This window comes from Schistocerca americana, unplaced genomic scaffold (genome assembly GCF_021461395.2).
Source record: "Schistocerca americana isolate TAMUIC-IGC-003095 unplaced genomic scaffold, iqSchAmer2.1 HiC_scaffold_35, whole genome shotgun sequence".
NCBI lineage: Eukaryota > Metazoa > Arthropoda > Insecta > Orthoptera > Acrididae > Schistocerca > Schistocerca americana.
The window spans coordinates 2,031,567-2,103,655 of record NW_025726071.1 but is presented as its reverse complement, the minus strand read 5'-3'; positions in this window follow the sequence as shown (position 1 = coordinate 2,103,655).

The window sequence follows — 72,089 nt, the reverse complement described above, 5'->3', positions numbered from 1 at the left end:
TGTATCCCTTGGACCTTCTTATTGACGACGAAACACAGAAATTGCATCGGAATTAAATAGGAAAGGCACAATGCCGACTTAAGTACAAGAAGACTGACCCTTGCTATTGTCAATGTTTTGAACCATTCCTGTGACACTAGTTATACATTCCGATGCTTCACTTCAGGTTTACTGTATCCCTCTAACCTTCTTATTGACGATGAAACACAGAAATTGCATCGGAATTAAATTGAAAAGGCACAATGCCGACTATAGTACAAGAAGACTGACTCTTCTTACTGTATATGCTTTGAACCACTCCTGTGACACTAGTTATAGATTCCGATGCTTCACTTCACGTTTACTGTATCCCTAGGACCTTCGTATTGACGATGAAACACAGGAATTGCATCGGAATTAGATAGAAAAGGAACAATGCCGACTCAAATACAAGATGACTGGCTCTTCTTACTCTCTATGTTTTGAACCTTACCTGTGACACCAGTTTTAGATTCCGATGCTTCACTATATGTTTATTGTATCCCTCTCACCTTCTTATTTACGATGAAACACAGAAATTGCATCGGAATTAAATAAAAAAGGCACAATGCCGACTTAAGTACAAGAAGACTGACACTTCTTGCTGTGTATGTTTTGAACCATTCCTGTGACACTAGTTATTGATTCCGATGCATCACTTCAGGTTTTCTGTATCCCTTGGACCTTCTTATTGACGATGACACACAGAAATTGCATCGGAATTAAAAACATAATGCACAATGCCGACTTAAGTACAAGAAGACTGACTCTTCTTACTGACTATGTTGTGAACACTTCGTGTGAGACCAGTTTTAGATTCCGGTGCTACTCTATATGTTTACTGTATCCCTTATACCTTCTTATTGACGATGAAACACAGAAATTGCATCGGAATTAAATACAAGAGGCACAATGGCGACTTAAGTACAAGAAGACTGACTCTTCCTACTGTCTATGTTTTAACCATTCCTGTGGCACTAGTTATACATTCCGATGCATCACTTCAGGTTTACAGATTCCCTCTGACCTTCTTATTGACGATGAAACACAGAAATGCAACGGAATTAAATACAAAAGGCACAATGCCGACTCAAATACAAGATGACTGGCTCTTCTTACTCTCTATGTTATGAACCTTTCCTGTGAGACCAGTTTTAGATTCCGATGCTTCACTATATGTTTACCGTATCCCTTGGACCTTCTTATTGACGATGAAACACAGAAATTGCATCGGAATTAAATACAAATGGCACAATGCCGACTTAAGTACAAGAAGACTGACTCTTCTTACTGTCTATGTTTTGAACCATTCTTGTGACACTAGTTATAGATTCCGATGCTTCACGTCAGGTTTACTGTATCCCTTGTACCTTCTTATTGACGATGAAACACAGAAATTGCATCGGAATTAAATACAAAAGGCACAATGCCGACTTAAGTACAAGATGACTGACTCTTCCTAGTGTCTATGCTTTGAACCGTTCCTGTGGCACTAGTTATAGATTCCGATGCTTCATTTCAGGTTTACTGTATCTCTTGGACCTTCTTATTGACGACGAAACACAGAAATTGCAACGGAATTAAATAGAAAAGGCACAATGCCGACTTAAGTACAACAAGATTGACTCTTCCTACTGTCTAAGTTTTGAACCACTCCTGTGACACTAGTTATAGATTCCGATGCTTCACTATATGTTTACTGTATCCCATGGACCTTCTTATTGACGATGAAACACACAAATTGCATCGGAATTAAATACAAATGGCACAATGCCGACTTAAGTACAAGAAGACTGACTCTTCTTACTGTCTATATTTTGAACCATTCTTGTGACACTAGTTATAGATTCCGATGCTTCACTTCAGGTTTACTGTATCCCTTGGACCTTCATATTGACTATGAAACACAGAAATTGCATCGGAATTAAATACAAAGTGCACAATGCCGACTTACGTACAAGATGACTGACTCTTCCTACTGTCTATGTTTTGAACCATTCCTGTGTCACTAGTTATAGATTCCGATGCATCACTTCAGGTTTCCTGTATCCCTTGGACCTTCTTATTGGCGATAAAACACAGAAATTGCATCGGAGTTAAATACAAAAGGCACAATTCCGACTTAAGTACAAGAAGACTGACTCTTCTTGCTGTGTATGTTTTGAACCATTCCTGTGACACTAGTTATAGATTCCGATGCTTCACTTCAGGTTTACTGTATGTCTCTGACCTTCTTATTGACGACGAAACATAGAAATTGCATCGGAATTAAATAGAATTGGCACAATGCCGACTTAAGTACGAGAAGACTGACTCTTCTTACTGTCTATGTTTTGAACCTTTCCTGTGACACTAGATATAGATTCCGATGCTTCACTTCAGATTTACTGTATCCCTTGGACCTTCTTATTGACGACGAAACACGGAAATTGCATCGGAATTAAATAGAAAAGGCACACTGCTGACTTAAGTACAAGAAGACTGACTCTTCCTAGTGTCTATATTTTGAACCATTCCTGTGACACTAGTTATAGATTCCGATGCTTCACTTCAGGTTTACTGTATCCCTCTGACATTCTTATTGACGATGAAACACAGAAATTGCATCGGAATTAAATAGAAAAGACACAATGCCGACTTAAGTACAAGAAGACTGACTCTTCTTAGAGTCTATGTTTTGAACCATTCCTGTAACACTAGTTATAGATTCCGGTGCTTCACTTCAGGTTTACTGTATCCCTCTGACCTTCTTACTGACGATGAAACACAGTAATTGCATCGGAATTACGTACAAAAGGCACAATGCAGACTTAAGTGCAAGAAGACTGACTGTTCTTATTGTCTATGCTTTGAACCTTTCCTGTGACACTAGATATATATATTCCGATGCTTCACTTCAGGATTAATGTATCCCTTGGACCTTCTTATTGACGACGAAACACAGAAATTGCATCGGAAATAAATACAAAAGGCACAATGCCGACTTACGTACAAGAAGACTGACTCATCTTACTGTCTATGTTTTGAACCATTGCTGTGCCACTAGTTATAGATTCCGATGCTTCACTTCAGGTTTACTGTATCCCTAGGACCTTCGTATTGACGATGGAACACAGATATTGCATCGGAATTAAATAGAAAAGGCACAATGCCGTCTTAAGTACAAGAAGACTGACTCTTCCTACTGTCTGTGTTTTGAACCTTTCCTGTGACACTGGTCATAGATTCCGATGCTTCACTTGAGGTTTACTGTATCCCTCTGACCTTCTTATTGACGATGAATTACAGAAATTGGATCGGAACTAAATACAAAAGGCACATTGCCGACTTAAGTACAAGAGGACTGACTATTCTTGCTGTCTATGTTTTGAACCATTCCTGTGAGACCAGTTTTAGATTCCGATGCTTCACTATATGTTAACTGTATCCCTTGGACCTTCTTATTGACGATAATACACAGAAATTGCATCGGAATTAAATACAGAAGGCATAAATCCGACTTAAGTACAAGAAGACTGACACTTCTTGCTGTGTATGTTTCGAACCATTCCTGTGACACTAGTTATGGATTCCGAAGCTTCACTTCAGGTTGACTGTATCTCTCTGACCTTCTTATTGACGACGAAACACAGAAATTGCATCGGAATTAAATTGAAAAGCACAATGCCGACTTAAGTACAAGAAGAGCATCGGAATTAAATACAAAAGGCATAAATCCGACTTAAGTACAAGAAGGCTGACACTTCTTGCTGTGTATGTTTTGAACCATTCCTGTGACACTAGTTATGGATTCCGAAGCTTCACTTCAGGTTGCCTGTATCTCTCTGACCTTCTTATTGACGACGAAACACAGAAATTGCATCGGAATTAAATTGAAAAGCACAATGCCGACTTAAGTACAAGAAGACTGACTCTTCCTACTGTCTATGCTTTGAACCATTCCTGTTACACTAGTTATAGATTCCTAAGCTTCGCTTCAGATTTACTGGATCCCTCTGACCTTCTTATTGACGATGAAACACGGAAGTTGCATCGGAATTAAATACAAAAGGCACAATGCCGACTTAAGTACAAGAAGACTGACTCTTCTTACTGTCTATGTTTTGAACCTTTTCTGTGACACTAGATATAGATTCCGATGCTTCACTTCAGATTTACTGTATCCCTTGGACCTTCTTATTGACGACGAAACACAGAAATTGCATCGGAATTAAATAGAAAAGGCACAATGCCAACTTAAGTACAAGAAGACTGACTCTTCCTAGTTTCTATGTTTTGAACCATTCCTGTGACACTAGTTATGGATTCCGATGCTTCACTTCAGGTTTAGTGTATACCTCTGACATTCTTATTGACGATGAAACACAGAAATTGCATCGCAATTAAATAGAAAAGGCACAATGCCGACTTAAGTACAAGAAGACTGACTCTTCTTACAGTTTTTTTTGAACCATTCCTGTAACACAAGTTATAGATTCCGATGCTTCGCTTCAGTTTTACTGTATCCCTCTGACCTTCTTATTCACGATGAAACACAGAAATTGCATCGGAATTAAATAGAAAAGGAACAATGCCGACTCAAATACAAGATGACTGGCTCTTCTTACTCTCTATGTTATGAACCTTTCCTGTGAGACCAGTTTTAGATTCCGATGCTTCACTATATGTTTATTGTATCCCTCTGACCTTCTTATTTACGATGAAACACATAAATTGCATCGGAATAAAATAAAAAAGGCACAATGCCGACTTAAGTACAAGAAGACTGACTCTTCTTGCTGTGTATGTTTTGAACCATTCCTATGACACTAGTTATAGATTCCGATGCATCACATCAGGTTTTCTGTATCCCTTGGACCTTCTTATTGACGATGAAACACAGAAATTGCATCGGAATTTAATACAAGAGGCACAATGGCGACTTAAGTACAAGAAGACTGACTCTTCCTACTGTCTATGTTTTAACCATTCCTGTGACACTAGTTATAGATTCCGATGCTTCACTTCAGGTTTACAGATTCCCTCTGACCTTCTTATTGACGATGAAACACAGAAATTGCAACGGAATTAGATACAAAAGGCACAATGCCGACTCAAATACGAGATGACTGGCTCTTCTTACTCTCTATTGTTTTGAACCTTTCCTGTGAGACCAGTTTTAGATTCCGATGCTTCACTATATGTTTACTGTATCCCTTGGACCTTCTTATTGACGATGAAACACAGAAATTGCATCGGAATTAAATACAAAAGGCACAATGCCGACTTAAGTACAAGAAGACTGACTCTTCTTACTGTCTGTTTTGAACCATTCTTGTGACACTAGTTATAGATTCCGATGCTTCACCTCATGTTTACTGTATCCCTTGGACCTTCTCATTGACGATGAAACACAGAAATTGCATCGGAATGAAATACAAAAGGCACAATGCCGACTTAAGTACAAGATGACTGACTCTTCTTACTGTCTATGTTTTGAACCGTTCCTGTGACACTAGTTATAGATTCCGATGGTTCATTTCAGGTTTACTGTATCCCTTGGACCTTCTTATTGACGACGAAACACAGAAATTGCAACGGAATTAAATAGAAAAGGCACAATGCCGACATAAGTGCAACAAGATTGACTCTTCCTACTGTCTAAGTTTTGAATCATTCCTGTGACACTAGTTATAGATTCCGATGCTTCACTATATGTTTACTGTATCCCATGGACCTTCTTATTGACGATGAAACACGCAAATTGCATCGGAATTAAATACAAATGGCACAATGCCGACTTAAGTACAAGAAGACTGACTCTTCTTACTGTCTATATTTTGAACCATTCTTGTGACAATAGTTATAGATTCCGATGCTTCACCTCAGGTTTACTGTATCCCTTGGACCTTCACATTGACGATGAAACACTGAAATTGCATCGGAATTAAATACAAAAGGCACAATGCCGACTTAAGTACAAGATGACTGACTCTTCCTACTGTCTATGTTTTGAACCATTCCTGTGACACTAGTTATAGATTCCGATGCATCACTTCAGGTTTCCTGTATCCCTTGGACCTTCTTATTGACGGTAAAACACAGAAATTGCATCGGAGTTAAATACAAAAGGCACAATTCCGACTTAAGTACAAGAAGACTGACTTTTCTTGCTGTGTATGTTCTGAACCATTCCTGTGACACTAGATATAGATTTCGATGCTTCACTTCAGGTTTACTATATGTCTCTGACCTTCTTATTGACGACGAAACATAGAAATTGCATCGGAATTAAATAGAATAGGAGCAATGCCGACTTAAGTCCAAGAAGACTGACTCTTCCTACTGTCTATGCTTTGAACCATTCCTGTGACACTAGTTATAGATTCCTGTGCTTCGCTTCAGATTTGCTGTATCCCTCTGACCTTCTTATTGACGATGCAACACAGAAATTGCATCGGAATTTAATACAAGAGGCACAATGGCGACTTAAGTACAAGAAGACTGACTCTTCCTACTGTCTATGTTTTAACCATTCCTGTGACACTAGTTATAGATTCCGATGCTTCACTTCAGGTTTACAGATTCCCTCTGACCTTCTTATTGACGATGAAACACAGAAATTGCAACGGAATTAAATACAAAAGGCACAATGCCGACTCAAATACGAGATGACTGGCTCTTCTTACTCTCTATGTTTTGAACCTTTCCTGTGAGACCAGTTTTAGATTCCGATGCTTCACTATATGTTTACTGTATCCCTTGGACCTTCTTATTGACGATGAAACACAGAAATTGCATCGGAATTAAATACAAAAGGCACAATGCCGACTTAAGTACAAGAAGACTGACTCTTCTTACTTTCTGTTTTGAACCATTCTTGTGACACTAGTTATAGATTCCGATGCTTCACCTCAGGTTTACTGTATCCCTTGGACCTTCTTATTGACGATGAAACACAGAAATTGCATCGGAATGAAATACAAAAGGCACAATGCCGACTTAAGTACAAGATGACTGACTCTTCCTACTGTCTATGTGTTGAACCATTCCTGTGACACTAGTTATAGATTCCGATGCATCACTTCAGGTTTTCTGTATCCCTTGGACCTTCTTATTGACGATGTAACACAGAAATTGCATCGGCATTAAATACAAATAGCACAATGCCGACTTAAGTACAAGAACACTGACTCTTCTTACTGTCTATGTTTGAACCGTTCCTGTGACACTATATATAGATTCCGATGGTTCATTTCAGGTTTACTGTATCCCTTGGACCTTCTTATTGACGACGAAACACAGAAATTGCAACGGAATTAAATAGAAAAGGCACAATGCCGACATAAGTGCAACAAGATTGACTCTTCCTACTGTCTAAGTTTTGAACCATTCCTGTGACACTAGTTATAGATTCCGATGCTTCACTATATGTTTACTGTATCCCATGGACCTTCTTATTGACGATGAAACACACAAATTGCATCGGAATTAAATACAAATGGCACAATGCCGACTTAAGTACAAGAAGACTGACTCTTCTTACTGTCTATATTTTGAACCATTCTTGTGACACTAGTTATAGATTCCGATGCTTCACTTCAGGTTTACTGTATCCCTTGGACCTTCACATTGACGATGAAACACAGAAATTGCATCGGAATTAAATACAAAAGGCACAATGCCGACTTAAGTACAAGATGACTGACTCTTCCTACTGTCTATGTTTTGAACCATTCCTGTGACACTAGTTATAGATTCCGATGCATCACTTCAGGTTGCCTGTATCCCTTGGACCTTCTTATTGACAGTAAAACACAGAAATTGCATCGGAATTTAATACAAGAGGCACAATGGCGACTTAAGTACAAGAAGACTGACTCTTCCTACTGTCTATGTTTTAACCATTCCTGTGACACTAGTTATAGATTCCGATGCTTCACTTCAGGTTTACAGATTCCCTCTGACCTTCTTATTGACGATGAAACACAGAAATTGCAACGGAATTAGATACAAAAGGCACAATGCCGACTCAAATACGAGATGACTGGCTCTTCTTACTCTCTATTGTTTTGAACCTTTCCTGTGAGACCAGTTTTAGATTCCGATGCTTCACTATATGTTTACTGTATCCCTTGGACCTTCTTATTGACGATGAAACACAGAAATTGCATCGGAATTAAATACAAAAGGCACAATGCCGACTTAAGTACAAGAAGACTGACTCTTCTTACTGTCTGTTTTGAACCATTCTTGTGACACTAGTTATAGATTCCGATGCTTCACCTCAGGTTTACTGTATCCCTTGGACCTTCTCATTGACGATGAAACACAGAAATTGCATCGGAATGAAATACAAAAGGCACAATGCCGACTTAAGTACAAGATGACTGACTCTTCCTACTGTCTATGTGTTGAACCATTCCTGTGACACTAGTTATAGTTTCCGATGCATCACTTCAGGTTTTCTGTATCCCTTGGACCTTCTTATTGACGATGTAACACAGAAATTGCATCGGCAATAAATACAAAAGGCACAATGCCGACTTAAGTACAAGAAGACTGACTCTTCTTACTGTCTATGTTTTGAACCGTTCCTGTGACACTAGTTATAGATTCCGATGGTTCATTTCAGGTTTACTGTATCCCTTGGACCTTCTTATTGACGACGAAACACAGAAATTGCAACGGAATTAAATAGAAAAGGCACAATGCCGACATAAGTGCAACAAGATTGACTCTTCCTACTGTCTAAGTTTTGAATCATTCCTGTGACACTAGTTATAGATTCCGATGCTTCACTATATGTTTACTGTATCCCATGGACCTTCTTATTGACGATGAAACACGCAAATTGCATCGGAATTAAATACAAATGGCACAATGCCGACTTAAGTACAAGAAGACTGACTCTTCTTACTGTCTATATTTTGAACCATTCTTGTGACACTAGTTATAGATTCCGATGCTTCACCTCAGGTTTACTGTATCCCTTGGACCTTCACATTGACGATGAAACACTGAAATTGCATCGGAATTAAATACAAAAGGCACGATGCCGACTTAAGTACAAGATGACTGACTCTTCCTACTGTCTATGTTTTGAACCATTCCTGTGACACTAGTTATAGATTCCGATGCATCACTTCAGGTTTCCTGTATCCCTTGGACCTTCTTATTGACGGTAAAACACAGAAATTGCATCGGAGTTAAATACAAAAGGCACAATTCCGACTTAAGTACAAGAAGACTGACTCTTCTTGCTGTGTATGTTCTGAACCATTCCTGTGACACTAGATATAGATTTCGATGCTTCACTTCAGGTTTACTGTATGTCTCTGACCTTCTTATTGACGACGAAACATAGAAATTGCATCGGAATTAAATAGAATAGGAGCAATGCCGACTTAAGTCCAAGAAGACTGACTCTTCCTACTGTCTATGCTTTGAACCATTCCTGTGACACTAGTTATAGATTCCTGTGCTTCGCTTCAGATTTACTGTATCCCTCTGACCTTCTTATTGACGATGCAACAGAGAAATTGCATCGGAATTTAATACAAGAGGCACAATGGCGACTTAAGTACAAGAAGACTGACTCTTCCTACTGTCTATGTTTTAACCATTCCTGTGACACTAGTTATAGATTCCGATGCTTCACTTCAGGTTTACAGATTCCCTCTGACCTTCTTATTGACGATGAAACACAGAAATTGCAACGGAATTAAATACAAAAGGCACAATGCCGACTCAAATACGAGATGACTGGCTCTTCTTACTCTCTATGTTTTGAACCTTTCCTGTGAGACCAGTTTTAGATTCCGATGCTTCACTATATGTTTACTGTATCCCTTGGACTTTCTTATTGACGATGAAACACAGAAATTGCATCGGAATTAAATACAAAAGGCACAATGCCGACTTAAGTACAAGAAGACTGACTCTTCCTACAGTCTATGTTTTGAACGATTCCTGTGACATTAGTTATGGTTTCCGATGCTACACCTCAGGTTTACTGTATCCCTTGGACCTTCTCATTGACGATGAAACACAGAAATTGCATCGGAATGAAATACAAAAGGCACAATGCCGACTTAAGTACAAGATGACTGACTCTTCCTACTGTCTATGTGTTGAACCATTCCTGTGACACTAGTTATAGATTCCGATGCATCACTTCAGGTTTTCTGTATCCCTTGGACCTTCTTATTGACGATGTGACACAGAAATTGCATCGGCAATAAATACAAAAGGCACAATGCCGACTTAAGTACAAGAAGACTGACTCTTCTTACTGTCTATGTTTTGAACCGTTCCTGTGACACTAGTTATAGATTCCGATGGTTCATTTCAGGTTTACTGTATCCCTTGGACCTTCTTATTGACGACGAAACACAGAAATTGCAACGGAATTAAATAGAAAAGGCACAATGCCGACATAAGTGCAACAAGATTGACTCTTCCTACTGTCTAAGTTTTGAATCATTCCTGTGACACTAGTTATAGATTCCGATGCTTCACTATATGTTTACTGTATCCCATGGACCTTCTTATTGACGATGAAACACGCAAATTGCATCGGAATTAAATACAAATGGCACAATGCCGACTTAAGTACAAGAAGACTGACTCTTCTTACTGTCTATATTTTGAACCATTCTTGTGACACTAGTTATAGATTCCGATGCTTCACCTCAGGTTTACTGTATCCCTTGGACCTTCACATTGACGATGAAACACTGAAATTGCATCGGAATTAAATACAAAAGGCACAATGCCGACTTAAGTACAAGATGACTGACTCTTCCTACTGTCTATGTTTTGAACCATTCCTGTGACACTAGTTATAGATTCCGATGCATCACTTCAGGTTTCCTGTATCCCTTGGACCTTCTTATTGACGGTAAAACACAGAAATTGCATCGGAGTTAAATACAAAAGGCACAATTCCGACTTAAGTACAAGAAGACTGACTCTTCTTGCTGTGTATGTTCTGAACCATTCCTGTGACACTAGATATAGATTTCGATGCTTCACTTCAGGTTTACTGTATGTCTCTGACCTTCTTATTGACGACGAAACATAGAAATTGCATCGGAATTAAATAGAATAGGAGCAATGCCGACTTAAGTCCAAGAAGACTGACTCTTCCTACTGTCTATGCTTTGAACCATTCCTGTGACACTAGTTATAGATTCCTGTGCTTCGCTTCAGATTTGCTGTATCCCTCTGACCTTCTTATTGACGATGCAACACAGAAATTGCATCGGAATTTAATACAAGAGGCACAATGGCGACTTAAGTACAAGAAGACTGACTCTTCCTACTGTCTATGTTTTAACCATTCCTGTGACACTAGTTATAGATTCCGATGCTTCACTTCAGGTTTACAGATTCCCTCTGACCTTCTTATTGATGATGAAACACAGAAATTGCAACGGAATTAAATACAAAAGGCACAATGCCGACTCAAATACGAGATGACTGGCTCTTCTTACTCTCTATGTTTTGAACCTTTCCTGTGAGACCAGTTTTAGATTCCGATGCTTCACTATATGTTTACTGTATCCCTTGGACCTTCTTATTGACGATGAAACACAGAAATTGCATCGGAATTAAATACAAAAGGCACAATGCCGACTTAAGTACAAGAAGACTGACTCTTCTTACTGTCTGTTTTGAACCATTCTTGTGACACTAGTTATAGATTCCGATGCTTCACCTCAGGTTTACTGTATCCCTTGGACCTTCTTATTGACGATGAAACACAGAAATTGCATCGGAATGAAATACAAAAGGCACAATGCCGACTTAAGTACAAGATGACTGACTCTTCCTACTGTCTATGTGTTGAACCATTCCTGTGACACTAGTTATAGATTCCGATGCATCACTTCAGGTTTTCTGTATCCCTTGGACCTTCTTATTGACGATGTAACACAGAAATTGCATCGGCATTAAATACAAAAGGCACAATGCCGACTTAAGTACAAGAACACTGACTCTTCTTACTGTCTATGTTTGAACCGTTCCTGTGACACTAGTTATAGATTCCGATGGTTCATTTCAGGTTTACTGTATCCCTTGGACCTTCTTATTGACGACGAAACACAGAAATTGCAACGGAATTAAATACAAAAGGCACAATGCCGACATAAGTGCAACAAGATTGACTCTTCCTACTGTCTAAGTTTTGAACCATTCCTGTGACACTAGTTATAGATTCCGATGCTTCACTATATGTTTACTGTATCCCATGGACCTTCTTATTGACGATGAAACACACAAATTGCATCGGAATTAAATACAAATGGCACAATGCCGACTTAAGTACAAGAAGACTGACTCTTCTTACTGTCTATATTTTGAACCATTCTTGTGACACTAGTTATAGATTCCGATGCTTCACTTCAGGTCTACTGTATCCCTTGGACCTTCACATTGACGATGAAACACAGAAATTGCATCGGAATTAAATACAAGAGGCACAATGCCGACTTAAGTACAAGATGACTGACTCTTCCTACTGTCTATGTTATGAACCATTCCTGTGACACTAGTTATAGATTCCGATGCATCACTTCAGGTTTCCTGTATCCCTTGGACCTTCTTATTGACAGTAAAACACAGAAATTGCATCGGAGTTAAATACAAAAGGCACAATTCCGACTTAAGTACAAGAAGACTGACTCTTCTTGCTGTGTATGTTCTGAACCATTCCTGTGACACTAGATATAGATTCCGATGCATCACTTCAGGTTTACTGTATTTCTCTGACCTTCATATTGACGACGAAACATAGAAATTGCATCGGAATTAAATAGAATAGGAACAATGCCGACTTAAGTACAAGAAGACAGACTCTTCCTACTGTCTATGCTTTGAACCATTCCTGTGACACTAAATATAGATTCCTGTGCTTCGCTTCAGATTTACTGTATCCCTCTGACCTTCTTATTGACGATGCAACACAGAAATTGCATCGGAATTAAATACAGAAGGCACAATGTTGACATATGTGCAAGAAGACTGACTCTTCTTACTGTCTATGTTTTGAACATTTCCTGTGACACTGGATATAGATTCCGATGCTTCACTTCAGATTTACTGTATCCCTTGGCCCTTCTTATTGACGACGAAACACAGAAATTGCATCGGAATTAAATAGAAAAGGCACAATGCTGACTTAAGTACAAGAAGACTGATTCTTCCTAGTGCCTATGTTTTGAACCATTCCTGTGGCACTAGTTATAGATTCCGATGCTTCACTTCAGGTTTACTGAATCCCTCTGACATTCTTATTGACGATGTAACACAGAAATTGCACCGGAATTAAATAGAAAAGGCACAATGCCGACTTAAGTACAAGAAGACTGACTCTTCCTACAGTCTATGTTTTGAACCACTCCTGTAACATTATTTATAGATTCCGGTGCTTCACTTCAGATTTACTGTATCCCTCTGACCTTCTTATTGACGATGTAACACAGTATATGCATCGGAATTACATACAAAAGGCACAATGCCGACTTAAGTACAAGAAGACTGACTGTTCTTATTGTCTATGTTTTGAACCTTTCCTGTGACACTAGATATATATATTCCGATGCTTCACTTCAGGATTAATGTATCCCTTGGACCTTCTTATTGACGACGAAACACAGAAATTGCATCGGAAATAAATACAAAAGGCATAATGCCGACTTACGTACAAGACCACTGACTCATCTTACTGTCTATGTTTTGAACCATTCCTGTGCCACTAGTTATGGATTCCGATGCTTCACTTCAGGTTTACTGTATCCCTAGGACCTTCGTATTGACGATGAAACACAGATATTGCATCGGAATTAAATAGAAAAGGCACAATGCCGTCTTAAGTACAAGAAGACTGACTCTTCCTACTGTCTATGTTTTGAACCTTTCCTGTGACACTGGTCATAGATTCCGATGCTTTACTTCAAGTTTACTGTATCCCTCTGACCTTCTTATTTACGATGAAATAGAGAAATTGCAACGGAATAAAATAAAAAAGGCACAATGCCGACTTAAGTACAAGAAGACTGACTCTTCTTGCTGTGTATGGTTTGAACCATTCCTATGACACTAGTTATAGATTCCGATGCATCACTTCAGGTTTTCTGTATCCCTTGGACCTTCTTATTGACGATGTAACACAGAAATTGCATCGGAATTTAATACAAGAGGCACAATGGCGACTTAAGTACAAGAAGACTGACTCTTCCTACTGTCTATGTTTTAACCATTCCTGTGACACTAGTTATGGATTCCGATGCTTCACTTCAGGTTTACAGATTCCCTCTGACCTTCTTATTGACGTTGAAACACAGAGATTGCAACGGAATTAAATACAAATGGCACAATGCCGACTCATATACAAGATGACTGGCTCTTCTTACACTCTATGTTTTGAACCTTTCCTGTGAGACCAGTTTTAGATTTCGATGCTTCACTATATGTTTACTGTATCCCTTGGACCTTCTTATTGACGATGAAACACAGAAATTGCATCGGAATTAAATACAAAAGGCACAATGCCGACTTAAGTACAAGAAGACTGACTCTTCTTACTGTCTGTTTTGAACCATTCTTGTGACACTAGTTATAGATTCCGATGCTTCACCTCAGGTTTACTGTATCCCTTGGACCTTCTTATTGACGATGAAACACAGAAATTGCATCGGAATGAAATACAAAAGGCACAATGCCGACTTAAATACAAGATGACTGACTCTTCCTACTGTCTATGTTTTGAACCATTCCTGTGACACTAGTTATAGATTCCGATGCATCACTTCAGGTTTTCTGTATCCCTTGGACCTTCTTATTGACGATGTAACACAGAAATTGCATCGGCATTAAATACAAAAGGCACAATGCCGACGTAAGTACAAGAAGACTGACTCTTCTTACTGTCTATGATTTGAACCGTTCCTGTGACACTAGTTATAGATTCCGATGCTTCACTTCAGGTTTACTGTATCCCTTGTACCTTCACATTGACGATGAAGCACAGAAATTGCATCGGAATTAAATACAAAAGGCACAATGCCGACTTAAGTACAAGATGACTGACTCTTCCTACTGTCTATGTTTTGAACCATTCCTGTGACACTAGTTATAGATTCCGATGCATCACTTCAGGTTTCCTGTATCCCTTGGACCTTCTTATTGACGGTAAAACACAGAAATTGCATCGGAGTTAAATACAAAAGGCACAATTCCGACTTAATTACAAGAAGACTGACTCTTCTTGCTGTGTATGTTTTGAACCATTCCTGTGACACTAGATATAGATTCCGATGCTTCACTTCAGGTTTACTGTATGTCTCTGACCTTCTTATTGCCGACGAAACATAGAAATTGCATCGGAATTAAATAGAATAGGAACAATGCCGACTTAAGTACAAGAAGACTGACTCTTCCTACTGTCTATGTTTTGAACCTTTCCTGTGACACTGGTCATAGATTCCGATGCTTAACTTCAGGTTTACTGTATCCCTCTGACCTTCTTATTGACGATGAATTACAGAAATTTGATCGGAAGTAAATACAAAAGGCACATTGCCGACTTAAATACAAGAGGACTGACTATTCTTACTGTCTATGTTTTGAACCTTTCCTGTGACACTAGTTATAGATTCCGATTCTTCACTTCAGGTTTACTGTATCCCTTGGAGCTTCTTATTGACGACGAAACACAGAAATTGAATCGGAATTAAATAGGAGAGGCACAATTCCGACTTAAGTACAAGAAGACTGACCCTTGCTATTGACAATGTTTTGAACCATTCCTGTGACACTAGTTATACATTCCGATGCTACACTTCAGGTTTACTGTATCCCTCTGACCTTCTTATAGACGATGAAACACAGAAATTGCATCATAATTAAATACAAAATGCACAATGCCGACTTAAGTACAAGAAGACTGACTCTTCTTACTGACTGTGTTGTGAACATTTCCTGTGAGACCAGTTTTAGATTCCGATGCTACACTATATGTTTACTGTATCCCTTGGACCTTCTTATTGACGATGAAACACAGAAATTGCATCGGAATTAAATACAAGAGGCACAATGACGGCTTAAGTACATGAAGACTGACTCTTCCTACTATCTATGTTTTAACCATTCCTGTGACACTAGTTATAGATTCCGATCCTTCACTTCTGGTTTACTGATTCCCTCTGACCTTCTTATTGACGATGAAACACATAAATTGCATCGGAACTAAATACAAAAGGCACAATGCCGACTCAAATACAAGATGACTGGTTCTTCTTACTAACTATGTTTTGAACCATTCCTGTGAGACCAGTATTAGATTCCGATGCTTCACTATATGTTTACTGTATCCCTTGGATCTTCTTATTGAAGATGAAACACAGAAATTGCATCGGAATTAAATACAAAAGGCATAAATCCGACTTATGTACAAGAAGACTGACACTTCTTGCTGTGTATGTATTGAACCATTCCTGTGACACTAGTTATAGATTCCTAAGCTTCACTTCAGATTTACTGGATACCTCTGACCTACTTATTGACGATGAAACACAGACGTTGCATCGGAATTAAATACAAAAGGCACAATGCCATATTAAGTACAAGAAGACTGCCTCTTCTTACTGTCTATGTTTTGAACCTTTTCTGTGACACTAGATATAGATTCCGAGCTTCACTTCAGATTTACTGTATCCCTTGGATCTTCTTATTGACGACGAAACACAGAAATTGCATCGGAATTAAATAGAAAAGGCACAATGCCGACTTAAGTACAAGAAGACTGACTCTTCCTAGTTTCTATGTTTTGAACCATTCCTGTGACACTACTTATAGATTCCGATGCTTCACTTCAGGTTTAGTGTATCCCTCTGACATTATTATTGACGATGAAACACAAAAATTTGCATCGGAATTAGATACAAAGTCACAATGCCGACTGAAGTACAAGAAGACTGACTCTTCCTACTGTCTATGCTTCGAACCATTCCCGTGACACTAGTTATAGATTCCGATGCTTCACTTCAGGTTTACTGCATCCCTCTGACATTCTTGTTGACGATGAAACACAGAAATTGCATCGGATTTAAATAGAAAAGGCACAATGCCGACTTATGTACAAGAGGACTGACTCTTCTTACAGTCTATGCTTTGAACCATTCCTGTGACACTAGTTATAGATTCCGATGCTTCACTTTAGGTTTACTGTATCCCTATGAACTTCTTATTGACGATGAAACACAGAAATTACATCGGAATTAAATGCAAAAGGCACAATGCCGACATATGTACAAGAAGACTGACTCTTCTTATACTTTATGTTTTGAACCTGTCCTGTGAAACCAGTTTTAGATTCCGATGCTTCACTATATGTTTACTGTATCCCTTGGACATTCTTATTGACGATGAAACACAGAAATTGCATCTGAATTAAATAGAAAAGCCACAATGCCGACTTAAGTACAAGAAGACTGACTCTTCCTTGTGTCTATGTTTTGAACCATTCCTGTGACACTAGTTGTAGAATCCGATGCTTCACTTCAAGTTTACTGTATCCCTCTGATCTTCTTTTTGACGATGAATCACAGAAATTGCATCCTAATTAAATACAAAATGCACAATGCCGACTTAAGTAAAAGAAGACTGACTCTTTCTACTGTCTATGTTTTGAACCATTCCTGTAACACTAATTATAGATTCCGATTCTTCACTTCAGGTTTACTGTATCCCTTGGACCATTTTATTTACGATGAAACACAGAAATTGCATCAGAATTAAATAGCAAAAGGCACAATGCCGATTAAGGTACAAGAAGACTGACTCTTCCTACTGTCTATGTTTTGAATCATTCCTGTGATACTAGTTAGAGATTCCGATGCTTCTTTTCAGGTTTACTGTATCCCTCTGACCTTCTTATTGACGGTGAAACACAGATAGTGCATCGAAATTAAATTCAAAAGGCACAATGCAAACTTAAGTACAAGAAGACTGACTCTTCCTACAGTCTATGTTTTGAACGATTCCTGTGACATTAGTTATGGATTCCGATGCTTTACTTCAGGTTTACTGTATCCTTTGGACCTTCTTATGACGATGAAACACAGAAATTGCATCGGAACAAATACAAAAGGCACAATGCCGACTAAAGTACAAGAAGACTGACTCTTCCTACAGTCTATGTTTTGAACGATTCCTGTGACATTAGTTATGGTTTCCGATGCTACACCTCAGGTTCACTGTATCCCTCTGACCTTCTCATTGAAGATGAAACACAGAAATTGCATCGGAATTAAATAGAAAAGGCTCAATTCCGTCTTAAGTACAAGCAGACTGACTCTTCTTAGTGTCTATGTTTTGAACCATTCCTGTGACGCTAGTTACAGATTCCGATGCTTCACTTCAGGTTTACTGTATCCCTTGGACCATCTTATTGACGATGAAACACAGAAATTGCATCGGAATTAAATAGCAAAAGGCACAATGCCGATAAGGTACAAGAAGACTGACTATTCCTACTGGCTATGTTTTGAACCATTCCTGTGACACTAGTTATAGATTCCGATTCCTCACGTCAGGTTTACTGTATCCCTTGGACCTTCTTATTGACGAAGAAACACAGAAATTACATCGGAATTAAACACAAAAGGCACAATGCCGACATAAGTACAAGAAGACTGACTCTTCTTACTGACTATGTTTTGAACCATTCCTGTGACACTAGTTGTAGATTCCGATGCTTCACTTGAGGTTTACTGTATCCCTAGGACCTTCTTATTGACGATGAAACACAGAAATTGCATCGGAACAAATACAAAAGGCACAATGCCGACTAAAGTACAAGAAGACTGACTCTTCCTACAGTCTATGTTTTGAACGATTCCTGTGACATTAGTTATGGTTTCCGATGCTACACCTCAGGTTCACTGTATCCCTCTGACCTTCTCATTGAAGATGAAACACAGAAATTGCATCGGAATTAAATAGAAAAGGCTCAATTCCGTCTTAAGTACAAGCAGACTGACTAATCTTAGTGTCTATGTTTTGAACCATTCCTGTGACGCTAGTTGCAGATTCCGATGCTTCACTTCAGGTTTACTGTATCCCTTGGACCATCTTATTGACGATGAAACACAGAAATTGCATCGGAATTAAATACAAAAGGCACAATGCCGACTTAAGTACAAGAAGACTGACTCTTCTTACTGACTATGATTTGAACCATTCCTGTGACACTAGTTAGAGATTCCGATGCTTCACTTCAGGTTTACTGTATCCATCTGACCTTCTTATTGACGATGAAACACACTAATTGCATCGGAATTAAATTGAAAATGGCACAATGCCGAATTAAGTACAAAAAGACTGGCTCTTCTTACTGTCTATGATTTGAACCATTCCTGTGACACTAGTTATAGATTCCGATGCTCCACTTCAGGTTTACTGTATCCCTTGGTGCTTCTTATTGACGATGAGACACAGAAATTGCATCGGAATTAAATACAAAAGGCACAATGCCGACTTAAGTACAAGAAGACTGACTCTTCTTACTGACAATGTTTTGAACCATTCCTGTGACACTAGTTGTGGATCCCATTGCTTCACTTTAGGTTTACTGTATCCATTGGACCTTCGTATTGACGATGAAACACAGAAATTGCATCGGAATTAAATAGAAAAGGCACAATGCCGACTTAAGTACAAGAAGACTGTCTCTTCTTACTGACTATGTTTGGAACCATACCTGTCACACTAGTTATAGATCCCGATGCTTCACTTCAGGTTTACTATATCCATCTGACCTTCTTATTGACGATAAAACACAGATATTGCATTGGAATTAAATAGAATAGGCACAATGCCGACTTAAGTACAAGAAGCCAGACTCTTCTTACTCACTATGTTTGAACCATTCCTGTGACACTAGTTATAGATTCCGATGCTTCACTTCAGGTTTACTGTATCCCTCTGACCTTCTAATAGACGATGAATCACAGAAATTGCATCGGAATTAAATAGAAAAGGCACAATGCCGACTTAAGTACAAGAAGACTGGCTCTTCTTACTGACTATGTTTTGAACCATTCCTGTGACGCTAGTTGTAGAATCCGATGCTTCACTTCAAGTTTACTGTATCCCTCTGATCTTCTTTTTGACGATGAATCACAGAAATTGCATCCTAATTAAATACAAAATGCACAATGCCGACTTAAGTAAAAGAAGACTGACTCTTTCTACTGTCTATGTTTTGAACCATTCCTAGTTATAGATTCCGATGCTTCACCTCAGGTTCACTGTATCCCTCTGACCTTCTTATTGAAGATGAAACACAGAAATTGCATCGGAATTAAATAGAAAAGGCACAATGCCGTCTTAAGTACAAGCTGACTGACTCTTCTTAGTGTCTATGCTTTGAACCATTCCTGTGACGTTAGTTACAGATTCCGATGCTTCACTTCAGGTTTACTGCATCCCTTGGACCTACTTATTGACGATGAAACACAGAAATTGCATCGGAATTAAATACAAAAGGCACAATGCCGACTTAAGTACAAGAAGGCTGACTCTTCTTACTGACTATGATTTGAACCATTCCTGTGACACTAGATAGAGATTCCGATGCTTCACTTCAGGTTTACTGTATCCCTCTGACCTTCTTATTGACGGTGAAACACAGATAGTGCATCGGAATTAAATTCAAAAGGCACAATGCCAACTTAAGTATAAGACGACTGACTATTCCTACTGTCTATGTTTTGAACCATTCCTGTGACACTAATTATAGATTCCGATTCTTCACTTCAGGTTTACTGTATCCCTTGGACCATTTTATTTACGATGAAACACAGAAATTGCATCAGAATTAAATAGCAAAAGGCACAATGCCGATTAAGGTACAAGAAGACTGACTCTTCCTACTGTCTATGTTTTGAATCATTCCTGTGATACTAGTTAGAGATTCCGATGCTTCACTTCAGGTTTACTGTATCCCTCTGACCTTCTTATTGACGGTGAAACACAGATAGTGCATCGAAATTAAATTCAAAAGGCACAATGCAAACTTAAGTACAAGAAGACTGACTCTTCCTACAGTCTATGTTTTGAACGATTCCTGTGACATTAGTTATGGATTCCGATGCTTTACTTCAGGTTTACTGTATCCTTTGGACCTTCTTAAGACGATGAAACACAGAAATTGCATCGGAACAAATACAAAAGGCACAATGCCGACTAAAGTACAAGAAGACTGACTCTTCCTACAGTCTATGTTTTGAGCGATTCCTGTGACACTAGTTATGGTTTCCGATGCTACACCTCAGGTTCACTGTATCCCTCTGACCTTCTCATTGAAGATGAAACACAGAAATTGCATCGGAATTAAAAAGAAAAGGCTCAATTCCGTCTTAAGTACAAGCAGAATGACTCTTCTTAGTGTCTATGTTTTGAACCAGTCCTGTAACGCTAGTTACAGATTCCGATGCTTCACTTCAGGTTTACTGTATCCCTTGGACCATCTTATTGACGATGAAACACAGAAATTGCATCGGAATTAAATAGAAAAGGCACAATGCCGACTTAAGTACAAGAAGACTGACTATTCTTACTGTCTATGTGTTGAACCATTCCTGTGACGCTAGTTACAGATTCCGATGCTTCACATCAGGGTTACAGTATCCCTCTGACATTCTTATTGACGATGAAACACAGAAATTGCATCGGAATTAAATAGAAAAGGCACAATGCCGACTTAAGGACATGGTGACTGTCTCTTCCTACAGTCCGTGTATTGAACCATTCCTGTAACACTTGTTATAGATTCCGAAGTTTCACTTCAGATTTACTGTATCTCTTGGACGTTCTTATTGGCGATGTAACACATAAATTGCATCGGAATTAAGTACAAAAGGCCAACGCCAACTTAAGTACAAGAAGAATGACCCTTCTTACTGTCTAAGTTTGAACCATTCCTGTGACACTAGTTTTAGATTCCGATGCTTCACTTCAGGTTATCTGTATCCCTCTGACCTTCTTATTGACGATGAAACACAAAAATTGCATCGGAATTAAATAGAAAAATCACAATGCCGTCTTAAGTACAAAAAGACTGACTCTTCTTAGTGTCTATGATTTGAACCATTCCTGTGACGTTAGTTACAGATTCCGATGCTTCACTTCAGGTTTATTGCATCCCTTGGACCTACTTATTGACGATGAAACACAGAAATTGCATCGGAATTAAATACAAAAGGCATAATGCCGACTTAAGTACAAGAAGACTGACTCTTCTTACTGACTATGTTTTGAACCATTCCTGTGACATTAGTTGTAGATTCCGATGCTTCACGTGAGGTTTACTGTATCCCTAGGACCTTCTTACTGACGATGAAACACAGAAATTGCATCGGAACAAATACAAAAGGCACAATGCCGACTAATGTACAAGAAGACTGACTCTTCCTACAGTCTATGTTTTGAACGATTCCTGTGACATTAGTTATGGATTCCGATGCTTTACTTCAGGTTTACTGTATCCTTTGGACCTTCTTATTGTCGACGAAACACAGAAATTGCATCGGAATTAAATAGAAAGTAAGACTTAAGTAAAAGATAACTAACTCTTCCTACTGTCTATAATCTGAACTATTCCTGTGACACTAGTTATTGATTCCGATGCTTCACCTCAGGTTCACTGCACCCCTCTGACCTTCTCATTGAAGATGAAACACAAAAATTGCATCGGAATTAAATAGAAAAGGCACAATGCCGTCTTAAGTACAAGCAGACTGACTCTTCTTAGTGTCTATGTTTTGAACCATTCCTGTGACACTAGTTATAGATTCCTAAGCTTCACTTCAGATTTACTGGATCACTCTGACCTTCTTATTGACGATGAAACACAGAGGGTGCATCGGAATTAAATACAGAAGGCTCAATGCCGACTTAAGTACAAGAAGACTGACACTTCTTACAGTCTATGTTTTGAACCCTTTCTGTGACACTAGATATAGTTTCCGATGCCTCACTTCAGATTTACTGTATCCCTTGGACCTTCTTATTGACGACGAAACACAGAAATTGCATCGGAATTAAATAGAAATGGCACAATGCCGAATTAAGTACAAGAAGACTGACTCTTCCTAGTTTCTATGTTTTGAACCATTCCTGTGACACTAGTTATAGATTCCGATGCTTCACTTCAGGTTTAGTGTATCCCTCTGACATTCTTATTGTCGATGAAACACAGAAATTGCATTGGAATTAAATAGAAAAGGTACAATGCCGACTTAAGTACAAGAAGACTGACTCTTCTTACAGTCTTTTTTGAACCATTCCTGTAACACAAGTTATAGATTCCGATGCTTAACTTCAGTTTTACTGTATCCCTCTGACCGTCTCATTCACGATGAAACACAGAAATTGCATCGGAAATAAATGCAAAAGGCACAATGCCGACTTAAGTACAAGAAGACTGACTCTACTTACTGTCTATGTTTTGAACCTTTCCTGTGACACTAGATATAGATTCCGATGCTTCACTTCAGGTTTAATGTATCCCTCGGACCCTCTTATTGACGACGAAACACAGAAATAGCATCGGAAATAAATACAAAAGGCACAATGCCGACTTACGTACAAGAAGACTGACTCATCTTACTGTATATGTTTTGAACCATTCCTGTGACACTAGTTATAGATTCCGATGCTTCACTTCAGGTTTACTGTATCCCTAGGGCCTTCGTATTGACGATGAAACACAGAAATTGCATCGGAATTAAATAGAGAAATAACAATGCCGACTCAAATACAAGATGACTGGCTCTTCTTACTCCCTATGTTTTGAACCTTTCCTGTGAGACCAGTTTTAGATTCCGATGCTTCACTATATGTCTATTGTATCCCTCTGACCTTCTTATTTACGATGAAACACAGAAATTGCATCGGAATTAAATAAAAAAGCACAATGCCGACTTAAGTACAAGAAGACTGACTCTTCTTGCTGTGTATGTTTTGAACCATTCCAGTGACACTAGTTATACATTCCGATGCTTCAACTTCAGGTTTGCTGTATCCGTTGGACCTACTTATTGACGATGAAACACAGAAATTGCATCGGAATTAGATGCAAAAGGCACAATGCCGACTGAAGTACAAGAAGACCGACTCTTCCTACTGTCTATGTTTTGAACCATTCCCGTGACACTAGTTACAGATTCCGATGCTTCACTTCAGGTTTACTGTATCCCTTGGTCCTTCTTATTGACGATTAAACACAGATATTGCATCTGAATTAAATACAAAAGGCACAATGCCGACTTAAGTACAAGAAGACAGCCTCTTCTTACTGACTATGTTTGAACCATTCCTGTGACACTAGTTATAGATTCCGATTCTTCACTTCAGGGCTACTGTATCCCTCTGACATTCTTATTGACGATGAAACTATGAAATTGCATGGGAATTAAATAGAAAAGGCACAATGCCGACTTATGTACAAGAAGACTGGCTCTTCTTACTGACAATGTTTTGAACCATTCCTGTGACGCTAGTTACAGATTCCGATGCTTCACTTCAGGTTTACTTCATCCCTTGGACCTTCTTATTGACGATGAAACACAGATATTGCATCTGAATTAAATACAAATGGCACAATGCCGACTTAAGTACAAGAAGACTGACTCTTCCTACTGTCTATGATTTGAACCATTCCTGTCACAATAGTTATAGATTCCGATGCTCCACTTCAGGTTTAGTGTATCCCGTACACCTTCTTATTGACAATGAGATACAGAAATTGCATCGGAATTAAATATAAAAGGCACAAAGCCGACTTAAGTACAAGATGACTGACTCTTCTTACTGACAATGTTTGAACCATTCCTGTGACACTAGTTATAGATTCCGATGATTCACTTCAGGTTTACTATATCCCTTGGACCTTTGTATTGACGATGAAACACAGAAATTGCGTCGGAATTAAATAGAAAAGGCACAATGCCGACTTAAGTACAAGAAGACTGTCTCTTCTTACTGACTGTGTTTGGAACCATACCTGTGACACTAGTTATAGGTCCCGATGCTTCACTTCAGGTTTACTATATCCCTCTGACCTTCTTATTGACGATGAAACACAGATATTGCATTGGAATTAAATAGAATAGGCACAATGCCGACTTAAGTACAAGAAGACAGACTCTTCTTACTGACTATGTTTGAACCATTCCTGTGACACTAGTTATAGATTCCGATGCTTCACTTCAGGTTTACTGTATCTCTCTGACCTTCTTATAGACGATGAATCACAGAAATTGTATCGGAATTAAATAGAAAAGGCACAATGCCGACTTAAGTACAAGAAGAGTGACTATTCTTACTGTCTGTGTTTTGAACCATTCCTGTGACGCTAGTTACAGATTCTGATGCTTCAATTCAGGGTTACAGTATCCCTCTGACATTCTTATTGACGATGAAACACAGAAATTGCATCGGAATTAAATAGAAAAGGCACAATGCCGACTTATGGACATGGAGACTGACTCTTCCTACTGTCCGTGTATTGAACCATTCCTCTGACACTAGTTATAGATTCCGATGCTTCACTTCAGATGTACTGTATACCTTGGACGTTCTTATTGGCGATGTAACACATAAAGTGCATCGGAACTAAATACAAAAGGCACAACGCCAACTTAAGTACAAGATGACTGCCCCTTCTTACTGTGTAAGTTTGAACCATTCCTGTGACACTAGTTATAGATTCCGATGCTTCACTTCAGGTTTTCTGTATCCCTCTGACCTTCTTATTGACGATGAAACACAGAAACTGCATCGGAATTAAATACAAAAGGCACAATGCCGACTTAAGTACAAGAAGACTGACTCTTCTTACTGACTATGATTTGAACCATTCCTGTGACACTAGTTAGAGATTCCGATGCTTCACTTCAGGTTTACTGTATCCATCTGACCTTCTTATTGACGATGAAACACACTAATTGCATCGGAATTAAATTGAAAATGGCACAATGCCGAATTAAGTACAAAAAGACTGGCTCTTCTTACTGTCTATGATTTGAACCATTCCTGTGACACTAGTTATAGATTCCGATGCTCCACTTCAGGTTTACTGTATCCCTTGGACCCACTTATTGACGATGAGACACAGAAATTGCATCGGAATTAAATACAAAAGGCACAATGCCGACTTAAGTACAAGAAGACTGACTCTTCTTACTGACTATGTTTTGAACCATTCCTGTGACACTAGTTGTGGATCCCGATGCTTCACTTTAGGTTTACTGTATCCCTTGGACCTTCGTATTGACGATGAAACACAGAAATTGCATCGGAATTAAATAGAAAAGGCAGAATGCCGACTTAAGTACAAGAAGACTGTCTCTTCTTACTGACTATATTTGGAACCATACCTGTCACACTAGTTACAAATCCCGATGCTTCACTTTAGGTTTACTATATCCCTCTGTCCTTCTTATTGACGATGAAACACAGATATTGCATTGGAATTAAATAGAATAGGCACAATGCCGACTTAAGTACATGAAGCCAGACTCTTCTTACTCACTATGTTTGAACCATTCCTGTGACACTAGTTATAGATTCCGATGCTTCACTTCAGGTTATCTGTATCCCTCTGACCTTCTTATTGACGATGAAACACAGAAATAGCATAGGAATTAAATACAAAAGGCACAATGCCGACTTAAGTAAAAGAAGACTGACTCTTAATACTGTCTATGTTTTGAACCATTCCTGTGACACTAGTTATAGATTCCGATGCATCACCTCAGGTTCACTGTATCCCTCTGACCTTCTTATTGAAGATGAAACACAGAAATTGCATCGGAATTAAATAGAAAAGGCACAATGCCGTCTTCAGTACAAGCAGACTGACTCTTCTTAGTGTCTATGCTTTGAACCATTCCTGTGACGTTAGTTACAGATTCCGTGGCTTAACTTCAGGTTTATTGTATCCCTTGGACCTATTTATCGACGATGAAACACAGAAATTGCATCGGAATTAAATACAAAAGGCACAATGCCGACTTAAGTACAAGAAGAATGACTCTTCTTACTGACTATGTTTTGAACCATTCCTGTGAAACTAGTTGTAGATTCCGATGCTTCACGTGAGGTTTACTGTATCCCTAGGACCTTCTTATTGACGATGAAACACAGAAATTGCATCGGAATTAAATACAAAAGGCACAATGCTGACTTAAGTACAAGAAGACTAACTCTTCTTACTGACTATGTGTTGAACCTTTCCTGTGACACTAGTTAGAGATTCCGAAGCTTCACTTCTGGTTTACTGTATCCCTCTGGCCTTCTTATTGACGATGATACACAGTAATTGCATCGGAATTAAATAGAAAGCAAGACTTAAGTAAAAGAAAACTGACTCTTCCTACTGTCTATAATCTGAACCATTCCTGTGACACTAGTTATTGATTCCGATGCTTCACCTCAGGTTCACTGTACCCCTCTGACCTTCGCATTGAAGATGAAACACAGAAATTGCATCGGAATTAAATACAAAAGGCACAATGCCGACTTAAGTACAAGAAGACTAACTCTTCTTACTGACTATGTGTTGAACCTTTCCTGTGACACTAGTTAGAGATTCCGAAGCTTCGCTTCTGGTTTACTGTATCCCTCTGGCCTTCTTATTGACGATGATACACAGTAATTGCATCGGAAATAAAATGAAAAGGGCACAATGCCGACTGAAGTACAAGAAGACTACCTCTTCCAACTGTCTATGTTTTGAACCATTCCTGTGACACTAGTTATAGATTCCGATGCTTCACTTCAGGTTTGCTGTATCCGTTGGACCTACTTATTGACGATGAAACACAGAAATTGCATCGGAATTAAATACAAAAGGCACAATGCCGACTTAAGTACAAGAAGACAGCCTCTTCTTACTGACTATGTTTGAACCATTCCTGTGACACTAGTTATAGATTCCGATGCTTCACTTCAGGGTTACTGTATCCCTCTGACATTCTTATTGACGATGAGACTCAGAAATTGCATGGGAATTAAATAGAAAAGGCACAATGCCGACTTAAGTACAAGGAGACTGAGTTTTCCTACTGTCCATGTATTGAACCAATCCTGTATCACTAGTTATAGATTCCGATGCTCCACTTCAGGTTTACTGTATCCCTTGGACGTTCTTATTGGCGATGAAACACAGAAAATGCATCGAAATTAAATATAAAAGCACAATGCCGACTTAAGTACAAGAAGACTGACTCTACTTACTGTCTATGTTTTGAACCTTTCCTGTGACACTAGATATAGTTTCCGATGCTTCACTTCAGGTTTAATGTATCCCTTGGACCTTCTTATTGACGACGAAACACAGAAATTGCATCGGAAATAAATACAAAAGGCACAATGCCGACTTACGTACAAGAAGACTGACTCATCTTACTGTATATGTTTTGAACCATTCCTGTGACACTAGTTATAGATTCCGATGCTTCACTTCAGGTTTACTGTATCCCTAGGGCCTTCGTATTGACGATGAAACACAGAAATTGCATCGGAATTAAATAGAGAAATAACAATGCCGACTCAAATACAAGATGACTGGCTCTTCTTACTCCCTATGTTTTGAACCTTTCCTGTGAGACCAGTTTTAGATTCCGATGCTTCACTATAAGTCTATTGTATCCCTCTGACCTTCTTATTTACGATGAAACACAGAAATTGCATCGGAATTAAATAAAAAAGGCACAATGCCGACTTAAGTACAAGAAGACTGGCTCTGCTTACTGACTATGTTTTGAACCATTCCTGTGACGCTAGTTACAGATTCCGATGCTTCACTTCAGGTTTACTGCATCCCTTGGACCTTCTTATTGACGATGAAACACAGATATTGCATCTGAATTAAATACAAAAGGCACAATGCCGACTTAAGTACAAGAAGACTGACTCTTCCTTCTGTCTATGATTTGAACCATTCCTGTGACACTAGTTATAGATTCCGATGCTCCACTTCAGGTTTAGTGTATCCCGTACACCTTCTTATTGACAATGAGATACAGAAATTGCATCGGAATTAAATATAAACGGCAGAAAGCCGACTTAAGTACGAGATGACTGACTCTTCTTACTGACTATGTTTGAACCATTCCTGTGACACTAGTTATAGATTCCGATGATTCACTTCAGGTTTACTGTATCCCTTGGACCTTTGTATTGACGATGAAACACAGAAATTGCGTCGGAATTAAATAGAAAAGGCACAATGCCGACTTAAGTACAAGAAGACTGTCTCTTCTTACTGACTATGTTTGGAACCATACCTGTGACACTAGTTATAGGTCCTGATGCTTCACTTCAGGTTTACTATATCCCTCTGACCTTCTTATTGACGATGAAACACAGATATTGCATTGGAATTAAATAGAATAGGCACAATGCCGACTTAAGTACGAGAAGACAGACTCTTCTTACTGACTATGTTTGAACCATTCCTGTGACGCTAGTTATAGATTCCGATGATTCACTTCAGGTTTACTGTATCCCTTGGACCTTTGTATTGACGATGAAACACAGAAATTGCGTCGGAATTAACTAGAAAAGGCACAATGCCGACTTAAGTACAAGAAGACTGTCTCTTCTTACTGACTATGTTTGGAACCATACCTGTGACACTAGTTATAGGTCCCGATGCTTCACTTCAGGTTTACTATATCCCTCTGACATTCTTATTGACGATGAAACACAGAAATTGCATCGGAATTAAATAGAAAAGGCACAATGCCGACTTATGGACATGGAGACTGACTCTTCCTACTGTCCGTGTATTGAACCATTCCTGTGACACTAGTTATAGATTCCGATGCTTCACTTCAGATGTACTGTTATCCCTTGGACGTTCTTATTGGCGATGTAACACATAAAGTGCATCGGAACCATATACAAAAGGCACAACGTGAACTTAAGTACAAGAAGACTGCCCCTTCTTACTGTGTAAGTTTGAACCATTCCTGTGACACTAGTTATAGATTCCGATGCTTCACTTCAGGTTTTCTGTATCATTCTGACCTTCTTATTGACGATGAAACACAGAGACTGCATCGGAATTAAATACAAAAGGCACAATGCCGACTTAAGTACAAGAAGACTGACTCTTTTTACTATGATTTGAACCATTCCTGTGACACTAGTTAGAGATTCCGATGCTTCACTTCAGGTTTACTGTATCCATCTGACCTTGTTATTGACGATGAAACACACTAATTGCATCGGAATTAAATTGAAAATGGCACAATGCCGAATTAAGTACAAAAAGAATGGCTCTTCTTACTGTCTGTGATTTGAACCATTCCTGTGACACTAGTTATAGATTCCGATGCTCCACTTCAGGTATACTGTATCCCTTGGACCTTCTTATTGACGATGAGACACAGAAATTGCATCGGAATTAAATACAAAAGGCACAATGCCGACTTAAGTACAAGAAGACTGACTCTTCTTACTGACTATGTTTGGAACCATTCCTGTGACACTAGTTGTGGATCCCGATGCATCACTTTAGGTTTACTGTATCCCTTGGACCTTCGTATTGACGATGAAACACAGAAATTGCATCGGAATTAAATAGAAATGGCAGAATGCCGACTCAAGTACAAGAAGACTGTCTCTTCTTACTGACTATGTTTGGAACCATACCTGTCACACTAGTTATAGATCCCGATGCTTCACTTCAGGTTTACTATATCCCTCTGTCCTTCTTATTGACGATGAAACACAGATATTGCATTGGAATTAAATAGAATAGGCACAATGCCGACTTAAGTACAAGAAGCCAGACTCTTCTTACTCACTATGTTTGAACCATTCCTGTGACACTAGTTATAGATTCCGATGCTTCACTTCAGGTTATCTGTATCCCTCTGACCTTCTTATTGACGATGAAACACAGAAATTGCATCGGAATTAAATACAAAAGGCACAATGCCGACTTAAGTAAAAGAAGACTGACTCTTCCTACTGTCCATGTTTTGAACCATTCCTGTGACACTAGTTATAGATTCCGATGCTTCACCTCAGGTTCACTGTATCCCTCTGACCTTCTTATTGAAGATGAAACACAGAAATTGCATCGGAATTAAATAGAAATGGCACAATGCCGTGTTAAGTACAAGCAGACTGACTCTTCTTAGTGTCTATGCTTTGAACCATTCCTGTGACGTTAGTTACAGATTCCGATGCTTCACTTCAGGTTTATTGTATCCCTTGGACCTACTTATTGACGATGAAACACAGAAATTGCATCGGAATTAAATACAAAAGGCACAATGCCGACTTAAGTACAAGAAGACTGACTCTTATTACTGACTATGTTTTGAACCATTCCTGTGAAACTAGTTGTAGATTCCGATGCTTCATGTGAGGTTTACTGTATCCCTAGGACCTTCTTATTGACGATGAAACACAGAAATTGCATCGGAACAAATACAAAAGGCACAATGCCGACTAATGTACAAGAAGACTGACTCTTCCTACAGTCTATGTTTTGAACGATTCCTGTGACATTAGTTATGGATTCCGATGCTTTACTTCAGGTTTACTGTATCCTTTGGATCTTCTTATTGGCGACGAAACACAGAAATTGCATCGGAATTAAATAGAAAGCAAGACTTTAGTAAAAGAAAACTGACTCTTCCTACTGTCTATAATCTGAACCATTCCTGTGACACTAGTTATTGATTCCGATGCTTCACCTCAGGTTCACTGTACCCCTCTGACCTTCTCATTGAAGATGAAACACAGAAATTGCATCGGAATTAAATACAAAAGGCACAATGCCGACTTAAGTACAAGAAGACTAACTCTTCTTACTGACTATGTGTTGAACCTTTGCTGTGACACTAGTTAGAGATTCCGAAGCTTCACTTCAGGTTTACTGTATCCCTCTGACCTTCTTATTGACGATGATACACAGTAATTGCATCGGAATAAAATTGAAAAGGGCACAATGCCGACTGAAGTACAAGAAGACCGACTCTTCTTACTGTCTAACTTTTGAACCATTTATGTGACACTATTTACAGATTCCGATGCTACACTTCAGGTTTACTGTATCCCTTGGAATCTTATTGACGATGAAACACAGAAATTGCATCAGAATTAAATACAAATGGCAAAATAACGACTTAAGTACAAGAAGGCTGACTCTTCTTATTGACTATGTTTTGAACCATTCCTGTGACACTAGTTATAGATTCCGATGCTTCACTTCAGGTTTACTGTATCCCTCTGACCTTCTTATTGAGGATGAAACACAGAAATTACATCGGATATAAATACAAATGGCACAATGCCGACTTAAGTACATGAAACTGATTCTTCCTACTATCTATGATTTGAACCATTCCAGTGACACTAGTTGTAGATTCCGATGCTTCACTTGAGGTTTACTGTATCCCTAGGACCTCCTTATTGACGATGAAACACAGAAATTGCATCGGAACAAATACAAAAGGCACAATGCCGACTAAAGTACAAGAAGACTGACTCTTCCTACAGTCTATGTTTTGAACGATTCCTGTGACGCTAGTTATTGATTCCGATGCTTCACCTCAGGTTCACTGTATCCCTCTGACCTTCTCATTGAAGATAAAACACAGAAATTGCATCGGAATTAATTAGAAAAGGCTCAATTCCGTCTTAAGTACAAGCAGACTGACTCCTCTTAGTGTCTATGTTTTGAACCATTCCTGTGACGCTAGTTACCGATTCCGATGCTTCACTTCAGGTTTACTGTATCCCTTGGACCATCTTATTGACGATGAAACACAGAAATTGCATCCCAATTAAATACAAAAGGCACAATGCCGACTTAAGTACAAGAAGACTGACTCTTCTTACTGACTATGATTTGAACCATTCCTGTGACACTAGTTAGAGATTCCGTTGCTTCACTTCAGGTTTACTGTATCCATCTGACCTTCTTATTGACGATGAAACACACTAATTGCATCGGAATTAAATTGAAAATGGCACAATGCCGACTTAAGTACAGAAAGACTGGCTCTTCTTACTGTCTATGATTTGAACCATTCCTGTGACACTACTTATAGATTACGATGCTCCACTTCAGGTTTACTGTATCCCTTGGACCTTCTTATTGACGATGAGACACAGAAATCGCATCGGAATTAAATACAAAAGGCACAATGCCGACTTAAGTACAAGAAGACTGACTCTTCTTACTGACTATGTTTTGAACCATTCCTGTGACACTAGTTGTGGATCCCGATGCTTCACTTTAGGTTTACTGTATCCCTTGGACCTTCGAATTGACGATGAAACACAGAAATTGCAACGGAATTAAATAGAAAAAGCACAATGCCGACTTAAGTACAAGAAGACTGTCTCTTCTTACTGACTATGTTTGGAACCATACCTGTCACACTAGTTATAGATCCCGATGCTTCACTTCAGGTTTACTATATCCCTCTGACCTTCTTATTGACGATGAAACACAGATATTGCATTGGAATTAAATAGAATGGGCACAATGCCGACTTAAGTACAAGAAGCCAGACTCTTCTTACTCACTATGTTTGAACCATTCCTATGACACTAGTTATATATTTCGATGCTTCACTTCAGGTTTACTGTATCCCTCTGACCTTCTTATAGACGATGAATCACAGAAATTGCATCTTAATTAAATAGAAATGGCACAATGCCGACTTAAGTACAAGAAGACTGACTATTCTTACTGTCTATGTTTTGAACCATTCCTGTGCCGCTAGTTACAGATTCCGATGCTTCACTTCAGGGTTACAGTATCCCTCTGACATTCTTATTGACGATGAAACGCAGAAATTGCATCGGAATTAAATAGAAAAGGCACAATGCCGTCTTAAGTACAAGCAGACTGACTCTTCTTAGTGTCTATGCTTTGAACCATTCCTGTGACGTTAGTTACAGATTGCGATGCTTCACTTCAGGTTTATTGTATCCCTTGGACCTACTTATTGACGATGAAACACAGAAATTGCATCGGAATTAAATACAAAAGGCACAATGCTGACTTAAGTACAAGAAGACTGACTCTTCTTACTGACTATGTTTTGAACTATTCCTGTGACACCAGTTGTAGATTCCGATGCTTCACGTGAGGTTTACCGTATCCCTAGGTCCTTCTTATTGACGATGAAACACAGAAATTGCATCGGAACAATTACAAAAGGCATAATGCCGACTAAAGTACAAGAAGACTGACTCTTCCTACAGTCTATGTTTTGTACGATTCCTGTGACATTAGTTATGTATTCCGATGCTTTACTTCAGGTTTACTGTATCCTTTGGACCTTCTTATTGGCGACGAAACACAGAAATTGCATCGGAATTAAATAGAAAGTAAGACTTAAGTAAAAGAAAACTGACTCTTCCTACTGTCTATAATCTGAACCATTCCTGTGACACTAGTTATTGATTCCGATGCTTCACCTCAGGTTCACTGTACCCCTCTGACCTTCTCATTGAAGATGAAACACAGAAATTGCATCGGATATATATACAAAAGGCTCAATGCCGACTTAAGTACATGAAGACTGAATCTTCCTACTGTCTATGACTATAACCATTCCAGTGACACTAGTTACAGATTCCGATGCTTCATTTCAGGTTTACTGTATCCCTTGGACCTTCTTATTGACGGTGAAACACAGAAATTGCATCGGAATTAAATACAAAAGGCTCAATGCCGACATAAGTACAAGAAGACTAACTCTTCTTACTGACTATGTGTTGAACCTTTCCTGTGACACTATTTATAGATTCCGATGCTCCACTTCAGGTTTACTGTATCCCTTGGACCATCTTATTGACGATCAAACACAGAGATTGCATCGGAATTAAATACAAATGGCACAATAACGACTTAAGTACAAGAAGACTGACTCTTCTTATTGACTATGTTTTGAACCATTCCTGTGACAATAGTTATAGATTCCGATGCTTCACTTCAGGTTTACTGTATCCCTCTGACTTTCTTATTGACGATGAAACACAGAAATTGCATCGGAATTAAATACAAAAGGCACAATGCCATCTTAAGTACAAGAAGACTGACTCTTCTTACTGACTATGTTTTGAACCAATCCTGTGACACTAGTGGTAGATTCCGATGCTTCACTTGAGGTTTACTGTATGCCTAGGACCATCTTATTGAGGATGAAACACAGAAATTGCATCGGAATTAAATACAAAAGGCACAATGCCGACTTAAGTACAAGAAGACTGACTCTTCTTACTGACTATGCTTTGAACCATTCCTGTGACACTAGTTATAGATCCCGATGCTTCACTTCAGGTTTACTGTATCCCCATGACCTTCTTATTGACGATGAAACACAGAAATTGCATCGGAAATAAATACAAATGGCACAATGCCGACTTAAGTACATGTAGAGCGAATCTTCCTACTGTCTATGTTTTGAACCATTCCAGTGACACTAGTTACAGATTCCGATGCTTCATTTCAGGTTTACTGTATCCCTTGGACCTTCTTATTGACGGTGAAACACAGATAGTGCATCGGAATTAAATACAAAAGGCACAATGCCAACTTAAGTACAAGACGACTGACTATTCCTACTGTCTATGTTTTGAACCATTCCTGTGACACTAGTTATAGATTCCGATTCTTCACTTCAGGTTTACTGTATCCCTTCGACCTTCTAATTGACGACGAAACACAGAAATTGCATCGGAATTAAATACAAAAGGCACAATGCCGACTTAAGTACAAGAAGACTGACTCTTCTTACTGACTATGTTTGGAACCAATCCTGTTACACTAGTGGTAGATTCCGATGCTTCACTTGAGGTTTACTGTATGCCTAGGACCATCTTATTGAGGATGAGACACAGAAAGTGCTTCGGAATTAAATAGAAAGTAAGACTGAAGTAAAAGAAGACTGACTCTTCCTACTGTCTATGTTTTGAACCATTCCTGTGACACTAGTTATTGATTCCGATGCTACACCTCAGGTTCACTGTATCCCTCTGACCTTCTCATTGAAGATGAAACACAGAAATTGCATCGGAATTGAATAGAATAGGCTCAATGCCGTCATAAGTACAAGCAGACTGACTCTTCTTAGTGTCTATGCTTTTAACCATTCCTGTGACGCTAGTTACAGATTCCGATGCTTCACTTCAGGTTTACTGTATCCCTTGGACCATCTTATTGAGGATGAAACACAGAAATTGAATCGGAATTAAATACAAAAGGCACAATGCCGACTTAAGTACAAGAAGACTGACTCTTCTTACTGACTATGATTTGAACCATTCCTGTGACACTAGTTAGAGATTCCGATGCTTCACTTCAGGTTTACTGTATCCATCTGACCTTCTTATTGACGATGAATTACACTAATTGCATCGGAATTAAATAGAAAATGGCACAATGCCGACTTAAGTACAAAAAAACTGGCTCTTCTTACTGTCTATGATTTGAACCATTCCTGTGACACTAGTTATAGATTCCGATTCTCCACTTCAGGTTTACTGTATCCCTTGGACCTTCTTATTGACGATGAGACACAGAAATTGCATCGGAATTAAATACAAAAGGCACAATGCCGACTTAAGTACAAGAAGACTGACTCTTCTTACTGACTATGTTTTGAACCATTCCTGTGACACTAGTTATAGATCCCAAAGCTTCACTTCAGGATTACTGTATCCCCATGACCTTCTTATTGACGATGAAACACAGAAATTGCATCGGAAATAAATACAAATGGCACAATGCTGACTTAAGTACATGTACAGCGAATCTTCCTACTGTCTATTTTTTGAACCATTCCTGTGACACTAGTTACAGATTCCGATGCTTCACCTTAGGTTTACTGTATCCCTTGGACCTTCTTATTGACGATGAGACACAGAAATTGCATCGGAATTAAATAGAAAAGGCACAATGCCGACTTAAGTACAAGAAGACTGACTCTTCCTACTGTCTATGTTTTGAACCATTCCTGTGACGCTAGTTACAGATTCCGATGCTTCACTTCAGGTTTACAGTATCCCTTGGACCTTCTTATTGACGATGAAACACAGAAATTGCATCGGAAAGAAATACAAAACGCTGAATGCCGACTTAAGTACATGTAGAGTGAATCTTCCTACTGCCTGTGTTTTGTACCATTCCTGTGACACTAGTTATAGATTCCGATGCTACATTTCAGGTTTACTGTATCCCTTGGACCTTCTTATTGACAATGAAACACAGAAATTGCATCGGAATTAAATAGAAAAGGCACAATGCCGACTTAAGTACAAAAAAACTGGCTCTTCTTACTGTCTATGATTTGAACCATTCCTGTGACACTAGTTATAGATTCCGATTCTCCACTTCAGGTTTACTGTATCCCTTGGACCTTCTTATTGACGATGAGACACAGAAATTGCATCGGAATTAAATAGAAAAGGCACAATGCCGACTTAAGTACAAGAAGACTGACTCTTCCTACTGTCTATGTTTTGAACCATTCCTGTGACGCTAGTTACAGATTCCGATGCTTCACTTCAGGTTTACAGTATCCCTTGGACCTTCTTATTGACAATGAAACACAGAAATTGCATCGGAATTAAATACAAAAGGCACAATGCCAACTTAAGTACAAGGAGCCTGACTCTTCTTACTGAATATGCTTTGAACCATTCCTGTGACACTAGTTAGAGATTCCGATGCTTCACTTCAGGTTTACTGTATCCCTCTGACCTTCTTATTGACGATGAAACACAGAAATTGCATCGGAAAGAAATACAAAACGCTGAATGCCGACTTAAGTACATGTAGAGTGAATCTTCCTACTGCCTGTGTTTTGTACCATTCCTGTGACACTAGTTATAGATTCCGATGCTACATTTCAGGTTTACTGTATCCCTTGGACCTTCTTATTGACAATGAAACACAGAAATTGCATCGGAATTAAATAGAAAAGGCACAATGCCGACTTAAGTACAAGAAGACTGACTCTTCCTACAGTCTATGTTTTGAACCATTCCTGTGACGCTAGTTACAGATTCCGATGCCTCACTTTAGGTTTACTGTATCCCTTGGACCTTCTTATTGACGATGAAACACAGAAATTGCATCGGAATTAAATACAAAAGGCACAATGCCGACTTAAGTACAAGACTGACTATGTTTTGAACCAATCCTGTGACACTAGTGGTTGATTCCGATGCTTCACTTGAGGTTTACTGTATGCCTAGGACCATCTTATTGAGGATGAAACACAGAAATTGCATCGGAATGAAATACAAAAGGCACAATGCCGACTTAAGTACAAGAAGACTGACTCTTCTTACTGACTATGTTTTGAACCATTCCTGTGTCACTAGTTATAGATCCCGATGCTTCACTTCAGGTTTACTGTATCCCCATGACCTTCTTATTGACGATGAAACACAGAAATTGCATCGGAAATAAATACAAATGGCACAATGCCGTCTTAAGTACATGTAGAGCGAATCTTCCTACTGTCTATGATTTGAACCATTCCAGTGACACTAGTTACATATTCCGATGCTTCATTTCAGGTTTACTGTATCCCTTGGACCTTCTTATTGACGGTGAAACACAGATAGTGCATCGGAATTAAATACAAAAGGCACAATGCCAACTTAAGTACAAGACGACTGACTATTCCTACTGTCTATGTTTTGAACCATTCCTGTGACACTAGTTATAGATTCCGATTCTTCACTTCAGGTTTACTGTATCCCTTCGACCTTCTTATTGACGATGAAACACAGAAATTGCATCGGAATTAAATACAAAAGGCACAATGCCGACATAAGTACAAGAAGACTGACTCTTCTTACTGACTATGTTTTGAAACAATCCTGTGACACTAGTGGTAGATTCCGATGCTTCACTTGAGGTTTACTGTATGCCTAGGACCATCTTATTGAGGATGAAACACAGAAATTGCATCGGAATTAAATAGAAAGTAAGACTTAAGTAAAAGAAGACTGACTCTTCCTACTGTCTATGTTTTGAACCATTCCTGTGACACTAGTTATTGATTCCGATGCTACACCTCAGGTTCACTGTATCCCTCTGACCTTCTCATTGAAGATGAAACACAGAAATTGCATCGGAATTGAATGGAATAGGCTCAATGCCGTCTTAAGTACAAGCAGACTGACTCTTCTTAGTGTCTATGCTTTTAACCATTCCTGTGACGCTAGTTACAGATTCCGATGCTTCACTTCAGGTTTACTGTATCCCTTGGACCATCTTATTGAGGATGAAACACAGAAATTGCATCGGAATTAAATACAAAAGGCACAATGCCGACTTAAGTACAAGAAGACTGACTCTTCTTACTGACTATGATTTGAACCATTCCTGTGACACTAGTTAGAGATTCCGATGCTTCACTTCAGGTTTACTGTATCCATCTGACCTTCTTATTGACGATGAATTACACTAATTGCATCGGAATTAATTTGAAAATGGCACAATGCCGACTTAAGTACAAAAAAACTGGCTCTTCTTACTGTCTATGATTTGAACCATTCCTGTGACACTAGTTATAGATTCCGATTCTCCACTTCAGGTTTACTGTATCCCTTGGACCTTCTTATTGACGATGAGACACAGAAATTGCATCGGAATTAAATACAAAAGGCACAATGCCGACTTAAGTACAAGAAGACTGACTCTTCTTACTGACTATGTTTTGAACCATTCCTGTGACACTAGTTATAGATCCCGATGCTTCACTTCAGGTTTACTGTATCCCCATGACCTTCTTATTGACGATGAAACACAGAAATTGCATCGGAAATAAATACAAATGGCGCAATGCCGACTTAAGTACATGTAGAGCGAATCTTCCTACTGTCTATTTTTTGAACCATTCCTGTGACACTAGTTACAGATTCCGATGCTTCACTTCAGGTTTACTGTATCCCTTGGACCTTCTTATTGACAATGAAACACAGAAATTGCATCGGAATTAAATAGGAAAGGCACAATGCCGACTTAAGTACAAGAAGACTGACTCTTCCTACTGTCTATGTTTTGAACCATTCCTGTGACGCTAGTTACAGATTCCGATGCTTCACTTCAGGTTTACAGTATCCCTTGGACCTTCTTATTGACGATGAAACACAGAAATTGCATCGGAATTAAATACAAAAGGCACAATGCCAACTTAAGTACAAGGAGACTGACTCTTCTTCCTGACTATGCTTTGAACCATTCCTGTGACACTAGTTAGAGTTTCCGATGCTTCACTTCAGGTTTACTGTATCCCTCTGACCTTCTTATTGACGATGAAACACAGAAATTGCATCGGAAAGAGTTACAAAATGCTGAATGCCGACTTAAGTACATGTAGAGTGAATCTTCCTACTGTCTTTGTTTTGAACCATTCCTGTGACACTAGTTATAGGTTCCGATGCTACATTTCAGGTTTACTGTATCCCTTGGACCTTCTTATTGACAATGTAACACAGAAATTGCATCGGAATTAAATAGAAAAGGCACAATGCCGACTTAAGTACAAGAAGACTGACTCTTCCTACTGTCTATGTTTTGAACCATTCCTGTGACGCTAGTTACAGATTCCGATGCCTCACTTCAGGTTTACTGTATCCCTTGGACCTTCTTATTGACGATGAAACACAGAAATTGCATCGGAATTAAATACAAAAGGCACAATGCCGACTTAAGTACAAGAAGACTAACTCCTCTTACTGACTATGTGTTCAACCATTCCTGTGACACTAGTTAGAGATTCCGATGCTTCACTTCAGGTTTACTGTATCCCTCTGACCTTCTTATTGACGATGATACACAGTAATTGCATCGGAATTAAATTGAAAAGGGCACAATGCCGACTGAAGTACAAGAAGACAGACTCTTCTTACTGTCTAACTTTTGAACCATTTATGTGACACTATTTATAGATTCCGATGCTCCACTTCAGGTTTACTGTATCCCTTGGACCATCTTATTGACGATGAAACTCAGAAATTGCATCGGAATTAAATACAAATGGCACAATAACGACTTAAGTACAAGAAGACTGACTCTTCTTATTGACTATGTTTTGAACCATTCCTCTGACACTAGATATAGATTCCGATGCTTCACTTCAGGTTTACTGTAACCTTCTGACCTTCTTATTGATGATGAAACACAGAAATTGTATCGGAATTAAAAACAAAAGGCACAATGCCGACTTAAGTACAAGAAGACTGACTCTTCTTACTGACTATGTTTTGAACCATTCCTGTGACGCTAGTTGTAGATTCCGATGCTTTACTTGAGGATTACTGTATCGCTAGGACCTTCTTATTGACGATGAAACACAAAAATTGCATCGGAACAAATACAAAAGGCACAATGCCGACTAAAGTACAAGAAGACTGACTCTTCCTACAGTCTATGTTTTGAACGATTCCTGTGACATTAGTTATGGTTTCCGATGCTTTACTTCAGGTTTACTGTATCCTTTGGACCTTCGTTTTGACGATGAAACACAGAAATTGCATCGGAATTAAATAGAAAAAGCACAATGCCGACTTGAGTACAAGAAGACTGTCTCTTCTTACTGACTATGTTTGGAACCATACCTGTCACACTAGTTATAGATCCCGATGCTTCACTTCACGTTTACCATATCCCTCTGACCTTCTTATTGACGATGAAACACAGATAATGCATTGGAATTAAATAGAATAGGCACAATGCCGACTTCAGTACAAGAAGACAGACTCTTCTTACTCACTATGTTTGAACCATTCCTGTGACACTAGTTATAGATTCCGATGCGTCACTTCAGGTTTACTGTATCCCTCTGACCTTCTTACTGACGATATAACACATAAAGTGCATCGGAATTAAATACAAAAGGCACAACGCCAACTTAAGTACAAGAAGACTGACCCTTCTTACTGTCTAAGTTTGAACCATTCCTGTGACACTAGTTATAGATTCCGATGCTTCACCTCAGGTTCACTGTATCCCTTGGACCTTCTTATTGACGATGAAACACAGAAATTGCATCGGAATTAAATACAAAAGGCACAATGCCGACTTAAGTACAAGAAGACTGACTCTTCTCACTGACTACGCTTTGAATCATTCCTGTGACTTTAGTTGTAGATTCCGATGCTTCACTTCAGGTTCACTGTATCCCTAGGACCTTCTTATTGACGATTAAACACAGAAATTGCATCGTATCTAAATACAAAAGGCACAATGCCGACTAAAGTACAAGAAGACTGACTCTTCCTACTGTCTATCTTTTGAACGATTCCTTTGACACTAGTTATAGATTCCGATGCTTCACCTCAGTTTCACTGTATACCTCTGACCTTCTTATTGAAGATGAAACACAGAAATTGCATCGGAATTAAATAGAAAAGGCACAATGCCGTCTTAAGTACAAGCAAACTGTCTCTTCTTAGTGTCTATGCTTTGAACCATACCTGTGACGTTAGTTACAGTTTCCGATGCTTCACTTCAGGTTTACTGTATCCCTTGGACCTACTTATTGACGATGAAACCCAGAAATTGCATCGGAATTAAATACAAAAGGCACAATGCCGACTGAAGTACAAGAAGACTGACTCTTCTTACTGACTATGTTTTGAACCAATCCTGTGACAGTAGTTAGAGATTCCGATGCTTCACTTCAGGTTTACTGTATCCCTCTGACCTTCTTATTGACGGTGAAACACAGATAGTGCATCGGAATTAAATACAAAGGGCACAATGCCAACTTAAGTACTAGACGACTGACTATTCCTACTGTCTAAGTTTTCAACCATTCCTGTGACACCAATTATAGATTCCGATTCTTCACTTCAGGTTTACTGTATCCTTGGACCTTCTTATTGACGATGAAACACAGAAATTGCATCGGAATTAAATACAAAAGGCACAATGCCGACTTAAGTACAAGGAGACTGACTCTTCTTACTGACTATGATTTGAACCATTCCTGTGACACTAGTTAGAGATTCCGATGCTTCACTTCAGGTTAACTGTATCCATCTGAACTTCTTATTGACGATGAAACACACTAATTGCATCGGAATTAAATTGAAAATGGCACAATGCCGACTTAAGTACAAAACGACTGGCCCTTCTTGCTGTCTATGATTTGAACCATTCCTGTGACACTAGTTATAGATTCCGATCCTCCACTTCAGGTTTACTGTATCCCTTGGACCTTCTTATTGACGATGAGACACAGAAATTGCATCGGAATTAAATACAAAAGGCACAATGCCGACTTAAGTACAAGAAGACTGACTCTTCTTAGTGACTATGTTTTGAACCATTCCTGTGACACTAGTTATAGATCCCGAAGCTTCACTTCAGGTTTACTGTATCCCTCTGACCTTCTTATTGACAATGAAACACAGAAATTGCATCGGAAAGAAATACAAAACGCTGAATGCCGACTTAAGTACATGTAGAGTGAATCTTCCTACTGTCTGTGTTTTGAACCATTCCTGTGACACTAGTTATAGATTCCGATGCTACATTTCAGGTTTACTGTATCCCTTGGACCTTCTTATTGACGATGGAACACAGAAATTGCATCGGAATTAAATACAAAAGGCACAATGCCGACTTAAGTACAAGAAGACTGTCTCTTCTTACTGACTATGTTTTGAACCATTCCTGTGACACTAGTTATGGATCCCAATGCTTCACTTCAGGTTTACCATATCCCTCTGACCTTCTTATTGACGATGAAACACAGATATTGCATTGGAATTAAATAGAATAGGCACAATGCCGACTTAAGTACAAGAAGACAGACCCTTCTTACTCACTATGTTTGAACCATTCCTGTGACACTAGTTATAGATTCCGATGCTTCTCTTCAGGTTTACTGTATCCCTCTGACCTTCTTATAGACGATGAATCACAGAAATTGCATCGGAATTAAATAGAAAAGGCACAATGCCGACTTAAGTACAAGAAGACTGACTATTCTTACTGTCTATGCTTTGAACCATTCGTGTGACGCTAGTTACAGATTCCGATGCTTCACTTCAGGGTAACAGTATCCCTCTGACATTCTTATTGACGATGAAACACAGAAATTGCATCGGAATTAAATACAAAAGGCACAATGCCGACTTAAGGACATGGTGACTGACTCTTCCTACTGTCCGTGTATTGAACCATTCCTGTAACACTAGTTATAGATTCCGATGCTTCACTTCAGATTTACTGTATCCCTTGGACGTTCTTATTGGCGATATAACACATAAAGTGCATCGGAATTAAATACAAAAGGCACAACGCCAACTTAAGTACAAGAAGACTGACCCTTCTTACTGTCTAAGTTTGAACCATTCCTGTGACACTAGTTATAGATTCCGATGCTTCACGTCAGGTTCACTGTATCCCTTGGACCTTCTTATTGACGATGAAACACAGAAATTGCATCGGAATTAAATACAAAAGGCACAATGCCGACTTAAGTACAAGAAGACTGACTCTTCTCACTGACTATGTTTTGAATCATTCCTGTGACTCTAGTTGTAGATTCCGATGCTTCACTTCAGGTTCACTGTATCCCTAGGACCTTCTTATAGACGATGAAACACAGAAATTGCATCGTATCTAAATACAAAAGGCACAATGCCGACTAAAGTACAAGAAGACTGACTCTTCCTACTGTCAATGTTTTGAACGATTCCTGTGACACTAGTTATAGATTCCGATGCTTCACCTCAGGTTCACTGTATCCCTCTGACCTTCGTATTGAAGATGAATTACAGAAATTGCATCGGAATTAAACAGAAAAGGCACAATGCCGTCTTAAGTACAAGCAAACTGACTCTTCTTAGTGTCTATGCTTTGAACCATATCTGTGACGTTAGTTACAGATTCCGATGCTTCACTTCAGGTTTACTGTATCCCTTGGACCTACTTATTGACGATGAAACACAGAAATTGAATCGGAATTAAATACAAAAGGCACAATGCCGACTGAAGTACAAGAAGACTGACTCTTCTTACTGACTATGTTTTGAACCACTCCTGTGACACTAGTTGTAGATTCCGATGCTTCACGTGAGGTTTACTGTATCCCTAGGACCTTCTTATTGACGATGAAACACAGAAATTGCATCGGAACAAATACAAAAGGCACAATGCTGACTAATGTACAAGAAGACTGACTCTTCCTACAGTCTATGTTTTGAACGATTCCTGTGACATTAGTTATGGATTCCGATGCTTTACATCAGGTTTACTGTATCCTTTGGACATTCTTATTGGCGCCGAAACAAAGAAATTGCATCGGAATTAAATAGAAAGTAAGACTTAAGTAAAAGAAGACTGACTCTTCCTACTGTCTATGTTCTGAACCATTCCTGTGACACTAGTCATTGATTCCGATGCCTCACCTCAGGTTCACTGTACCCCTCTGACCTTCTCATTGAAGATGAAACACAGAAATTGCATCGGAAATAAATAGAAAAGGCACAATGCCGTCTTAAGAACAAGTAGACTGACTCTTCTTAGTGTCTATGTTTTGAACCATTCCTGTGACGCTAGTTACAGATTCCGACGCTTCACTTCAGGTTTACTGTATCCCTTGGACTTTCTTATTGACGATGAAACACAGAAATTGCATCCGAATTAAATACAAAAGGCACAATGCCGACTTAAGTACAAGGAGACTAACTCTTCTCACTGACTATGTGTTGAACCATTCCTTTGACACTAGTCAGAGATTCCGATGCTTCACTTCTGGTTTACTGTTTCCACCTGACCTTCTTATTGAGGATGATACACAGTAATTGCATCGGAATTAAATTGAAAAGAGCACAATGCCGACTGAAGTACAAGAGGACAAACTCTTCTTACTGTCTAACTTTTGAACCATTTATGTGACACTATTTATAGATTCCAATGCTCCACTTCAGGTTTACTGTATCCCTTGGACCATCTTATTGACGATGAAACACAGAAATTGCACCGGAATTAAATACAAATGGCACAATAACGACTTAAGTACAAGAAGACTGACTCTTCTTATCGACTATGTTTTGAACCATTCCTGTGACACTAGTTAGAGATTCCGATGCTTCACTTCAGGTTTACTGTATCCATCTGACCTTCTTATTGACGAAGAATTACACTAATTGCATCGGAATTAAATTGAAAATGGCACAATGCCGACTTAAGTACAAAAAAACTGGCTCTTCTTACTGTCTATGATTTGAACCATTCCTGTGACACTAGTTATAGATTCCGATTCTCCACTTCAGGTTTACTGTATCCCTTGGACCTTCTTATTGACGATGAGACACAGAAATTGCATCGGAATTAAATACAAAAGGCACAATGCCGACTTAAGTACAAGAAGACTGACTCTTCTTACTGACTATGTTTTGAACCATTCCTGTGACACTAGTTATAGATCCCGATGCTTCACTTCAGGTTTACTGTATCCCCATGACCTTCTTATTGACGATGAAACACAGAAATTGCATCGGAAATAAATACAAATGGCACAATGCCGACTTAAGTACATGTAGAGCGAATCTTCCTACTGTCTATTTATTGAACCATTCCTGTGACACTAGTTACAGATTGCGATGCTTCACTTCAGGTTTACTGTATCCCTCTGACCTTCTTATTGACGATGAAACACAGAAATTGCATCGGAAAGAAATACAAAACGCTGAATGCCGACTTAAGTACATGTAGAGTGAATCTTCCTACTGTCTGTGCTTTGAACCATTCCCGTGACACTAGTTATAGATTCCGATGCTACATTTCAGTTTTACTGTATCCGTTGGACCTTCTTATTGACAATGAAACACAGAAATTGCATCGGAATTAAATAGAAAAGGCACAATGCCGACTTAAGTACAAGAAGACTGACTCTTCCTACTGTCTATGTTTTGTACCATTCCTGTGACGCTAGTTACAGATTCCGATGCCTCACTTCAGGTTTACTGTATCCCTTGGACCTTCTTATTGACGATGAAACACAGAAATTGCATCGGAATTAAATACAAAAGGCACAATGCCGACTTAAGTACTAGAAGACTAACTCCTCTTACTGACTATGTGTTCAACCATTCCTGTGACACTAATTAGAGATTCCGATGCTTCACTTCAGGTTTACTGTATCCCTCTGACCTTCTTATTGACGATGATACACAGTAATTGCATCGGAATTAAATTGAAAAGGGCACAATGCCGACTGAAGTACAAGAAGACAGACTCTCCTTACTATCTAACATTTGAACGATTTATGTGAAACTATTTATAGATTCCGATGCTCCACTTCAGGTTTACTGTATCCCTTGGACCATCTTATTGACGATGAAACACAGAAATTGCATCGGAATTAAATACAAATGGCACAATAACGACTTAAGTACAAGAAGACTGACTCTTCTTATTGACTATGTTTTGAACCATTCCTCTGACACTAGTTATAGATTCCGATGCTTCACTTCAGGTTTACTGTAACCCTCTGACCTTCTTATTGACGATGAAACACAGAAATTGTATCGGAAATCAACACAAAAGGCACAATGCCGACTTAAGTACAAGAAGACTGACTCTTCTTACTGACTATGTTTTGAACCATTCCTGTGACACTAGTTAGAGATTCCGATGCTTCACTTCTGGTTTACTGTATCCCCCTGACCTTCTTATTGACGATGATACACAGTAATTGCATCGGAATTAAATTGAAAAGAGCACAATGCCGACTGAAGTACAAGAGGACAAACTCTTCTTACTGTCTAACTTTTGAACCATTTATGTGACACTATTTATAGATTCCAATGCTCCACTTCAGGTTTACTGTATCCCTTGGACCATCTTATTGACGATGAAACACAGAAATTGCAATGGAATTAAATACAAATGGCACAATAACTACTTAAGTACATGAAGACTGACTCTTCTTATCGACTATGCTTTGAACCATTCCTGTGACACTAGTTATAGATTCCGACCCTTCACTTCAGGTTTACTGTATCCCTCTGACCTTCTTATTGACGATGAAACACAGAAATTGCATCGGATAGAAATACAAATGGCGCAATGCCGACTTAAGTACATGACGACTGAATCTTCCTACTGTCTATGATTTGAACCATTCCAGTGACACTAGTTACAGATTCCGATGCTTCACTTCACGTATACTGTATTCCTTGGACCTTCGTATTGACGGTGAACCACAGATAGTGCATCGGAATTAAATACAAATTCACAATGCCAACTTAAGTACAAGACGACTGACTATTCCTACTGTCTATGTTTTGAACCATTCCTGTGACACTAGTTATAGATTCCGATTCTTCACTTCAGGTTTACTGTATCCCTTCGACCTTCTTATTGACGATGAAACACAGAAATTGCATTGGAATTAAATACAAAAGCACAATGCCGACTTAAGTACAAGAAGACTGACTCTTCTTACTGACTATGTTTTGAACCAATCCTGTGACACTAGTTGTAGATTCCGATGCTTCACTTGAGGTTTACTGTATCCCTAGGACCTTCTTATTGACGATGAAACACAGAAATTGCATCGGAACAAATACAAAATGCACAATGCCGACTTAAGTACAAGAAGACTGATTCTTCTTAATGACTGTGTTTTGAACCATTCCTGTGACACTAGTTATAGATCCCGATGCATCACTTCAGGTTTACTGTATCCCCATGACCCTCTTATTGACGATGAAACACAGAAATTGCATCGGAAATAAATACAAATGGCACAATGCCGACTTAAGTACATGTAGAGCGAATCTTCCTACTGTCTATTTTTTGAACCATTCCTGTGACTCTAGTTACAGATTCCGATGCTTCACTTCAGGTTTACTGTATCCCTTGGACCTTCATATTGACAATGTAACACAGAAATTGCATCAGAATTAAATAGAAAAGGCACAATGCTGACTTAAGTACAAGAAGACTGGATCTTCCTACTGTCTATGTATTGAACCATTCCTGTGACGCTAGTTACAGATTCCGATGCTTCACTTCAGGTTTACAGTATCCTTTGGACCTTCTTATTGACGATGAATCACAGAAATTGCATCGGAATTAAATACAAGAGGCACAATTCCGACTTAAGTACAGGGAGACTGACTCTTCTTACTGACTATGTTTTGAACCATTCCTGTGACACTAGTTATAGATTCCGATGCTACATTTCAGGTTTACTGCATCCCTTGGACCTTCTTATTGACGATGGAACACAGAAATTGCATCGGAATTAAATACAAAAGGCACAATGCCGACTTAAGTACAAGAAGACAGACTCTTCTTACTCACTATGTTTGAACCATTCCTGTGACACTAGTTATAGATTCCGATGCTTCATTTCAGGTTTACTGTATCCCTCTGACCTTCTTATAGACGATGAATCACAGAAATTGCATCGGAATTAAATAGAAAAGGTACAATGCCGGCTTAAGTACAAGAAGACTGACTATTCTTACTGTCTTCGTTTTGAAACATTCCTGTGACGCTAGTTACAGAATCCGATGCTTCACTTCAGGGTAACAGTATCCCTCTGACATTCCTATTGACGATGAAACACAGAAATTGCATCGGAATTAAATACAAAAGGCACAATGCTGACTTAAGGACATGGTGACTGACTCTTCCTACTGTCCGTGTATTGAACCATTCCTGTAACACTAGTTATAGATTCCGATGCTTCACTTCAGATTTACTGTATCCCTTGGACGTTCTTATTGGCGATGTAACACATAAAGTGCATTCCTGTGACGCTAGTTACAGAATCCGATGCTTCACTTCAGGGTAACAGTATCCCTCTGACATTCCTATTGACGATGAAACACAGAAATTGCATCGGAATTAAATACAAAAGGCACAATGCTGACTTAAGGACATGGTGACTGACTCTTCCTACTGTCCGTGTATTGAACCATTCCTGTAACACTAGTTATAGATTCCGATGCTTCACTTCAGATTTACTGTATCCCTTGGACGTTCTTATTGGCGATGTAACACATAAAGTGCATCGGAATTAAATACAAAAGGCACAACGCCAACTTAGGTACAAGAAGACTGACCCTTCATACTGTCTAAGTTTGAACCATTCCTGTGACACTAGTTATAGATTCCGATGCTTCACCTCAGGTTCACTGTATCCCTTGGACCTTCTTATTGACGATGAAACACAGAAATTGCATCGGAATTAAAAACAAAAGGCACAATGCCGACTTAAGTACAAGAAGACTGACTCTTCTCACTGACTGTGTTTTGAATCATTCCTGTGACTCTAGTTGTAGATTCCGATGCTTCACTTCAGGTTCACTGTATCCCTAGGACCTTCTCATTGACGATGAAACACAGAAATTGCATCGTATCTAAATACAAAAGGCACAATGCCGACTAAAGTACAAGAAGGCTGACTCTTCCTACTGTCTATGATTTGAACGATTCCGGTGACACTAGTTATAGATTCCGATGCTTCACCTCAGGTTCACTGTATCCCTCTGACCTTCTTATTGAAGATGAAACACAGAAATTGCATCGGAATTAAACAGAAAAGGCACAATGCCGTCTTAAGTACAAGCAAACTGACTCTTCTTAGTGTCTATGCTTTGAACCATACCTGTGACGTTAGTTACAGATTCCGATGCTTCACTTCAGGTTTACTGTATCCCTTGGACCTACTTATTGACGATGAAACACAGAAATTGCATCGGAATTAAATACAAAAGGCACAATGCCGACTGAAGTACAAGAAGACTGACTCTTCTTACTGACTATGTTTTGAACCACTCCTGTGACACTAGTTGTAGATTCCGATGCTTCACGTGAGGTTTACTGTATCCCTAGGACCTTCTTATTGACGATGAAACACAGAAATTGCATCGGAACAAATACAAAATGCACAATGCCGACTTAAGTACAAGAAGACTGATTCTTCTTAATGACTGTGTTTTGAACCATTCCTGTGACACTAGTTATAGATCCCGATGCATCACTTCAGGTTTACTGTATCCCCATGACCCTCTTATTGACGATGAAACACAGAAATTGCATCGGAAATAAATACAAATGGCACAATGCCGACTTAAGTACATGTAGAGCGAATCTTCCTACTGTCTATTTTTTGAACCATTCCTGTGACTCTAGTTACAGATTCCGATGCTTCACTTCAGGTTTACTGTATCCCTTGGACCTTCATATTGACAATGTAACACAGAAATTGCATCAGAATTAAATAGAAAAGGCACAATGCTGACTTAAGTACAAGAAGACTGGATCTTCCTACTGTCTATGTATTGAACCATTCCTGTGACGCTAGTTACAGATTCCGATGCTTCACTTCAGGTTTACAGTATCCTTTGGACCTTCTTATTGACGATGAATCACAGAAATTGCATCGGAATTAAATAGAAAGTAAGACTTAAGTAAAAGAAGACTGACTCTTCCTACTGCCTATGTTCTGAACCATTCCTGTGACACTAGTCATTGATTACGATGCCTCACTTCAGGTTCACTGTACCCCTCTGACCTTCTCATTGAAGATGAAACACTGAAATTGCATCGGAAATAAATAGATAAGGCACAATGCCGTCTTAAGTACAAGAAGACTAACTCTTCTTACTGACTATGTGTTGAACCATTCCTGTGACACTAGTTAGAGATTCCGATGCTTCACTTCTGGTTTACTGTATCCCCCTGACCTTCTTATTGACGATGATACACAGTAATTGCATCGGAATTAAATTGAAAAGAGCACAATGCCGACTGAAGTACAAGAGGACAAACTCTTCTTACTGTCTAACTTTTGAACCATTTATGTGACACTATTTATAGATTCCAATGCTCCACTTCAGGTTTACTGTATCCCTTGGACCATCTTATTGACGATGAAACACAGAAATTGCATCCGAATTAAATACAAATGGCACAATAACGACTTAAGTACAAGAAGACTGACTCTTCTTATCGACTATGTTTTGAACCATTCCTGTGACACTAGTTATAGATTCCGATCCTTCACTTCAGGTTTATTGTATCCCTCTGACCTTCTTATTGACGATGAAACACAGAAATTGCATCGGATATAAATACAAATGGCGCAATGCCGACTTAAGTACATGAAGACTGAATCTTCCTACTGTCTATGATTTGAACCATTCCAGTGACACTAGTTACAGATTCCGATGCTTCATTTCAGGTTTACTGTATCCCTTGGACCTTCTTATTGACGGTGAAACACAGATAGTGCATCGGAATTAAATACAAATGGCACAATGCCAACTTAAGTACAAGGAGACTGACTCTTCTTACTGACTATGATTTGAACCATTCCTGTGACACTAGTTAGAGATTCCGATGCTTCACTTCAGGTTTACTGTATCCATCTGACCTTCTTATTAACGATGAAACACACTAATTGCATCGGAATATAATTGAAAATGGCACAATGCCGACTTAAGTACAAAAAGACTGGCTCTTCTTACTGTCTATGATTTGAACCATTCCTGTGACACTACTTATTGATTCCGATGCTCCACTTCAGGTTTACTGTATCCCTTGGACCTTCTTATTGACGATGAGACACAGAAATTGCATCGGAATTAAATACAAAAGGCACAATGCCGACTTAAGCACAAGAAGACTGACTCTTCTTAATGACTGTGTTTTGAACCATTCCTCTGACACTAGTTATAGATCCCGATGCTTCACTTCAGGTTTACTGTATCCCCATGACCCTCTTATTGACGATGAAACACAGAAATTGCATCGGAAATAAATACAAATGGCACAATGCCGACTTAAGTACATGTAGAGCGAATCTTCCTACTGTCTATTTTTTGAACCATTCCTGTGACACTAGTTACAGATTCCGATGCTTCACTTCAGGTTTACTGTATCCCTTGGACCTTCATATTGACAATGAAACACAGAAATTGCATCAGATTTAAATAGAAAAGGCACAATGCCGACTTAAGTACAAGAAGACTGACTCTTCCTACTGTCTATGTTTTGAACCATTCCTGTGACGCTAGTTACAGATTCCGATGCTTCACTTTAGGTTTACAGTATCCCTTGGACCTTCTTATTGACGATGAAACACAGAAATTGCATCGGAATTAAATACAAAAGGCACAATGCCGACTTAAGTACAGGGAGACTGACTCTTCTTACTGACTATGTTTTGAACCATTCCTGAGACACTAGTTAGAGATTCCGATGCTTCACTTCAGGTTTACTGTATCCCTCTGACCTTCTTATTGACAATGAAACACAGAAATTGCATCGGAAAGAAATACAAAACGCTGAATGCCGACTTAAGTACATGTAGAGTGAATCTTCCTACTGTCTGTGTTTTGAACTATTCCTGTGACACTAGTTATAGATTCCGATGCTACATTTCAGGTTTACTGTATCCCTTGGACCTTCTTATTGACGATGGAACACAGAAATTGCATCGGAATTAAATACAAAAGGCACAATGCCGACTTAAGTACAAGAAGACAGACTCTTCTTACTCACTATGTTTGAACCATTCCTGTGACACTAGTTATAGATTCCGATGCTTCACTTCAGGTTTCATGTATCCCTCTGACCTTCTTATAGACAATGAATCACAGAAATTGCATCGGAATTAAATAGAAAAGGTACAATGCCGGCTTAAGTACAAGAAGACTGACTATTCTTACTGTCTATGTTCTGAACCATTCCTGTGACGCTAGTTACAGAATCCGATGCTTCACTTCAGGGTAACAGTATCCATCTGACATTCTTATTGACGATGAAACACAGATATTGCATCGGAATTAAATACAAAAGGCACAATGCTGACTTAAGGACATGGTGACTGACTCTTCCTACTGTCCGTGTATTGAACCATTCCTGTAACACTAGTTATAGATTCCGATGCTTCACTTCAGATTTACTGTATCCCTTGGACGTTCTTATTGGCGATGTAACACATAAAGTGCATCGGAATTAAATACAAAAGGCACAACGCCAACTTAGGTACAAGAAGACAGACCCTTCATACTGTCTAAGTTTGAACCATTCCTGTGACACTAGTTATAGATTCCGATGCTTCACCTCAGGTTCACTGTATCCCTTGGACCTTCTTATTGACGATGAAACACAGAAATTGCATCGGAATTAAAAACAAAAGGCACAATGCCGACTTAAGTACAAGAAGACTGACTCTTCTCACTGACTGTGTTTTGAATCATTCCTGTGACTCTAGTTGTAGATTCCGATGCTTCACTTCAGGTTCACTGTATCCCTAGGACATTCTTATTGACGATGAAACACAGAAATTGCATCGTATCTAAATACAAAAGTCACAATGCCGACTAAAGTACAAGAAGACTGACTCTTCCTACTGTCTATGTTTTGAACGATTCCTGTGACACTAGTTATAGATTCCGATGCTTCACCTCAGGTTCACTGTATCCTCTGACCTTCTTATTGAAGATGAAACACAGAAATTGCATCGGAATTAAACAGAAAAGGCACAATGCCGTCTTAAGTACAAGCAAACTGACTCTTCTTAGTGTCTATGCTTTGAACCATACCTGTGACGTTAGTTACAGATTCCGATGCTTCACTTCAGGTTTACTGTATCCCTTGGACCTACTTATTGACGATGAAACACAGAAATTGCATCGGAATTAAATACAAAAGGCACAATGCCGACTGAAGTACAAGAAGACTGACTCTTCTTACTGACTATGTTTTGAACCACTCCTGTGACACTAGTTGTAGATTCCGATGCTTCACGTGAGGTTTACTGTATCCCTAGGACCTTCTTATTGACGATGAAACACAGAAATTGCATCGGAACAAATACAAAAGGCACAATGCTGACTAAAGTACAAGAAGACTGACTCTTCCTACAGTCTATGTTTTGAAAAATTCCTGTGACATTAGTTATGGATTCCGATGCTTTACATCAGGTTTACTGTATCCTTTGGACCTTCTTATTGGCTACGAAACACAGAAATTGCATCGGAATTAAATAGAAAGTAAGACTTAAGTAAAAGAAGACTGACTCTTCCTACTGCCTATGTTCTGAACCATTCCTGTGACACTAGTCATTGATTCCGATGCCTCACCTCAGGTTCACTGTACCCCTCTGACCTTCTCATTGAAGATGAAACACAGAAATTGCATCGGAAATAAATAGATAAGGCACAATGCCGTCTTAAGTACAAGTAGACTGACTCTTCTTAGTGTCTACGTTTTGAACCATTCCTGTGACGCTAGTTACAGATTCCGATGCTTCACTTCAGGTTTACTGTATCCCTTGGACTTTCTTATTGACGATGAAACACAGATATTGCATCCGAATTAAATACAAAAGGCACAATGCCGACTTAAGTACAAGAAGACTAACTCTTCTTACTGACTATGTGTTGAACCATTCCTGTGACACTAGTTAGAGATTCCGATGCTTCACTTCTGGTTTACTGTATCCCCCTGACCTTCTTATTGACGATGATACACAGTAATTGCATCGGAATTAAATTGAAAAGAGCACAATGCCGACTGAAGTACAAGAGGACAAACTCTTCTTACTGTCTAACTTTTGAACCATTTATGCGACACTATTTATAGATTCCAATGCTCCACTTCAGGTTTACTGTATCCCTTGGACCATCTTATTGACGATGAAACACAGAAATTGCATCCGAATTAAATACAAATGGCACAATAACGACTTAAGTACAAGAAGACTGACTCTTCTTATCGACTATGTTTTGAACCATTCCTGTGACACTAGTTATAGATTCCGATCCTTCACTTCAGGTTTATTGTATCCCTCTGACCTTCTTATTGACGATGAAACACAGAAATTGCATCGGATATAAATACAAATGGCGCAATGCCGACTTAAGTACATGAAGACTGAATCTTCCTACTGTCTATGATTTGAACCATTCCAGTGACACTAGTTACAGATTCCGATGCTTCATTTCAGGTTTACTGTATCCCTTGGACCTTCTTATTGACGGTGAAACACAGATAGTGCATCGGAATTAAATACAAATGGCACAATGCCAACTTAAGTACAAGGAGACTGACTCTTCTTACTGACTATGATTTGAACCATTCCTGTGACACTAGTTAGAGATTCCGATGCTTCACTTCAGGTTTACTGTATCCATCTGACCTTCTTATTAACGATGAAACACACTAATTGCATCGGAATATAATTGAAAATGGCACAATGCCGACTTAAGTACAAAAAGACTGGCTCTTCTTACTGTCTATGATTTGAACCATTCCTGTGACACTACTTATTGATTCCGATGCTCCACTTCAGGTTTACTGTATCCCTTGGACCTTCTTATTGACGATGAGACACAGAAATTGCATCGGAATTAAATACAAAAGGCACAATGCCGACTTAAGCACAAGAAGACTGACTCTTCTTAATGACTGTGTTTTGAACCATTCCTCTGACACTAGTTATAGATCCCGATGCTTCACTTCAGGTTTACTGTATCCCCATGACCCTCTTATTGACGATGAAACACAGAAATTGCATCGGAAATAAATACAAATGGCACAATGCCGACTTAAGTACATGTAGAGCGAATCTTCCTACTGTCTATTTTTTGAACCATTCCTGTGACACTAGTTACAGATTCCGATGCTTCACTTCAGGTTTACTGTATCCCTTGGACCTTCATATTGACAATGAAACACAGAAATTGCATCAGAATTAAATAGAAAAGGCACAATGCCGACTTAAGTACAAGAAGACTGACTCTTCCTACTGTCTATGTTTTGAACCAATCCTGTGACGCTAGTTACAGATTCCGATGCTTCACTTTAGGTTTACAGTATCCCTTGGACCTTCTTATTGACGATGAAACACAGAAATTGCATCGGAATTAAATACAAAAGGCACAATGCCGACTTAAGTACAGGGAGACTGACTCTTCTTACTGACTATGTTTTGAACCATTCCTGTGACACTAGTTAGAGATTCCGATGCTTCACTTCAGGTTTACTGTATCCCTCTGACCTTCTTATTGACAATGAAACACAGAAATTGCATCGGAAAGAAATACAAAACGCTGAATGCCGACTTAAGTACATGTAGAGTGAATCTTCCTACTGTCTGTGTTTTGAACTATTCCTGTGACACTAGTTATAGATTCCGATGCTACATTTCAGGTTTCATGTATCCCTCTGACCTTCTTATAGACGATGAATCACAGAAATTGCATCGGAATTAAATAGAAAAGGTACAATGCCGGCTTAAGTACAAGAAGACTGACTATTCTTACTGTCTATGTTCTGAACCATTCCTGTGACGCTAGTTACAGAATCCGATGCTTCACTTCAGGGTAACAGTATCCATCTGACATTCTTATTGACGATGAAACACAGATATTTCATCGGAATTAAATACAAAAGGCACAATGCTGACTTAAGGACATGGTGACTGACTCTTCCTACTGTCCGTGTATTGAACCATTCCTGTAACACTAGTTATAGATTCCGATGCTTCACTTCAGATTTACTGTATCCCTTGGACGTTCTTATTGGCGATGTAACACATAAAGTGCATCGGAATTAAATACAAAAGGCACAACGCCAACTTAGGTACAAGAAGACAGACCTTTCATACTGTCTAAGTTTGAACCATTCCTGTGACACTAGTTATAGATTCCGATGCTTCACCTCATGTTCACTGTATCCCTTGGACCTTCGTATTGACGATGAAACACAGAAATTGCATCGGAATTAAAAACAAAAGGCACAATGCCGACTTAAGTACAAGAAGACTGACTCTTCTCACTGACTGTGTTTTGAATCATTCCTGTGACTCTAGTTGTAGATTCCGATGCTTCACTTCAGGTTCACTGTATCCCTAGGACATTCTTATTGACGATGAAACACAGAAATTGCATCGTATCTAAATACAAAAGGCACAATGCCGACTAAAGTACAAGAAGACTGACTCTTCCTACTGTCTATGTTTTGAACGATTCCAGTGACACTAGTTATAGATTCCGATGCTTCACCTCAGGTTCACTGTATCCTCTGACCTTCTTATTGAAGATGAAACACAGAAATTGCATCGGAATTAAACAGAAAAGGCACAATGCCGTCTTAAGTACAAGCAAACTGACTCTTCTTAGTGTCTATGCTTTGAACCATACCTGTGACGTTAGTTACAGATTCCGATGCTTCACTTCAGGTTTACTGTATCCCTTGGACCTACTTATTGACGATGAAACACAGAAATTGCATCGGAATTAAATACAAAAGGCACAATGCCGACTGAAGTACAAGAAGACTGACTCTTCTTACTGACTATGTTTTGAACCACTCCTGTGACACTAGTTGTAGATTCCGATGCTTCACGTCAGGTTTACTGTATCCCTAGGACCTTCTTATTGACGATGGAACACAGAAATTGCATCGGAACAAATACAAAAGGCACAATGCTGACTAAAGTACAAGAAGACTGACTCTTCCTACAGTCTATGTTTTGAACGATTCCTGTGACATTAGTTATGGATTCCGATGCTTTACATCAGGTTTACTGTATCCTTTCGACCTTGTTATTGGCGACGAAACACAGAAATTGCTTCGGAATTAAATAGAAAGTAAGACTTAAGTAAAAGAAGACTGACTCTTCCTACTGCCTATGTTCTGAACCATTCCTGTGACACTAGTCATTGATTCCGATGCCTCACCTCAGGTTCACTGTACCCCTCTGACCTTCTCATTGAAGATGAAACACAGAAATTGCATCGGAAATAAATAGATAAGGCACAATGCCGTCTTAAGTACAAGTAGACTGACTCTTCTTAGTGTCTACGTTTTGAACCATTCCTGTGACGCTAGTTACAGATTCCGATGCTTCACTTCAGGTTTACTGTATCCCTTGGACTTTCTTATTGACGATGAAACACAGATATTGCATCCGAATTAAATACAAAAGGCACAACGCCGACTTAAGTATAAGAAGACTAACTCTTCTTATCGACTATGTTTTGAACCATTCCTGTGACACTAGTTATAGATTCCGATCCTTCACTTCAGGTTTATTGTATCCCTCTGACCTTCTTATTGACGATGAAACACAGAAATTGCATCGGATATAAATACAAATGGCGCAACGCCGACTTAAGTACATGAAGACTGAATCTTCCTACTGTCTATGATTTGAACCATTCCAGTGACACTAGTTACTGATTCCGATGCTTCATTTCAGGTTTACTGTATCCCTTGGACCTTCTTATTTACGGTGAAACACAGATAGTGCATCGGAATTAAATACAAAAGGCACAATGCCTACTTAAGTACAAGACGACTGACTATTCCTACTGTCTATGTTTTGAACTATTCCTGTAACACTAGTTATAGATTCCGATTCTTCACTTCAGGTTTACTGTATCCCTTTGACCTTCTTATTGACGCTGAAACACAGAAATTGCATAGGAATTAAATACAAAAGGCACAATGCCGACTTAAGTACCAGAAGACTGACTCTTCTTACTGACTATGTTTTGAACCAATCCTGTGACACTAGTTGTAGATTCCGATGCTTCACTTGAGGTTTACTGTATACCTAGGACCTTCTTATTGACGATGAAACACAGAAATTGCATCGGAACAAATACAAAATGCACAATGCCGACTTAAGTACAAGAAGACTGACTCTTCCTACTGTCTATGTTTGAACCATTCCTGTGACACTAGTTATTGATTCCGATGCTACACCTCAGGTTCACTGTATCCCTCTGACCTCCTCATTGAAGATGAAACACAGAAATTGCATCCGAATTAAATAGAAAAGGCTCAATGCGGTCTTAAGTACAAGCAGAGTGACTCTTCTTAGTGTCCATGCTTTTAACCATTCCTGTGACGCTAGTTACAGATTCCGATGCTTCACTTCAGAATTACTGTATCCCTTGGACCATCTTATTGACGATGAAACACAGAAATTGCATCGGAATTAAATACAAAAGGCACAATGCTGACTTAAGTACAAGAAGACTGACTCTTCTTACTGACTAATATTTGAACCATTCCTGTGACACTAGTTAGAGATTCCGATCCTTCACTTCAAGTTTACTGTATCCATCTGACCTTCTTATTGACGATGATACACACTAATTGCATCGGAATTAAATTGAAAATGGCACAATGCCGACATAAGTACAAAAAGACTGGCTCTTCTTACTGTCTATGATTTGAACCATTCCTGTGACACTAGTTATAGATTCCGATGCTCCACTTCAGGTTTACTGTTTCCCTTAGGCCTTCTTATTGACGATGAGACCCAGAAATTGCATCGGAATTAAATACAAAAGGCACAATGCCGACTTAAGTACAAGAAGACTGACTCTTCTTACTGACTATGTTTTGAACCATTCCTGTGACACTAGTTATAGATCCCGATGCTTCACTTCAGGTTTACTGTATCCCCATGACCTTCTTATTGACGATGAAACACAGAAATTGCATCGGAAATAAATACAAATGGCACAATGCCGACTTAAGTACATGTAGAGCGAATCTTCCCACAGTCTATTTTTTGAACCATTCCTGTGACACTAGTTACAGATTCCGATGCTTCACTTCAGGTTTACTGTATCCTTTGGACCTTCTTATTGACAATGAAACACAGTAATTGCATCAGAATTAAATAGAAGAGGCACAATGCCGACTTAAGTACAAGGAGACTGACTCTTCTTACTGACTTTGCTTTGAACCATTCCTGTGACACTAGTTAGAGATTCCGATGCTTCACTTCAGGTTTACTGTATCCCTCTGACCTTCTTATTGACGATGAAACACAGAAATTGCATCGGAAAGAAATACAAAACGCTGAATGCCGACTTAAGTACATGTAGAGTGAATCATCCTACTGTCTGTGTTTTGAACCATTCCTGTGACACTAGTCATAGATTCCGATGCTACATATCAGGTTTACTGTATCCCTTGGAACTTCTTATTGACGATGGAACACAGATAGTGCATCGGAAATAAATACAAAATGCACAATGCCGACTTAAGTACAAGAAGGCTGACTCTTACCACTGTCTATGTTTTGAACCATTCCTGTGACACTAGTCATAGTTTCCGATTATTCACTTCAGGTTTACTCTATCCCTCTGACCTTCTTTTTGACGATGAAACACAGAAATTGCATCGGAATTAAATTGAAAATGGCACAATGCCGACTTAAGTACAAAAAGACTGTCTCTTCTTACTGTCTATGATTTGAACCATTCCTGTGACACTAGTTATAGATTCCGATGCTCCACTTCAGGTTTACTGTTTCCCTTGGACCTTCTTATTGACGATGAGACACAGAAATTGCATCGGAATTAAATACAAAAGGCACAATGCCGACTTAAGTACAAGAAGACTTACTCTTCTTACTGACTGTTTTGAACCATTCCTGTGACACTAGTTTGGATTCCGATGCTTCACTTCAGGTTTACTGTATCACTAGGACCTTCTTATTGACGATGAAACACAGAAATTGCATCGTAACTAAATACAAAAGGCACAATGCCGACTAAAGTACAAGATGACTGACTCTTCCTACAGTCTATGTTTTGAACGATTCCTGTGACACTAGTTATAGATTCCGATCCTTCACTTCAGGTTTATTGTATCCCTCTGACCTTCTTATTGACGATGAAACACAGAAATTGCATCGGATATAAATACAAATGGCGCAATGCCGACTTAAGTACATGAAGACTGAATCTTCCTACTGTCTATGATTTGAACCATTCCAGTGACACTAGTTACAGATTCCGATGCTTCGTTTCAGGTTTACTGTATCCCTTGGACCTTCTTATTTACGGTGAAACACAGATAGTGCATCGGAATAAAATACAAAAGGCACAATGCCAACTTAAGTACAAGACGACTGACTATTCCTACTGTCTATGTTTTGAACCATTCCTGTGACACTAGTTATAGATTCCGATTCTTCACTTCAGGTTTACTGTATCCCTTTGACCTTCTTATTGACGATGAAACACAGAAATTGCATAGGAATTAAATACAAAAGGCACAATGCCGACTTAAGTACCAGAAGACTGACTCTTCTTACTGACTATGTTTTGAACCAATCCTGTGACACTAGTTGTAGATTCCGATGCTTCACTTGAGGTTTACTGTATCCCTAGGACCTTCTTATTGACGATGAAACACAGAAATTGCATCGGAACAAATACAACATGCACAATGCCGACTTAAGTACAAGAAGACAGACTCTTCCTACTGTCTATGTTTGAACCATTCCTGTGACACTAGTTATTGATTCCGATGCTACACCTCAGGTTCACTGTATCCCTCTGACCTCCTCATTGAAGATGAAACACAGAAATTTCATCCGAATTAAATAGAAAAGGCTCAATGCAGTCTTAAGTACATGCAGACTGACTCTTCTTAGTGTCTATGCTTTTAACCATTCCTGTGACGCTAGTTACAGATTCCGATGCTTCACTTCAGAATTACTGTATCCCTTGGACCATCTTATTGACGATGAAACACAGAAATTGCATCGGAATTAAATACAAAAGGCACAATGCCGACTTAAGTACAAGAAGACTGACTCATCTTACTGACTAATATTTGAACCATTCCTGTGACACTAGTTAGAGATTCCGATGCTTCACTTCAGGTTTACAGTATCCATCTGACCTCCTTATTGACGATGATACACACTAATTGCATCGGAATTAAATTGAAAATGGCACAACGCCGACTTAAGTACAAAAAGACTGGCTCTTCTTACTGTCTATGATTTGAACCATTCCTGTGACACTAGTTATAGATTCCGATGCTCCACTTCAGGTTTACTGTATCCCTTGGACCTTCTTATTGACGATGAGACACAGAAATTGCATCGGAATTAAATACAAAAGGCACAATGCCGACTTAAGTACAAGAAGACTGACTCTTCTTACTGACTATGTTTTGAACCATTCCTGTGACACTAGTTATAGATCCCGATGCTTCACTTCATTTTTACTGTATCCCCATGACCTTCTTATTGACGATGAAACACAGAAACTGCATCGGAAATAAATACAAATGGCACAATGCCGACTTAAGTACATGTAGAGCGAATCTTCCCACAGTCTATTTTTTGAACCATTCCTGTGACACTAGTTACAGATTCCGATGCTTCACTTCAGGTTTACTGTATCCCTTGGACCTTCTTATTGACAATGAAACATAGAAATTGCATCAGAATTAAATAGAAAAGGCACAATGCCGACTTAAGTACAAGAAGACTGACTCTTCCTACTGTCTATGTTTTGAACCATTCCTGTGACGCTAGTTACAGATTCCGATGCTTCACTTCAGGTTTACAGTATCCCTTGGACCTTCTTATTGACGATGAAACACAGAAAATGCATCGGAACTAAATGCAAAAGGCACAATGCCGACTTAAGTACAAGGAGACTGACTCTTCTTACTGACTATGCTTTGAACCATTCCTGTGACACTAGTTAGAGATTCCGATGCTTCACTTCAGGTTTACTGTATCCCTCTGACCTTCTTATTGACGATGAAACACAGAAATTGCATCGGAAAGAAATACAAAACGCTGAATGCCGTCTTAAGTACATGTAGAGTGAATCATCCTACTGTCTGTGTTTTGAACCATTCCTGTGACACTAGTTATAGATTCCGATGCTACATATCAGGTTTACTGTATCCCTTGGAACTTCTTATTGACGATGGAACACAGATAGTGCATCGGAAATAAATACAAAATGCACAATGCCGACTTAAGTACAAGAAGGCTGACTCTTACCACTGTCTATGTTTTGAACCATTCCTGTGACACTAGTCATAGTTTCCGATTATTCACTTCAGGTTTACTCTATCCCTCTGGCCTTCTTTTTGACGATGAAACACAGAAATTGCATCGGAATTAAATAGAAAAGGCACAATACCGACTTAAGTACAAGAAGACTGACTATTCCTACTGTCTATATTTTGAACCATTCCAGTGACACTAGTTATAGATTCCGATTCTTCACTTCAGGTTTATTGTATCCCTTGGACCTTCTTATTGACGATGAAACACAGAAATTGCATCGGCATTAAATACAAAAGGCACAATGCCGACTTAAGTACAAGAAGACTGACTCTTCTTACTGACTGTTTTGAACCATTCCTGTGACACTAGTTGTAGATTCCGATGCTTCACTTCAGGTTTACTGTATCACTAGGACCTTCTTATTGACGATGAAACACGGAAATTGCATCGTAACTAAATACAAAAGGCACAATGCCGACTAAAGTACAAGATGACTGACTCTTCCTACAGTCTATGTTTTGAACGATTCCTGAGACATTAGTTATGGATTCCGATGCTTTACTTCAGGTTTACTGTATCCTTTGGACCTTCTTATTGGCGACGAAACACAGAAATTGCATCGGAATTAAATAGAAAGTAAGACTTAAGTAAAAGAAGGCTGACTCTTCCTACTGTCTATGTTTTGAACCATTCCTTTGACATTAGTTATTGATTCCGATGCTTCACCTCAGGTTCACTGTATCCCTCTGTCCTTCTTATTGACGATGAAACACAGAAATTGCATCGGAAGTAAATAGAAAATGCACAATGCCGACATAAGTACAAGAAGATTGACTCTTCCTAATGTCTATGTTTTGAACCATTCCTGTGACGCTAGTTACAGATTCCGATGCTTTACTTCAGGTTTACTGTATCCCTTGGACCTTCTTATTGACGATGAAACACAGAAATTGCATCGGAATTAAATACAAAAGGCACAATGCCGACTTAAGTACAAGGAGACTGACTCTTCTTACTGACTATGTTTGAACCGTTCCTGTGACACTAGTTGGAGATTCCGATGCTTCACTTCAGGTATACTCTATCCCTGTGATATTCTTTTTGACGATGAAACAGAGAAATTGCATCGGAATTAAATAGAAAAGGCACAATGCCGACATAAGTACAAGAATACTGACTCTTCTTTCTGTCTATGTTTTGATCCATTCCTGTGACGCTAGTTACAGATTCCGATGCAACACTAGTTATAGATTCCGATGCTTCACTTCAGGTTTACTGTATCCCTCTGACCTTCTTTCTGACGATGAAACACAGAAATTGCATTGGAATTAAATAGAAATGGCACACTGCCGACTTAAGTACAAGAAGACTGACTCTTCCTACTGTCTATGTTTTGAACCATTTCTCTGACACTAGTTATAGATTCCGATGCTTCACTTCATGTTTACTGTATCCCTCTGACCTTCTTTTTGACGATGAAACACTGAAATTGCATCGGAATTAAATACAAAAGGCACAATGCCGACTTAAGTACAAGAAGACTGACTCTTCTTACTGTCTATGTTTTGAACCATTCCTGTGACACTAGTTATGGATTCCGATGCATCACTTCAGGTTTACTGTATCCCTTGGACGTGCTTATTGGCGATGAAACACAGAAATTGCATCGGAATTAAATAGAAAAGGCACAATGCCGACTTAAGTACAAGAAGACTGACTCTTCTTACTGTCTATGTTTGAACCATTCCTGTGACACTAGTTATAGATTCCGATGCTTCACATCAGGTTTACCGTATCCCTCTGACCTTTGTTTGACGATGAAACACAGAAATTGCATCGGAATTTATTACAAAAGGCACAATGCCGACTTAAGTACAAGAAGACAGATTCTTCCTACTGACTGTGTTGAACCATTCCTGTGACACTACTTATAGAATCCGATGCTTCACTTCAGGTTTACTTTATCCCTCTGACATTCTTATTGACGATGAAACCCAGAAATTGGATCGGAATTAAATACAAAAGGCACAATGCCGACTTAAGTACAAGAAGACTGACTCTTCTTACTGTAAATGTTTTGAACCATTCCTGTGACACTAGTTATTGATTCCGATTCTTCACTTCAGGTTTACAGTATTCCTTGGACCTTCTTATTGACGATGAAGCACAGAAATTGCATCGGAATTAAACACAAAAGGCACAACGCCAAATTAAGTACAAGAAGACTGACCCTTCTTACTGTCTAAGTTTGAACCATTCCTGTGACACTAGTTATGAATTCCGATGCTTCACTTCAGGTTTACTGTATCCCTCTGACCTTCTTATTGGCGATGAAACACAGAAATTGCATCGGAATTAAATTGAAAAGGCACAATGCCGACTTAAGTGCAAGAAGACTGACTCATCTTACTGACTATGCTTTGAAAGATTCCTGTGACGCTAGTTACAGATTCCGATGCTTCACTTCAGGTTTACTGTATCCCTCTGACCTTCTTTTTGACGATGAAACACAGATATTGCATCGGAATTAAATAGAAATGGCACAATGCCGACTTAAGTACAAGAAGACTCACTCTTCCTACTGTCTATGTTTTGAACCAGTCCTGTGACACTAGTTATAGGTTCCGATGCTTCACTTCAGGTTTACTGTATCCCTCGGACCTTTTTTTTGACGATGAAACACAGAAATTGCATCGGAATTAAATAAAAAATGCACAATGCCGACTTAAGTACAAGAAGACTGACTCTTCTTACTGTCTATGTTTTGAACGATTCCTGTTACATTAGTTATAGATTCCGATGCTTCACTTCTGGTTGACTGTATCCTTAGGACCTTCTTATTGGCGACGAAATACAGAAATTGCATCGGAATTAAATAGAAAAGGCACATTGCCGACTTAAGTACAAGAAGACTGACTCTTCCTTGTGTCTACGTTTTGAACCATTCCTGTGACACTAGTTATAGATTCCGTCGCATCACTTCAAGTTTACTGTATCCCTCTGACCTTCTTTTTGACGATGAATCACAGAAATTGCATCGGAATGAAATACAAAAGGCACAATGCCGACTTAAGTAAAAGAAGACTGACTCTTCCTACTGTCTATGCTTTGAACCATTCCTGTGACACTAGTTATAGATTCCGATGCTTCACCTCAGGTTCACTGTATCCCTGTGACCTTCTTTTTGAAGATGAAACACAGAAATTGCATCGGAACTAAATACAAAAGGCACAATGCCGTCTTAAGTACAAGCAGACTGACTCTTCTTAGTGTCTATGCTTTGAACCATTCCTGTGACGTTAGTTACAGTTTCCGATGCTTCACTTCAGGTTTACTGTATCCCTTGGACCTATGTATTGACGATGAAACACAGAAATTGCATCGGAATTAAATACAAAAGGCACAATGCCGACTTAAGTACAAGAAGACTGACACTTCTTACTGACCATGTTTTGAACCATTCCTGTGACAACGGTTAGAGATTCCGATGCTTCACTTCAGGTTTACTGTATCCCTCTGACCTTCTTATTGACGATGAAACACACTAAATGCATCGGAATTAAATTAAAAATGGCACATTGCCGACTTAAGTACAAAAAGACTGACTCTTCTTACTGTCTATGTTTTTAACCATTCCTGTGACACATTTCGATGCTCCACTTCAGGTTTAATGTATCCCGTGGAGCTCCTTATTGGCGATGAGACACAGAAATTGCATCGGAAGTAAATACAAAAGGCCCAATGCCGACTTAAGCACAAGAAGACTGACTCTTCTTACTGACTATGTTTTGAACCATTTCTGTGACACTAGTTATAGATTCCGATGGTTTACTTCAGGTTTACTGAATCCCTCTGACCTTCTTATTGACGATGAAACACAGAAATTGCATCGGAAATAAATACAAAGGGCACAATGCCGACTTAAGTACAAGAAGGCTGACTCTTCCTACTGTCTATGTTCTGAACCATTCCTGTGACACTAGTTATAGATTCCGATGCTCCACTTCAGGTTTAATGTATCCTGTGGAGCTCCTTATTGACGATGAGACACAGAAATTGCATCGGAATTAAATACAAAAGGCCCAATGCCGACTTAAGTACAAGAAGACTGACTCTTCTTACTGACTATGTTTTGAACCATTTCTGTGACACTAGTTATAGATTCCGATGCTTCACTTCAGGTTTACTGAATCCCTCTGACCTTCTTATTGACGATGAAACACAGAAATTGCATCGGAATTAAATACAAAAGGCACAATGCCGACTTAAGTACAAGAAAACTAACTCTTCTTACTGTCTATGCTTTGAACCATTCCTGTGACACTAGTTATGGATTCCGATGCTTCACTTCACGTTTACTGTATCCCTTTGACCTTCCTATTGACGATGTAACACAGAAATTGCATTGGCATTAAATACAAAAGGCACAATGCCGACTTAAGTACAAGAAGACTGACTCTTCTTACTGACTGTTTTGAACCATTCCTGTGACACTAGTTGTAGATTCCGATGCTTCACTTCAGGTTTACTGTATCACTAGGACCTTCTTATTGACGATGAAACACAGAAATTGCATCGTAACTAAATACAAAAGGCACAATGCCGACTAAAGTACAAGATGACTGACTCTTCCTACAGTCTATGTTTTGAACGATTCCTGAGACATTAGTTATGGATTCCGATGCTTTACTTCAGGTTTACTGTATCCTTTGGACCTTCTTATTGGCGACGAAACACAGAAATTGCATCGGAATTAAATAGAAAGTAAGACTTAAGTAAAAGAAGGCTGACTCTTCCTACTGTCTATGTTTTGAACCATTCCTTTGACATTAGTTATTGATTCCGATGCTTCACCTCAGGTTCACTGTATCCCTCTGACCTTCTTATTGACGATGAAACACAGAAATTGCATCGGAAGTAAATAGAAAATGCACAATGCCGACTTAAGTACAAGAAGACTGACTCTTCCTAATGTCTATGTTTTGAACCATTCCTGTGACGCTAGTTACAGATTCCGATGCTTTACTTCAGGTTTACTGTATCCCTTCGACCTTCTTATTGACGATGAAACACAGAAATTGCATCGGAATTAAATACAAAAGGCACAATGCCGACTTAAGTACAAGGAGACTGACTCTTCTTACTGACTATGTTTGAACCGTTCCTGTGACACTAGTTAGAGATTCCGATGCTTCACTTCAGGTATACTCTATCCCTGTGATATTCTTTTTGACGATGAAACAGAGAAATTGCATCGGAATTAAATAGAAAAGGCACAATGCCGACATAAGTACAAGAATACTGACTCCTCTTTCTGTCTACGTTTTGATCCATTCCTGTGACGCTAGTTACAGATTCCGATGCAACACTAGTTATAGATTCCGATGCTTCACTTCAGGTTTACTGTATCCCTCTGACCTTCTTTTTGACGATGAAACACAGATATTGCATCGGAATTAAATAGAAATGGCACAATGCCGACTTAAGTACAAGAAGACTCACTCTTCCTACTGTCTATGTTTTGAACCAGTCCTGTGACACTAGTTATAGGTTCCGATGCTTCACTTCAGGTTTACTGTATCCCTCGGACCTTCTTTTTGACGATGAAACACAGAAATTGCATCGGAATTAAATAAAAAATGCACAATGCCGACTTAAGTACAAGAAGACTGACTCTTCTTACTGTCTATGTTTTGAACGATTCCTGTTACATTAGTTATAGATTCCGATGCTTCACTTCTGGTTTACTGTATCCTTAGGACCTTCTTATTGGCGACGAAATACAGAAATTGCATCGGAATTAAATAGAAAAGGCACATTGCCGACTTAAGTACAAGAAGACTGACTCTTCCTTGTGTCTACGTTTTGAACCATTCCTGTGACACTAGTTATAGATTCCGTCGCATCACTTCAAGTTTACTGTATCCCTCTGACCTTCTTTTTGACGATGAATCACAGAAATTGCATCGGAATGAAATACAAAAGGCACAATGCCGACTTAAGTAAAAGAAGACTGACTCTTCCTACTGTCTATGCTTTGAACCATTCCTGTGACACTAGTTATAGATTCCGATGCTTCACCTCAGGTTCACTGTATCCCTGTGACCTTCTTATTGAAGATGAAACACAGAAATTGCATCGGAATTAAATACAAAAGGCACAATGCCGTCTTAAGTACAAGCAGACTGACTCTTCTTAGTGTCTATGCTTTGAACCATTCCTGTGACGTTAGTTACAGTTTCCGATGCTTCACTTCAGGTTTACTGTATCCCTTGGACCTATGTATTGACGATGAAACACAGAAATTGCATCGGAATTAAATACAAAAGGCACAATGCCGACTTAAGTACAAGAAGACTGACACTTCTTACTGACCATGTTTTGAACCATTCCTGTGACAACGGTTAGAGATTCCGATGCTTCACTTCAGGTTTACTGTATCCCTCTGACCTTCTTATTGACGATGAAACACACTAAATGCATCGGAATTAAATTAAAAATGGCACATTGCCGACTTAAGTACAAAAAGACTGACTCTTCTTACTGTCTATGTTTTTAACCATTCCTGTGACACATTTCGATGCTCCACTTCAGGTTTAATGTATCCCGTGGAGCTCCTTATTGGCGATGAGACACAGAAATTGCATCGGAAGTAAATACAAAAGGCCCAATGCCGACTTAAGCACAAGAAGACTGACTCTTCTTACTGACTATGTTTTGAACCATTTCTGTGACACTAGTTATAGATTCCGATGGTTTACTTCAGGTTTACTGAATCCCTCTGACCTTCTTATTGACGATGAAACACAGAAATTGCATCGGAAATAAATACAAAGGGCACAATGCCGACTTAAGTACAAGAAGGCTGACTCTTCCTACTGTCTATGTTCTGAACCATTCCTGTGACACTAGTTATAGATTCCGATGCTTCACTTCAGGTTTACTGAATCCCTCTGACCTTCTTATTGACGATGAAACACAGAAATTGCATCGGAATTAAATACAAAAGGCACAATGCCGACTTAAGTACAAGAAAACTAACTCTTCTTACTGTCTATGCTTTGAACCATTCCTGTGACACTAGTTATGGATTCCGATGCTTCACTTCACGTTTACTGTATCCCTTTGACCTTCCTATTGACGATGTAACACAGAAATTGCATTGGCATTAAATACAAAAGGCACAATGCCGACTTAAGTACAAGAAGACTGACTCTTCTTACTGACTGTTTTGAACCATTCCTGTGACACTAGTTGTAGATTCCGATGCTTCACTTCAGGTTTACTGTATCACTAGGACCTTCTTATTGACGATGAAACACAGAAATTGCATCGTAACTAAATACAAAAGGCACAATGCCGACTAAAGTACAAGATGACTGACTCTTCCTACAGTCTATGTTTTGAACGATTCCTGAGACATTAGTTATGGATTCCGATGCTTTACTTCAGGTTTACTGTATCCTTTGGACCTTCTTATTGGCGACGAAACACAGAAATTGCATCGGAATTAAATAGAAAGTAAGACTTAAGTAAAAGAAGGCTGACTCTTCCTACTGTCTATGTTTTGAACCATTCCTTTGAAATTAGTTATTGATTCCGATGCTTCACCTCAGGTTCACTGTATCCCTCTGACCTTCTTATTGACGATGAAACACAGAAATTGCATCGGAAGTAAATAGAAAATGCACAATGCCGACTTAAGTACAAGAAGATTGACTCTTCCTAATGTCTATGTTTTGAACCATTCCTGTGACGCTAGTTACAGATTCCGATGCTTTACTTCAGGTTTACTGTATCCCTTCGACCTTCTTATTGACGATGAAACACAGAAATTGCATCGGAATTAAATACAAAAGGCACAATGCCGACTTAAGTACAAGGAGACTGACTCTTCTTACTGACTATGTTTGAACCGTTCCTGTGACACTAGTTAGAGATTCCGATGCTTCACTTCAGGTATACTCTATCCCTGTGATATTCTTTTTGACGATGAAACAGAGAAATTGCATCGGAATTAAATAGAAAAGGCACAATGCCGACATAAGTACAAGAATACTGACTCCTCTTTCTGTCTATGTTTTGATCCATTCCTGTGACGCTAGTTACAGATTCCGATGCAACACTAGTTATAGATTCCGATGCTTCACTTCAGGTTTACTGTATCCCTCTGACCTTCTT